Source organism: Amblyomma maculatum, chromosome 9, assembly GCF_055883805.1.
Source record: "Amblyomma maculatum isolate TAMU_Amacu chromosome 9, ASM5588380v1, whole genome shotgun sequence".
Lineage (NCBI taxonomy): Eukaryota > Metazoa > Arthropoda > Arachnida > Ixodida > Ixodidae > Amblyomma > Amblyomma maculatum.
Window position 1 is genome coordinate 26,136,377 of NC_139352.1, and position 63,794 is coordinate 26,200,170.

Consider the following 63,794-nt stretch of genomic DNA (forward strand, 5'->3'; position numbering starts at 1 on the left):
TAAATGACAATCCCAGCGTAGCATGAAGTGTAGCATCTCCAGTGTAGAGATGACCTTGATGCCATAATCGAGGGCTGAATTACAAAATATTGTTTTAAGAAGGCTCCGGCCGTGATTCATAGGGCATAGGAGAGTGGTGCCAAAACTGTACTTCACTAATTTTCCAGTCTGATCAGCTGACTTTCAGCCTACAGCCTCTCCAAGCGTTGCACGGTTTTTTACCAAGACAGGATATGAGGCGTAGACACACCGATAGGAGCTGCGATGCCATTTGGCATTCGGAACGCGAATGCGGCCTTCTTTTGTTTCCTACTTCGCCCTTCTGTCTATCTCTCTGTGTTTTTCCATCTGTTTGTCTTCGTATTCTTGCATCGTCTTTCCTCGTCATACGTGACTGGGATGCCAACAGTGTTGGCTGCCCTCCCCCCACTCGCTTTCTGGCAGAGCTATGCACTTTCTGAGGAGAGAGGAGGTGGCGTTCCCTCTGCCGCGACTTGGGCGCGTCTGGCGGAAGACGAGCGCCAACCACGTGATATGGAAAGGATACTTGCACTCGGGAGAAAAGAAGCGTGGCTGTTACGACGGCGATGTAGCAAAATACGTTGCTCTCATCATTTAAATGCACGCGCTGAAGAGAAACAATAACTACCCTAACCACTTTAACTAGCCATTGGAGCTGCTTATATCGCAACCGGACATGGCTGAAGCCCAATAACTGGGATCTTTTTATTCAGGGGAGCACTGGTCAACGTTCTTAGCAGGGCTGGTGAAAGTACGCGCACGTAGGCACAACGCTCAGTTGGTGTCCTTGGCGTGGACTGTCGTGGATCTCAGCCCAAGGACTTATTGGTATCAATCTGATCGCAGGGACGCGCCTACAAAGGAAAGCTAGATACTTAGTGACTGGCTACAAGAAGACTGTCCAGGCATCATATGTTAGTGGCTGTCTGGAAAATACTCTAAAAAAAAAATAAAATAAATACAATAAGTGGGTATTATGATATTGTCCCCCCATTTTTTATTTATTTTTATTTTGCGGACTTGATTTCATGACTACATACGCATATAGCATCTCTACACTCGTAACTGTACATATGCGGACATAAGTAAACGGAGCACGCTTTTCCGTTCAAATTAAAATCACGCCTTCAGTATTGGAGATAAGAAAACATTATTTGTCCAAGTGAAAGCGCACTGGTGTCTACTACCGGTTTGCACATACCATATCTGCCAGTTTCAATTGTAGAACGTGTGAAAACTTTTAGAAGGTAATAGCGTGCTCCGTTTACTTTTTCCGCATAAGGTATACATACCTACCTACCTGGCTCTCTAAAATTGTTTGCCTCAATATGCCTCAAAACTAAAACACGCAACGAGCTACGCTCAAATTTCACATTGTGGAGTACCGTAATCGACGGCGCATCTTTGTCATGCTCGTCATCGCGACATGCGCAGTAGCATTTTACCAGTGGCCCATGCCGACCGACTTGGTAAAGGCTTATGAGGCGGGCATAACAGGAGCTCCGAGTGCTTACCTCCTTCGCATAATATTCTAATAATATTCTAATTCGGCCGGTGTGAACGACACTTCATGCTCGACGCGTTTAGGCACCTGCAGAGGCGTTGGTGCGCAAGCGCGTCTTCTTTCTTTTTTCTTTTTTTTTTAATGCCATCTCTTTTCGCTATTGCAGCCATTTGCAATGCTTCGTCGCATCTACTTCCTTACGCCGTGTCGCTGTGAACTGAAGATAGGCAAAGTAAAAATATAGAAAAAAAAACAACAACAAAGAAGTGAAGAAAAACGGTAGCTTGTCCGGAAGTGCCGAGCGGAGAACGTCATGTTTGCTTCTCAATGTGCATACGCAGTTGCTCGTGCATTATCATGGGCTGAGTGGTTAGGAAACCTGAAAAAGACCAGTGGTACTGATATAACGCGAGTTCGGTCGACATTCCGTCAACTAGCGGTGAACCACTGAAATAAAACGTCTCCGAAATAAAAGGAGGTTCTTAATTCATTTGTATGGTACCCGAGCAATGGACTGCCTTGCATATAGAATGAGTGCAATGTGTTGGTGTCATAGAGCTCCCCATCAGATTTAAGTAGTCGCAGGGGTCTGCTTGTGTTGGTTAGAAAGCCGGTTTTCGACACTATGCGGTTAATCCGATTAAGATGTTGTGGACCCCCTTTCATTTGGCACACCCTCCGTTGACACGCTGCATCCTTGTAGGTGGTTATCCACTACGTCATGAGAACTCGTCGACGCCATTGGCTGCAAGGTGATTCCTTTAAGCTTCCTTAAGTTTACACCTTCTTAAGCTTCTTTTGTTGCTGGAAGGCTGGCTTCCATCTATCCAAAGCTCAGAATCACTTCTGTTGTGCTGTAGGGTTTTAGGCTTCATGGAGGCGTTCAGGGTGTACACCTTCAGACAAACGCGCTGGAAGTTACAACTTATTTTGAAGTAGTACCAGAAGGGAAATTAGCTCCAAGCTAATCTTAATTCAATGAAAAAGCATATGTAATCTGTTCTTGTGAGAGAAAACTGGCTAAATGCTGAACTTCGGCGAGCGTGTAACTGTAATGTCATATCGTGAAATTACGGTCTCCGATTGGTTCTCTCAAGACGACATTACCACACTTATTTAACCACAAACTTTACAAAGTGTCATCGCTGCAGCACCACCTCATTTCTGATGAGACCGCAGCTTCGTCGTCTTCATTTTAACTTCAATTTCTTAACGTTCGCTGCTAAACCAAAGGGAGTCCGACTACTGTTATAGCGGCAACTATATTGTATCTGCGAAGAAAAGAAGATAATGGCTGCAGTAACGAAAGAGTGCATACTATGAGCATAGCCTAATGACACTGCAGAACAATACATGATTGAACTTAACTAAAATAAATTACGGAAGTTGTCAACCGCGATAAGTGGCTTAATTACACTGCTATGTGTAAAATACATTTCAAAGTGATGTCATTCTACACTGCGATACTACCCGCTAGAATCACCATGTCATCATTAACATAATCAGCCGGAGTATACCCCCTGCAGGACGAAAGCCTCTCCACTATTCCTCCGATTAACCTGGCCCCGTATCAGGTGCATCTATACTTGACCCCTGCTAACCTGATCCGTCCACCTAACTTTCTGCCGCCCCCTGCTCCACTTTCCATGCTATGGAATTCATTTTGTTGCCCTTAGCGACCATCGGTGGTCCCCACTTCAGATTACATGTCCTGCCCATGCCCATTTCTTCTTGGTTGGTTTGCACTAGAATGTCATTAAGTCGAATTATTTATCTGACCCACTCTGTACGCTTCCTATTTCTTAACGCTACACCTACGCTTTTCCGTTCCATAGCCCTCTGTGTTGTCCTCAACTTAAGTATAACGCTTATCGTTTGCCTCCACATTTCAGCCCTATAGCACGCAGTTGTATATAACTATTCAGCCGATATTACCTTATAGACAGAACACCAGAACGGAAAAGGCAGAACAAGACTCCCAGTAGTTTCTTCCCCTCCGTGGTTAAAAAGTGACGGCTGTGACACCTCTATTCCAGTGAGCGTATCGAGTTCAGGGTCCAGCTGATGTGCGGGGTGACAAGGTTCCGTGTCGAACCCTCGTTTGCCCGCCGTCCACATATCCGTTAAGATCACGCAAAGCGACATTCGCTTCGGGTTGGAAATTAGCACTGAATATTTCGGCTGATAAGTTGTTTATTTCAGCTGGGGAAATTACCCTCTCAAACCAAATCTTATAAAACACCTGTAGAACATTGCCGCTTGGTTTGTCAACAATATACACATCGTCGCTTTGGCACAAATACTCAGGGACTTTGTTCTGGCTTTGTTGTACAGGAAGAAAAATTCCCCAGAAAAGATACATTTCTATCGTATTCCGGACTACAACAGTAGCACGATACTATACACCTGCCACTCGCGAAGTAACACCACCATATAACAGCTCCGTTTTTGCAAGCACGATGTCCCTGTAGAAAATAAACCTTTCTTCTGTCCAGCTAATCTTCTCTGGAGGGAGGCATGCCGCTCGCCTTGTCGTCATTTCACTCGCGTTGTACACCTCGTCACGCATGTGGGTCGGCGTGAAAGTAAGACGAGGCGCACATGCACATGGGTGGGCTCATCCGTAGGTGATGGGCCTTCGTCCTAATGGACTGCGCCCGACCTTTCATGAGTCTCGCGTCGAGAGGGCGCGTCTGCTGCATTCCGCGCTCCACGCATTCTTTGTGTTTCCGGGCGACAAAAATTTACCTCTGGTGGTTTCTGCCGACACATTTCTCTCATGTTACCTCAGTTTATGTAGTTGTATAAAACGCGTACATGTCATATTTATTTCCCCACAACGTCCTTTTCTTTCGGTTATACCTTTTCCACGCAAGCTCGGTTTTGTAGGGTGTGAGGAAGGAGTTGAAGGCTGAGGTTCAGTTCGTGTGGCGATAAGAAACGAAGGATATAAAATAATGACTTAATCTAGGCAAATGCTTAGCAAAAACATTCGCTGAGAGCTGTCATGTTTTTACAAAGCCGTAGCAATTTTCTCTTCCTCATATTCCTTTCTCTTCCATGGCGTCTCTCCATTCCCCCCCCTCTTTCTTGCCACCCTTTTTTCTTCTCCTCCCTCTCATGGCTTGGCTTGCATGGCTTGGCGCCCGTAAAGAAATAAAATAAAATAAAATAAAAATGCTAGGAGGATTTGCATCTGGGAAGTTAGTGACACGCTGTAAATAGAAAATAGGAGGCGATTCTTTCCTGCGCATTCAGCACGTAAAATTGTGCAGTTTGGTCTAGCACTGTTTAGAGAAGAACGAAAACATTCAGGCTACATTGCTTCGACTCTTCAGTTCGAAGCCTATTGAAGAGGTGAAATGATCGAGCACTTGTAGGATGTCTAAAGAGGTGCGGCGCTAACAGTCATTCGAGCATTTATACAGACTTCCTGTTGCCAGTATATCACGGTCTAGTCAAATATGTTTATTTACCTCTTAAGGCCCGTCACAGACCGCTGGACTAGAATACTCTGTTCTAGATTAAGGATCAGTAATTAGCGCAATATTTATATCATTTTAGTCAAATATGGCAAAGCAAACTATTATGAGAATGCCCTGAATGCATATAAAATAGTTCTCACATTGTAGAGTACCTGATGGCATTGTTCTGTAATCGAAAGCGCACAACTGTTTCCCACGACGTCTCATACAGCGGGTAAAACCTTTCCACTCATGTCATCATCATCATCATCATCATCATCATCATCATCATCATCAGTGGCTTATTAAACCGACTTCAGCACAAGAAACTCTCCCGTATCTCTTCCATGGTAACCAGGTCCTGTGCCAGCCGCAGTTACGATATCCACTCACGCTTTCTATAGTCTCAGCCGCTCATCCGACTTTCTACGGCCTGCTGCTACTCTCTCTCTCTCTCTGAATCTAATCCGTTACCTCAAAAGATAATCAGTTTTCTTGCCTTCGCATTGCACTCTCTGCCAAGCCATTTTTTGTTTTGATAAAATTAACTAGCGTTGATTCTCTGGCCCACGCTGCTCATCCCTTGTCTCTGAGCTCTACACCTGTAATTTTTAACGTGATAGAGTGGAAGAGGAGCCGTTCTACAAAAATCACGAGTGGGCGTCGGCACTCTGAGTGAAGAGTCACGAACATGCATCTGGCAGGCCAATTAAGCCACGGAACTGATTGGCCGGTGAGGTATACAGCGTCCCGAAACCCCACAACATGAGTTTGCAGAAGCCGGCAGCACAAGTAGTTTCCGAGGTCGAAATCCAAACCGGAACCCTTCCTAGGCAGCACGGATGATGCGCCCAATATTGGTACTACGTTGGCGATGTCTGATTCTAAATAGGGCCATTGGATTTTCAACACACTTCCAATATTGGGGCTAACGGTCTGGGCTGCCTGTGTTGTATCCCGAATCGGACACTCACCTCTATGTCACACGTGGACGTCCGCGCGGCGCTTGGCTAAAGCAGGGCTTTATGCCTCTGTCGAGTGGTCTGTCACACGTACATCTCGTAAATTTACACATATATTTACTCATTTACACGTTTACATTTGCACATTTCCACGTTTATACTTACATGTTTACATTTACACATTTGCACGTACACGTACAAACCGCTGGGGTGGCGCAGTGGTTACGGCGCTTGACTACTGCTCCCAAGGGTGCGGGATCGAATCTCGGCGCCTGTGTACTGTGCGATGTCAGTTCACGTTAAAAAACCCCAGGTGGTCGAAATTTCCGGAGTACTCAACTGCGGCGTCTCTCATAGCCTGAGCCGTTTTGGGACGTTAAACCCAACAAACCAAACCAACCAGCCAAACCATTTACACGTACACGTACATTTACACGTACATCTCGTGAATGGAACCACTTTCCTGCTGAAATCATATTTATTAATGATAACGTACCTTTTATAAACTGCTTAGCTAACATTGTATGATTAGGTGGTACTAGTTTTGCTTTATACTTATAACTGCATTTCTTGTCAATTATTACACAAATTCTACCACTCCCCTCTGTAATGCCTCTGCCCTGAGGGCAAATAAATAAATAAATAAATAAATAAATAAATAAATAAATAAATAAATAAATAAATAAATAAATAAATAAATAAATAAATAAATAAATAAATAATGTGCTAGCTTAGGACTGCGTGATTTTGTGCATGAGTGAGATATTAGAGGCACGAACCAAGGAATTTGTGATTAACCGAGTAGCAGACTCCATGTAGGGGAGCCAGGCTGCGCAAAGGGAGCTGCAGGATGGAAGCAGTGACGTTGTTGCGTCATACCCGTGAAGGCGGAGGTTAAGGGTCCTGGATTTTTTTTTTTTTTCCTTCCATATGTCATTACGCTTACCTCGATTTAAGCTGGATTTGTCTCGCTAGCCTCCAAGGTTTTGTCCAACAGGTGAGCATTGGTTGGTATATGCTTTCCTCTTGGGGGATACTGGTTGGCGAACATTCATGGTCTGAGAGTACCTGCCAAATTCACCCTGCCCCATTATTATCTCCTGGCTATTCCACTCGTCATCTGCATCTGCGGTCACTACTTCCACATGTTGAAGCACACCCCTTCCACATAAAACACTATTCGCTGCTCATCGCAAACTGCTGCTCTCTAACAAAACTGTCCAACTTAAGTTTTCTGCACATATATTGAGCACTGCACAAAGGCGTCTACTCCTCAAAAGTCTATTTTATTTGCAATCCCTGGCTGCTACTACATGGAAGTTGGCAGGCCGTTAAAACCTGCATTCGCTGATTTCTGCGATGTGTTTCTGGTAATTCGCAGGCAAATGTTTTTTGCTTCCAGCGTTACCATGTTATACTCTTTTCTTCAGCCATGGTGTGCGAGTAGCACTGATTTATTTTCCGTTTTTGTATGCGCAACCTGTCTTAGAATGTCGTTATTATGCATCTGTGCTCTGAGTATTTTCGTATTCCCCACTCCTGCCCAAGGCCTTAAAATAAGACTGGCAGTAGCTTGAAAAAAAAAAAAATGAAATAAAAACATGGCCGTGCACTGATCGGCCGTATGTCATGGCCGATTTGGCAGAAGCTGCCAACATGGGCAGCTCCCTTTTGAGAAAGGCATTGAACTCCTCTGAGGTCTTCGGACCATCCAGTCAGACATACTCCTCTAGGCATGCAGACACGATCGTGCAGCATGGTTAAAGTGAGGCTTTTGTTTTTTATTCTATGTCCCTCCTGCCAATTCGGGCAGCTTTTTTGAGATGGGAGTAGAGCTCATCGCGACTTTTGGAACCCAGAGTCACACGGAGTCATACACGCTCATGTGTAGGTCATGCAGGCACGTTACTAAGCTTGATTAAAGCGGGATATTCTAGCAATATATGCAAGGCAGTCTTTCGCATAGTGTGGTCGTCTTCATCACTTCCATTCGTTCGCTATATCTCTAGAAAACAACGTTATCGCAATGCCCTCTTGAGGTGCGTTTCAGTTCAGTTCAGTTCAGTTCAGTCGTTCAGTCGTGTCCGACTCTTCGTAACCCCATGGACCATGTCACGCCACGCTTTCCGGTCTCTCACTATCTTCCTAACATCACATAACATCATCTGCAGTGCCTCGAGGATGCCATCTAAACATCGCGTTCGCTGCCTACCCCTTCTCCGGCGACCCTCAACCTTTCCCAACATCAAATCTTTCTCCAGCGACTCCTCCCTTCTCATCAGATGACCAAACTAGCTGAGCTTTAACTTTAGAATTTGACCCTCCAATGAGCAGTCAGGATTTATGGTCGACAATATCTACTGATTGGATCTTCTGGCAGTCCAAGGAACTCTCAAGAGTCTCCGCCAGCACCACAATTCAAACGCGTCAATTCTTCGGCGGTCACTTCTTCACAGTTCAATTCTCGCATCCATACATGACAATTGGAAAGACCATAGCACGAGTTATACGGATCTTGTTTGGCAGGGTAATGTCTCTGCTCTTTACTAGGCGGTCAAGGCTAGCCATGGCTCTCTTTCCCAGAAGCAGGCGTCTCCTAATTTCATGGCTGCATGAGGTGCGTGTATCGGGATCAAAATGTTATGGTGCGATAAAGGCTCCTGACCACGATAATTCGTTATCAGCCCCAAGTTAAACCACTGTGAATTTTTGGACCATTTTGCTGATTTTTTATCAACTTTTATTCCCATCTTTTCCTAATTCAAATCTCTGAATAACTCTTGTAAATGCGCGTTGAATAGTACTTTGAGATTTTGTCACTCTGCCTGTCACCTTTTTTGACTGGGATTTTAATGCTTCTTCTACGGAGAACTTTATGGTGGCTATGTAGCCGCTATATTATCCGGTAGTCTTAATATCCAATTTCTACGTGGTTTCCGTAATGAGTGCATAGTTGCTGAGGTTTCGGCTGAGTCAAGTGCCTCCTTGCAACTTATGGAGGTCATACATAGGTGTTGGTCACATACCATACATTTCTTTGCGACGGGATTGATGGCGACTCTCCTTGTAGAGTAACCTTCATAAAAGCCAGCCTGACTCTTGATCAGTTGGCTCTTTTGACGAGAACGCGCCGCGATAGCTCAGTCGTTAGGTTGCTCGGCTACTAAACCAAAGGATACGGGATCGAATCCCGGCCGCTTTTGGATGGAGGCGAAAAGAAAGGCGCCTGTATGCTGTGCGATGCCAGTGCACTTTAAAACAACTCCAGGTAGTCTACATTTCCGAAGTCCTCCACTACGGTGTCGCTCGTAGGCCGAGTCGGTTAGAGACGTTCAACTCTACAAATCAACCAATCTCTTGGACAGATATCTTGCCACACACCTTGTAGGCAATAGACAGTACGCTGATCGATATGTAATTCCTCAAGTCTGAGATGTGCCCTTTCTTATGCAGTAACACAATATTGATGAAGCAGTCGTCAATATTCGTTTCCCAATATTGCTGGTTGGTTGGTTGGTTTGTGTGGTTTAACGTCCCAAAGCGACTCAGGCTATGAGACGCCGTAGTGGAGGACTCCGGAAATTTCGACCACCTGGGGTTCTTTAACGTGCACTGACGGTGCATGTTGACAGTACTGTCGGAAACTCACACATTGCTGCACGTTACGGCAGGCAATGCTTAAGGTAAATGCTTGCCCCTGGGCGAAGATCGAGACATCGAAAAGTGGCTGCTATTTTCTCCATGGCCAAATTTGAAGCTGATCAGCCCTCCGTTACGGTTCAGAAGGACACAACGATTGCTTTGTTTCTAATCTCCCATATAAAGCTCATATTTTGTTCGAGCCAAATGACGTTGACTACTGATGTTGACTCCACGCCAAGAATATCATCTCCTTTTTAAATATGCAGCTGTATCCAGCCGTGGATATGCAAAAACAAACCGAGGGCAGAGTTTGAAGGAGGCACGGGTGGTGTGTCACGGGAGAAAAAGGACGCGATTCGAAGAATTGTGTGTACGCGGAAGAGTGGCAGATGGAAGTACGGTAACAGCGTGTCATATTTCACAAGGAGCTCGTTACGTATTTCCTCCCTTGTGCCCATCGCGCATCTGCCCTCGTGTTCCACCTGCACCCAGCTACTCCAGACGGACGGCCGAGCTGCTTACGTGAGGTCATTGACCTCTTCAGGCGTCTCGTGAAAAGATGGCGCTTTGCCTACACTCCTGGCCTGCAGGTGAGCTTATACAGGTCTGCAGAATTCTAAGCGAAGTTCGTCAAAGTTGTTGTAGATATATATTTAAGGGTAAAATCTCCGCTTTTGTGTTGTCTTTGTTTCATTTCTGCACTCCGTGCACGTGATTTGAGTGTGGGTTTATACATAAACTCAAAGCAAGCAAGATTTTTGTCGCAGTTCCTGACACGTTTCTCGGGTCTTGTTCTAGGCTCGTCAGCCAATGGTGACCGAGCGCTTGGCTTCAAAAGCTGGAGACACGATTGATCTCGCAAGTACCAAACCCGCAAAAGCTTTTGCATGCATGAATACACCAGTGATGATCCTCGAGCCGTCGCCTTTCCTTTTTGATCCGAGAGCTAAAGTCTTAGGAGCACCGCTTCCAAAGACGGTGATCGGCTTTTTTTCGCACGGGCATCAAGACTTGTTACGCTTGCGTCGCGCTGAGCGCGGGCGACCGTGGCAACCGCTCGAAATATAGGACACGTTAGTCACGTCTTTGCAGCCGCGTGCGTGTGTGTCTACGCGTCGGTTTCGCCTCGAAGACTGTATCAGCGGCCCCGTGGGCGGAGCTCGTCACAACGCAAATCCGCTTACAAATCGTTCTCTGTGGAGGCGAGGGGGCGAATTATGTGCCCGGGAAAGCCACGAACACATGCGCTCGCTCGCACAAAAACGAAGAAGCCGTTCTCGAAGAGGGGCTGTTTTATGCGAGAACGTGTATACACCTTCAGTACCGCGCACTTCCCACTGTCGGTCGCTGTTTCCTCATGGTAGAGACAACTCTATGGTAGAGACGTATGGCGGTACTCTTTCCTGTCCTCTGGGAGCCGCTCGGGTCGTCAGCGTCTCGTGTGCCCGGCTCCACTCTGTAGCCGCTCCGCTTTGCGCAGCCTGCCGCGTATGTTGACCCATTGTCGCTAAGGGAATCGGACTGAAGAGAGGAGACAGTGGGTGTTCTTCCGTGAATGCTGCAGTCACGGTCTACAAGACCTGTGTGCGCTCTGTATAGCGTGCACCCTTTCCCGAACCGCGAGCTGCCGGTCTGCGGCGGGCAGAGCCATAAAGAAGCGCTTTGAATGCATCTGAGAAGCAATGTAAAAGTTTGTCCAAAGAGACCGCGCATAGCGGACTTCCTTAATGGTCCACTCGGTATATCTCGTTCTCGAACGGCGCGGGCGAGGAAAACACAGCGCACTTGTCACAGTGTATAGGATAAGCATCACGGCTGTAAAACGAGGGATATTTTTTTCCCCCGTGTCGGCTTTTCCACGCGGCAGCTGACTAAAAGGGTGAGATTGTCGGTTCTCCGTTTGACTTTCTTTTAGCGATATGGTCCTCCATAACGCATTTGAAATGTGCACGGAAAAAAAATTTTTGCCCGTACTTGCCGCATAGCGCGGGTATCTCTGAGAGTTATTTTAGCCCTTCTTATTAGCATATCGATTAATCATTTTTATTGATTGAAACATACAAAAAAATAAAAAAAAGCTTACATCAGATATCTACGCATTTGAAGAGGGAGGATCTAAGACAGTCAAGAGAAGACAAGGAAATAAATACGGCCGCATTTTTCAAGCCGTGACGCGCCTGCTAAATCATTACTCAGACAGGTTTGCGCAGTCTAAATAGGCATAGGAACGAAATTCATTTCACGAAAAGCGTGGCGAATTTTACGACGAATCTCGTCCTAACGTTCGCTTCCAGAATGTTACGTGCTTCTCCGCTGGTTTCACCCGCACCGAATGCCCCTCCAAAACGGCCTGATAATTATTGATTAAAACTATGCATGTCATACATAGAGAACGTATGCGTCGAAAAAATACGCGTGGAAAATATGCTGAAGCGTCGGATTAAGAGCGTAATTATTCGTTAGCATCCTCACAAAGACAACCACACGGTTTCAAGAGAAAGCTATTCAGCTTTCACAGAAACTTAGCGATTGAAAAAAAAAAAAAAAAAAAAAAAAGACTCGTCCTTTTTCGGGAATAGAATTTCGGACCACCGCCAATCCGGGGCCGTGGGCCTACACACTAACCCAGCCTGGTCGAAAAGCAATGAGCCGGAGCCAAAATTATCAGCAACTCGAAGGGGGACGACATTAGCCCAATGTATATAGAGGCATCTTCCGATAGATTTCGAACCTGCTAGGAGGTTGATCCTTTCTTCCGTCCAATCTATAGAGGAATCATCCTAAGTGGAGTAGACTTCAAGTATATACTATGTTATGACGGCTTAAATTATATATTGGACTAATATTCGTGCTATGATCACAATACTCCTGTTTTCTTATTGGTCCTATAGCTAGATGTGTGTAACAAAGTGAACGGGAACTTCAAGCAAACCTTTGTTTGCATTACCACGTCCACGTCTGTGAATACTTTAGCTGTCGCTCTTTTAGACTAGTAGTAACGCCAGTACAGTCGATGGCGAACGCAGTTGGAGAAGATACCCTCTCGTGATTTTAGTTCTGGGTTTGCCCCGCTATTTATTAGTCCTTCTTTTTTGCGCTGCTCTAAAATATTTTGCATGTAAAATGAAAAGTCGCTGGGGTCAGCAGAGAACCTTACTTTCTCCAGATCTTATCAAGCGATCTTCCGGTGTGAACTCGAAGTCGAAGCAATTTAAGTAATTCTAGCTTATTTAACCTACTAAGATCCCAGTGCTAGGTTTTTACGTTTTTGCGTTTCGCATCCACCAAAAGATGGCCGACATCGAACCTAAGAACACGGGCTGAGCAGCCGAAGTAGGCTTATCTACTATGTATTATGAAATAAATTAGTCTACAAAAATAAATTGTCTGCGGCTTTACCGATATTTAGAGCAGCCAATCAGATCAGTTTGCTGCTACGAAACGGCTTAAAAAAATCTGTCTTTTGGGACCTCTTCGTATTAGAAGCACGCTATAATGATTTCCTTTGTTTCCCACCGCATCGCGTTACGCAAAGCGTGGAAGATGAGATTTCGCTAGACACAGAAGACGCGTGCACGGTGTTCCCTTGTCTGTGCACGGATGCGTGATAGGGTACGTTGTGACGCCGTGATCCCTGTCCATTACGACGCTATACACAACCCTCTCACTCCTCTTCGCGGTGGCTCATATCCTACCACACAAGGCTCGCCTTCCCCTAATGGACCAGTCTCACGCGTGAGTCCTCGCGAACCCGTTTGCGCTGTACCACTAAAACCATGCATTGCTGCTAGTGCTGAAGTTTCCGTCCGCTAAGTCGAGATATCTAACTCGTAAGTAGAACCATTCTTATTGGCCGCAGCTCGAGCACGCCTTATGGAGACGACCAATAACCCGCTACAGGCAAAAGCAGTACCTATCCGTGATTGGTCGGCGCTCGTGTGTTGGTCAAGTAAAGGAGCACGTGGTGGAAGCAGCAATCGCGGTACATGACAATTAGTTATCCAGGCTTCTTGCAAGCGAGAAGTGGTTTTGACTTGCTTTGCACTGCTTGCTACACGCTTGTCGCGAAATATATTCGTCAGAAGACGGTAAGCACTAATTACTTAACGAACAAGAAAGGCATCATAAATGCGTCAATGTGTCAATTAGACCACGCAAGCTATGACAAAATGCAGAAACATGATGTTCGTGAAATTTGCCTCTTATTAGCCGATACCATCGGTTCAGTTTCCACCACACTGCACGCATTTCGCGAGCCGTTCTTTCGGCTGCTATAGTAGCCAGAGCGAAAGTTCGCCATACTCTGATGAGGCCTACGCTGTTCGTAGTCACTGGAACTAACTGCTAACACACGCGCCAAAAGGCGTACTCTTCGAATACGCTTTGTTCGCGCTTGGATGTGAGTATAGCGCCGCCTCGCACGTGACTCACTGAATGGACAGGGGAGTGGCCAAGCACGGGGAGGTATCGCCCCGGTGCACCGGAACCGGAAGCGTGGAGCCGGAAGTTCCATAAGGCGGGTGCGCCGGATGTTGTAGTTTGCTGCGGAAGCCGTAAAGACACGTGTGCACGCTTCTTAGCGTCCCGCGAATTCGTGTGTATATACGAGCTGCAGACTGGAGCCGTGTCTTGCGTGGAACTAATCTCTCTGGCCCACATACATGCTATATAGGTTAGGAAGGAAAGCGCCGTAAAATCGGCCAAGAACAAACGGTTGGTGAACGCAGAAAACATTGTTTCTTTGTTGTTGTTTACATCGAATTTTGGTTTTATTATGTGTCCCACATAGACTAGGAAGCTATATGCTTAGTCAGAGCAGAAGTTGCAGAAAGTTAATTGCTGTGTTGTCCTCATATATTTTCGTAGGGAGTAAATAGCGAGGCCGCCGAAAACACATTTTCAAAGCGAAGATTTATTATATTACCTGGTCCTTTAGCCATGCAAGTAAATTTCTATATGCTGCTAGCATGTTAAAGTTGTGCCGCGGATATGCGTGCACCTAAGAAATTCGGGACTCCTATTTGTGCGTGGGAAATTCTCAGGTGCTTTAAAATGAAGAAATAAGTAAAATTTAGGGTGAAGTTGTCGTTATCACTGGAAAAACAAGAAGCAAAAAATGTAAGAAAAATGTTGTGACAGCTGTAGCCTGTGTACTGCTTCACATTTGGAGCTTTGTATTCTAGAAGGCCAAAGTTGTACCGACACATAGGGATAAAAATCTGCTGCAGGCCTCTTTTCACGTTTGTTAACAGACCTAGGGTAAAATTACACACTCAAAACGTATTTCTTGCCACTGAGTGCAGAATACCACAAAGACCAGTTCTCGTTGGAACAAGGCGGCTCTTCTTGCGTTTGCACACTGAAATGCACTGTCTTCATTGAAAATGTGGGAAGCACTGTGGCCGCTAATTCAGTTCAGTTTGGAGTCCCCTCCCTCCTTTCTCCCCAAAACTGTGCGTCCCAGTACAAGACTGGCAAGGTTCTGATCAAGCATTTAACCACGCTTGATAGTCCTGTCGCGAGGTGATTTTTTTACCCATCAGTGCCGCTCAAACCCTTGGCCCTTCGGCTCCATTTGTTGAGTCCTAAACGGGACACAGTGGACGATGAGCTCGAGCACCTGCTCTCAGTCGGCCAGCAAGTGAGTCAGAAAAGAAAGGGGGTGCAGGCAAAGGAAAAGGCGGCGCATGCGGCAACCCCTGTTCGCCCTCTTATCCCTGACCATGGACAAAAAATACACCATTAAGAGTGCTTTCCGTCTTTATAACTCACCCTCTTGCACCCTCCGAAATGGTGCAATAAGGTATGGCCCCTTGGCGATTGCGGTGTGACAGGTACAGTTACACCATTTCCCACATGCTTCGCATCTTTAGGTAGTAACATGCCTTACAGGCACCGACCGTTTAAAGGCACTGGTCGTGGTCTTTTTTCTTTTTTGCATATGCGATCTGAACACGATCTGAACGAAGAGCTGATGACCATTAGCTTAAATATGTATATGAACATGCAACGAAATTACAGCGTTAACTATAATTAGGTTTGTAAAAAGGGTGCCGTGGTTAGCGTTACACCCCTAATAGTGCAATTTGTTTTACACATTACAGCGGCACTATCCGAATGGCGTCGGTCAAACCACTTTCTTGCCTTCCTTCAAATTCTGCACCGCATTGAATACTATACTAACCACTACTAAGTTGTAAAAATAAAGAGCATTCTTAAAAGCCAGTACAAAGCTTACGTAGAAATAAATAAGACTCGACTATAAGGACTTCATTCTAAACAATGTAAATTTGGGCAGCTTGTGGCGAGATCGTGGTCGTTAAGCAGACAGGGCGAGAAAACCTGAAGGCGAGACTAAGCTTTCTACTCCTATGTCAGGCGTCTGTATATTTCATCCCTTTCAAACAAAACAATGTTCCGAAAGTCTTTAAATTATATATATATGTCGTCACTGCACGACAGCAATGAGGACGCGAAAAGGAGGAGGGCACAAGTAAAGGAATGAAGAAGCACACGAGCGCTAACTTACAGTCTTTGTGCGTTTCGTCGTTCCTTTCCTTGTGTCATCATACACTGCACGCTGTTCATTCCTGTCATGCTATGCCAATATTCCAAAACTGCCGAACATCAATACACATTGAGTGCCATAAATTGCGCTGCGGTTAACGAGAGTGAGGCGAAAGTGACAATGGTGGAGAAAAAAATAACTTTGACAGAAAGGAGCTCTCTCCATATTTTTTCTTTTTTTTTTTTTGTTTCTTTATTCAGAGACGACCCCGCAGCGCTTAAAGGCGTTACAGCAGGGGAGTTATACAGCACAGAAAAAAATACATCTTCATTTACACAGCACACTTGCATTTTAGTTAACCGATTCCACTCTATATAACAAAAAAGAATTTGCGTAAGTACCAGTGCGGGCATGAAATTCTCGAATTTTAAAAGTGCGGTCTATGCGTCCAGAGGCATAGTGTGGCGCTTTAAAATAGGCGTCTTTGTTAATACCGGTTTTATTATGGTAAATCATAAACAACAGTTTAAGCCTTAATTTTCTTCGGCGGGAGGCAAGCAGCTCCCAGTTGAGTTCATCCTTCATGGCACTTATGTTGTCCTTTCTTCCGAATCGTCCCTAAAAGAATCTTACGTTGCCTCTTCGTTTCTCTGCGCGCTGGTACGTCCCGCATTTCCCGCTAGCCCGAACCTTCCCCCTTCTAAATTTTTCGCTAAACGAGGATCATTAAACAAATGAAGGAGGCTGACTAAAAATAACCGAACTATATACAAAAAGAGAGAGAAAAAACAAACAAACTGTTATCTTGTCTACTTTAGCTCTTAGAAGCCCTACAACGCACTATCACTATTAAAAAAATGAGAAGGGTTCAACGCTGCTGCACCAAATGTGGAGCGAAAGCATTAGCTGCGGGTGACTGAAAATTCTTCTTGCTCTTCGTCTTCTTCGTCTTGTTCTTCGTCTTGTTCTTCGTCTTGTTCTTTGTCTTCTTCTTCGGCTTCTTGTTCTTGTTCACCTTCTTGTTCTTCTTCGCCTTATTGTTCTTATTCGCCTTCTTGTTCTTCTTCGACTTCTTGTTCTTAGTCTTCTTGTCTATTTCGTCTTCTTGTTCACTGTTTTCTTCTTCTTCTCGTAGTTACGCCTCTTCACGACGTAGCTGCGGCCACCTGAAGTCTCGGTCTGGCTGTCGTAGTGTTGATTTCGTTACAAAGGGAACAAGAAATATTAGAACTATTTGCTTTAAACAGCGTTGAATTACAGCCAGCGAAATATAATCTGGTACTTCTTTTGAAAACAGAACAGCTACTTGCTAGAAGACAGTTGCAAGCACATAGCAGCCATTTCTCACCTGTTTCTGCTGCAACTTTATACACCGTTGTATGGAGTGCACACAGCGTGGCTTGCCTTTGGCTTGCTTCACGTACACAGTTCCAGGACTCCAGCGCTCGTTTGAAATCACCTCTTGTTGATCGCGCAGTAAGCGACTTGCAGCGTACGGCTGAACACGCGATGTGGAAGCTGCGCAGAGCCTTCATAAAAATGGTTACTGCCAGGATTCAAACAATTTGCAAGTGCACGAATGTTCGCACACTGGAATGGAATGCGAGGAAGTGTAATAACATTGATGTAAAATCTCCGCTGCCTCTTCCCTGCCTGCGCTCCCACCCCTCTTCAGGGCCCTCGCCATTGGCGCTAAGACGCTAATTCCAGCTTATAGCTGCCGTGGCTCGGCGTAAGACGCCCCTCGAACGGTCGGAGAGGTCAACGACAGGTTTGCTCATTTGTTTGCAATCGCAAGCAGCCAGAGCCACTTTCTCTTCACGCTCCCTAAGATAATAGAGAGGTTAGAGTGAGAGCGGGCTGGCTTTCTCTCTTTTATGAAAACAATATAGAAAGGAGGAGAATAAAAGATAGCTTCTGAAAGGAAGCCACAATGAATTGAAGACGAGAGCTCTCTGTCGCGTGCATATTACGCTAATGCATTGCGTGCAGCGTCCAGGGAGACATAATAGCATCGCATGAAGAAAAAACACCGGCTGGGGGAGAGTGATGGAGAAGTCGTTAAGGGAGAGCAGAGGTAAACAGAGGGAGTGCCGGGCTGCCTTTTTCGGGCTGGCGTTGGTGTGTGGGTCAGTCGAGGTTGGCTGTGGAGAGAAGGGGTCCAGAAAAGCTTCTCCTCCGTTCGGCCAAACCGTGGGAAAAAAAGAGACGGGCCTAGCAGCGACTATTTCATTGTGAGCCACGACAGGTGGGCATGCGGGCACGGCGGACACCCTGCCCCTCCCGCCTCAACCTTCTAAACTCAGTCCTCTTCGCCCCCACTCCGCCCGCAGTCTTGAAATACAGGAGTATACCCTTCGCCTCAAACATCCTCCCCCGTCCCCCTTGGCGAGAGGGTGAGCCGACTCGAATCGTTCCGCAACCATGGTTCCGCCGGCGAAGAACTGTGTTTTGCGCCATAGCCCGTCCCCATGTGCGTTAAAAGAAAGTGCGAGCGATACGATAAAACGGGAAAGTCAGAAGAAAAAAAAAGTGAAATGTTAAGGGCGTCTCCTCGAAAGCCAACGATGATTAGGCGGTCACGAAAACGCTCCTACTGTAAGGTTTATTTCGAAATGTTTCGCGGCCTTTCTCGGCAGCTTCGAAGGTGACTTTTGTGTGTGTGTTTTTCATGCCGTCCGTAGGACATCTTTGCATTGTCGCTACTGTATTCGCTTGTAAGATCCTTAGGCAGGGGACCTTTAATGCCCGGCACTTTCTTTGACGTGAAGCTTGGCGTGAAACACTAGAGGGGGACATTGATGAAATTGTATTTCGAAAGCACGAACGATCAAACATACCAAATAGTATTTTTTTCTAATGAGCTGACTTTAAGGCTATATATCCTGAGGTATGATAAAAGCATTAATTCTGGTAATGCATCGCTTGTCTCAGGGACACGGTACAGCGCCAAACTACACTGCAATGCAGACTTGCAGGAAGCGACATCTCCCGCCAATTTCGATGATAATTAGCCACAAGAATCTTTCTGGCCCGTTATTATTTTGCCAAGCTTTCACTGGACTAGCTTGATGCTCTCATAACGAAGTTGGACGAAGCGACTGGCTGCAGGTTCTTCGCTCAAACCGCGCAAGGAAAATAAACTTTATTCGCGAAAGCCGGAGCAGATATAACGTATTCATTTCTGCCCGCTAATATTTATATAACATTGAATAATTGCTTCCCAAATGTTTTTAGAAACTGTGATAAGGCCGCTGATGTACCATTGCCAAAGTGGGGAGCTTGAGGCCTTGTCAAGCTGCCGTAAGGCAGCTTTTACTCCAGGCTCCCGCCATCATGTAAACGTTGATGGTAAATAAAGTTATTATTATTATTATTATTATTATTATTATTATTATTATTATTATTATTATTATTATTATTATTATTATTATTATTATTATTATTATTATTATTATTATTATTATTATCCGCAAATGGAAAGCCTTCTGCGATTGGAAGTCTCGCGAGTGGATTCCGGGCGATTAGCGAGATTTTTTTGCAAACCCATAACCTGAGCGACGCGATGAGCGGCAGTGCATTTTCACCGCATGCGGTTAGCACTTGAAATTTTGCCGTTTTGAAGTTCGGATGATCCTTCTCACGCAAGAGCATTGAGGAGATGTTTGTACCTCTTGTTTCTTCATGATCTGAAAGTTATTGCGTGCGTTTTCACAGATAGTACAGCATAGTAGAAAGGGTTATGTAGGTGTTAATCCACGTGTAAAAATGAACAGCTGCAATTTCGCACAACTCGCTACGATATACACATATATTACAAAAGTCGTGTGCTCGTATTGCAGCATCGCGATTGCCAGAAATTAAAAGCAGGTTGCAGCGTTTTTTTAACAATATGTGTGCTTTTTGTGGGGATACCACAATAGAATACGCGAAACCGTACACTACATGGGTTGTCGAAAGAAGATCAAGGAAGTACATGCTTCTTAAATACATTCTTTTTTAAGCACATCATATAAACCAGTCTATTCTATACAAAAAAAAAAAGGAGGATTACCTGCTCGGTCTATGTGAAGGTAAGTTCAAGATAATTCAAAATATGAGCTCTTTTTAAATGCGGTAACACAAACGGAAACTTACTCAAGAAAACTGGCAGTTTTGATGAGAAGACGAATATCGCAATGGTCAGCTCTTAACTAATCATTGTAATGAAGTCTGTCACAACAGCTTCAGGGAGTGAGCACCGCAGCTTGAAACACATAACGCGAGCGAGTTGTCCTATCCTAAACTTCAGAATTACTCTGTAATGAGCCTTTCAAATTTCAATTTTAAATTACCTCGATGAGCAAAAAGCCGAAACTTAAGTGTGAGTGTTATGGCTGAGGTATTGCACCTGGATGCAAAAATGACGTCACGTGAAGTTCAGTTCAGCAGACGCAGCGCGGAGCCAAAACTTTTGCCTTGCTTATTGCGTAATCCGCTGAGATCAGATATTGTGCAATACGTGAACTCCGCTTCTCTCAACGCCCTTCGCGCTCCTTTCTTTTTCTCGTTCAGCTGTACCACCGGGCCCACCGCCCCCCGTCGATACGGAGCTTCGGAGTCACCGCTGCGGGCAGCCCATGGTTACGTCACCGGGGAAGCCAATGAATGACGTCACAGGCCCGTCTGGGGCTCCGTCTGATTAGGTTCCCACACACCTGCCCCTCCACCCCTCTTACCTAGAGAGTACGCGACGGTGGCCAGGTGGCGCGACACGCTCGGCTGACCTCACCGTCCGACGGCCCCCACATTAAGAACAGCGTCGTGCAAGCCCCCATGTTTTTTTTTTTTTTTTTTTTTTTTTTTTTTTTTTTCCATCGTCGCGTTTAAAGGGCAGCCGTGTGAGAGTTGTTTTCTTCGAATCCGCTTCTGTTCTTGCTTGCACCTTTGGGGAGCTGGCGGTCACAGGCGAGACAGCGGTCCCTGGTGAATCTTCCCAAGGGACCATATGCACGGCCGGCGCTTGATATTATGCATGTACATGCTAATGGTGATATATTATTTGGAAAATAAGTGCAGTGATTGATGCAGCTAATAAATGTGAATAAATGCCTTTTGCAAGGTATTCCACTGCGCTCTCCACCAACTCACGCTATATAACGCCATCCGCGACCTTAAAAACGTTGTTTTGTGGTTATTAAAGCATTCTTAAAATACAAAAAAAAAGGGGGGGGGGGGGGGGGGGGGAGGGTGGTACTGAAGCGCCGCTTTTAGGCGAAGTGACAGCATTAATGACTCCTGTTTGAGGCTCCCTTCGTGGATCCTGTAGTCTATGTTTTTTATTTATTCAATTATTTATTTCTTTATTTCAACATCTAACAGAGTTATTACAGGAGTGGACATTAAATTGGATTGTGTACACATGGAAAAAAATGCTCAGAACATTAGACGCAGACATTCTCAGAAATGAGAAAAACGAAGGACTGCCTTTTCGGTAAGTCCAACAAAATTGTCAAGGCGATGAAGGAACAGCGCAAGGAACGGAGACACAGTGACACGAGGAAGCTTTCTCGTGTCACTGTGTCCCGTCCCTTGCGCTGTTCCTTCACTATGCAAAACCAACTATCCCGCCAACTCGCTCTTATAAAATTGTCAGACGATGACTGCAGTGCTAGATTGATGCAGTTCATTACACTCTCATACTGACTGAGGAAAGTAGGAATAAAAGAATGATCTATTATTACAGGGAAATTCTACTCTATTCGGCTGAATCTGTCGAGTCTAGTTGTGGAGGGTATGCTGCCGGGCTAGTTGGTTATCCATGAAGTCAAGAATTTAGCGCAAAAATAAAGAACGCTGGACGGAGAAGGACACATAAGACTATCGAATAGCGCGAGTATATTTAAGTTTGATAAAATATGAGTAATTTAGGAAGAAAGAAGCCAATAGTCGGCGAGGCCAAGGAAAGAATTGGGGATTATGGTTTATGTCTTTTTTTTTTTTTTTTAAATTCGGTTCTGGCAGTCTTGAAGCCATAGGTATCGTAAGAGGGTTCTAGCACAGCTTTCGCCCTCGCTCTTGATCACGTTCTACGTGACGCTGGCGGTAACACAGGACGTTCCACGTCCGCCGCTGTGGTTGAGGGTGGCGCTGGTGAACACTCTCAAGGTTCGTATACAGACAACATTAATACCCGAGAAAGTAGCAGGGGGGGACAGCGGCCGATGTAGCCCAGTTGGAAGAGCACCGGACGCGATATTCGGAGGTCGTGGGTTCGGTCCCCACCATCGGCACGTTGTTTTTTCTTCTACTTTGTGTTTAATTATCTTTCCCCTAAGCAGATTACATTACTCATTTCTGTGATTATCCAAGTAAAAATTAAAAAAAAAAAAAGACATAAAACATAATCCCCAATGCTTTCCTTGGCCTCGCCGACTGTTGGCTTCTTTCCTTCATGTATTATAACGAGTACCCTCATTTCCCCTTCATTTATCTTCATGAGTAATTTAGGGTATACATGGGTTACGGAGTAGTTGAAACAGGAACTTGAAACGCTGCAGTTCCGCTCGACTACCCTTTGCTACTCTCCTAATCACTAATATTTTAATCTGTGCCTCTTTTATTCCACACATACTCTTTACCATACATTCGTAAGCTACCACATTATATGGAAGACCACCCGGAATTCAAGGGTGCTGTGCTGGATCTCAGTGACAACTGGACGCCATTTTGTCCCAATGAGAATTTCCGCATATGCAAACAGCTGCTAAGGTGGAACTTGGGTGTTTTGTCTCAACCCGCATGTACTTCTTGTTTGCATTAAATCTGCAGCGTTAAATAATCACATGGTGATATTACATCTGATTACAGGTTAACCGGAGAGGAAGTCCCGTAATCATGTTTGCTTGAATGACAGATAAAACTGCCACATGACTAGGATTAGTTGCATACCAGGCAGCGTAACGGTACCTCAGCTGCACGAGCGCAATGGACCAGAGTCGCACTGGACTACAAGACGTTCGGGACCATGTCATTCATGAAGGGATTCGTAAGACATTGGCTGACACTCACTCACTAACTCACTCACTAAATCGATTGGTCGATCAGTCGATCAAACAATGAGTGAAGGGGGGGGGGGGGGGGCAAGTTGGTGAATCGCTAGACACGTATGGAGTGCAGTGGAATAAACTTTATTAAGATGCCTTCGGCATTTCGTTAGCATTTACCTCATTACACAGGTTCACCAATTATGCGCACGAGCGATCTGCTTCCTGCGGTGACCTGGGTTAGTATTATGCAACCATCTCCTTTGTTATAATTTAATTGTCATCATGTCGCCCATCGTGCAGCCTAGGAAGTTCTGGTGCACACTTGAGCACACCAAAAGACCAAATAAAGAACACTAACATGTACCAGGATTCCACAACGGTTGTCAACGAGAGGCGCGCGACGTCTAAAATACGTGCCTCTGGTACCAATGCCGGAGAATGACCTTGAATCGGAGGTATTCTAGTGCACTGTATTGGAGGGGTGTATGGATGGTGACGGTCGCAGCGGTCGCTGCTATGCGTCCGTCAATGCCGCCTTTCAACTAGGAAGCTTGTGTTGCTACGCGAATCTCGCGTTCCTTCAAGCAAAAACAAAGGGCCGACTTCTCGGCTTTCTTTAACCACGTCATGCTGACAAAGACGGGCAAAGGGAACTGTTTCATTTGAACGGCCTTGGTTGGACGATACGGCCGGACCGCCGCAGCAACCGCGGCGCCAGTCTCACCGAACTCGATATATTCTGGCGCCGAAACCGATCATGCCCAGACCGTGTCTCCTCTCTTTCTCGTCTGAGCGGCGGCTGTTCAAGGCAATGTCCGAAGCGCGTGCTTCGACGGCTTGAGTTTCAACGATTCGCTTCTTCCCTACGCCTGTTGTTGACTGAATGGCGAAAAGAAAATGCACGGCCAACACGTGCCTGCCAACAGGCTTTGGCTTAGCCGCCACCGCTGCCTCGTGCGGACAGAGGACAGAGAGAGACCTCGGTCTGCCACCGGAGCTTGCGACCATGGGATGTACAACAGATAGCCCTAGTGGCGAGACTACCCCCCCCCCCCCCCCCTTCTGTCTGCTGTTAGCTTCCTAGCCCCAGAGGGACAGGAGCATGACATCACACTCTCATATCGTTCGCTGCCCCGTCTCTCCCATGTCCGCATGCGTCGCATATGGCATGACGCGAGACCCACGCGCTTCGAGGCGTCTGGAACTGTCTAAAAATAAGTACAGACGCATTGCGAACGGTGGTCATACGAGGCCCGTGGACCTTGAACGGCGAAGAGCGTCTTGCAGAGCACAGCCGGGCGGCGAAACCGAATCGCCCATGTCTGCAATGCATCTGCGTCCTAAACGCGCGATTGGTTTTGCTGAGGTGAGGGCCGAACACGTGCTTATGCTGGAAGCACTGCCAACACAAATCTCCTTTCATCGTGGCGTAGTCTTTTTGTTTTCTCCTATGTACGCGATTTATCACTAACTTGTCTTGATTCTTTTTTCCTACGTCCATCGCATCGAAGAGCCAACCTTGTGCAATACGCGCTTTTAACTGTATGGTCGTCACTATAATTTTATAGTGATGGAGACAGCTGCACTTTTGGTCATGCAGTTGGCGTCACGTGCAAATAAAGCTGGCAACCCCACGCTGATAATAATGACCTCTCGAAATATCAGAGGGAGAAGGAGAAGGAAAGGAGGATATTAGCCGGATCAGATGGGTGTCACTGTTGACCAACCTGTACCGCCCTCGTGAGGAACCCAAGCAGACTGTCCACAAGCATGGTGCCCTAATATAAAGGAGTGTTTTACAGACATTTATTACTGTCCTTTGTAGTTGGGCATTGCCCCGTCCAGAGCAACGCAATGCATGCATATATATATATATATATATATATATGGTGGATTATTTGGTTCGATGCGCAGGATCTTAGCAATGTGTTACCATTTTTCGTAAACTCACTTGTGTAGTTTAATTTTGATTCCATTGCAACCGTCATCGTATTTTTGGTCACATTTCTGTTTATAAAATCTGGACGCCACCGACGCCTGTGAGTTTCGCCTTCATGACACTCCGAATATTATCGCATTAAAACACGGTCTTCATATAGCATATGTTCAGTTATCAAGAAGTGATGTTGACTATGACGATGCAGAACAACACGAGTGCTGATTTGTAAAAGCAACACCGGTGGATAGATAGCACAGGAAAGTTGCTTCGCGCCGAAGTAAGTTAGGAGGAAGACGAAGGCATAGAGTTCAATACGCATAGAGATGACGGTTAAAGAACTCACCTGTGTTCCATAAAGGCGCACTTGAGATTGATACAGATTCCTATAAGCGCGAAGACGACATGGAGGCTCTGGATAAAATTAGGGGGACGCTAAGACACGATAACACCTTTAATGTCGCTTTTGAATTCCGCAATTGTTTATATATTTTTTACTTCGTTTTGGGGGAAATTAATGCGGAGTATCTATCTCACTACCCGATGGACCGCTACACATACAATTAACATAAATCATTGGTGCGGGTACCTATCACAACTAGATTTCAACCTGACTAGCAGGTGGATGCTAAATGAGAAGCGAAATGGTATGACGTCATCCTGAACGCTGCGCAAAGTACGGTTGGGGAACAAATTTTATTATACGTAATCATATGCGTGCAACAGAGTTCGATTCCGTTCGTCTCAAATACTTCTTTCAATTCTTTGCATCCTGCTGATTTCCGCGTTACAACCACAACGCCGACGCCGGCTTTTCCGAGGCAAGGGACCCTTACGGTGTTGCGACAAAGCCAGCTTCAGTGTATCAAGTCCGCTCCCAAGCCACCACAAGAAGGGACAGGGAAGCTTCATCGGCAACACCTTCGCGAGACGCGTAAATGGAGTTACATGGACTATGCGCCCCAGTTTAGCTACAGTCCCGTTACATGAATCGCGTGTATAGACCTCGTTGTTGACCCTTTCAAAGCGTTGTGTACCTTCCGAAACCGGTGATCCTGCATGCTCATGCGGGAGTACTATGATATTGTAACATGAAGAAAGAAACGATTGGCCTGAATTTTTCGCCAGGCCCCGCATTCTGAGGGTATTAGGGACCTATCTGGTGGTGGATAGATCCTTCTGTTTAGCCTGGGAGTCTCAGAGAGCTCCTTGTAGGTGACGAGGGAATCTTTGTCTCCGGGTAGCGGAGACAAAGCGTGCGTGCGTGCTGTTAAGTGCGGACGGCTAGATGCTCTCCCTTCACCAGCTCGAAGACTCGCTCCGACAACTACTTCTAACACGTGGCTCCGACGGCCAAGCGCTTTTCCTCACTGCCCAGTAGAATAAAAATAATAATAAAAGAAAACGTCGACAGGACACGCAGAAGTGACGTAGTAGCACGTGATTGCGCGTTCACGGGTATGCAAAAGTGGGAGGGTATTTTTGCACACCGTGAACGCGCAATCAAGTATTTGTTGCTAACTTGGCCGGTCTGGTTATGTATTTCGATTGGTGTCTCTGAAGAAGTCACGGAAGAAGGTGGCAAGTAGATCTAAAGAAAAGAACCTCACAGTGGCCGCAAAAAACCTTAGATGAACTCGCCATTTTCACGAGGAATGACACCGGATCTTTCGACGACGGGGAAAAAAAAAAAAATGTCTCAAAGTGGACCATGGGATCTTCACAACCATCTCATAGTGATCGGCAGCGCGCGTCGTCTACTGGCGCCGTCAACACGTGCACCACTTTTCTGCACCTTCTCCTCGGAGGGTCGGGTTAATTTCTTTTTATGACATTACCCATCACTTCAGGCTGGAAAGGCGCACATATCCCCCCTCCCCCCCTTCAAATCTTTAACAAATGCGCAGGAAGTTGCCTGGCGCCGACTACAAAAAACACGCTCCCTCCTAAATCCGGCGGTGCTTGCCCTAATGTACTAAAGCCAGTACAACCAAAGCTGCAGTAAATGCGGCGAAAGAGCGATACAGTATACGATCACATTCTCTGTAACTGCGCAAATAATCCACCTACGGTGGAATTAATACAGCTCCCTTCTCCCGAGCAGTGGAAAGCCGTGCTGGTCAGCTCGGACCCGAATGATTCAACTACGGGCCGTCGAGCGGGCCATTGAGGTCGCCGCCAGCCATGGATAACGGCCATCTATTACGTCCCTCCTTAGGCCTGCTTGAGCGACGAAATAAATTTTTTGCAATCCAATGCACCAGAGCGGCACCACGACCGCACAAAAATCAATCGCGGACGGTAGCGCAGGGAACGCTGTGAACCGAGCGCTTTGGTGCAGTGCACCGCGAACCGGTTCCGGCGGTGCTGAAAACCACGGCTGAATCGAACGCAGCTTATAGTAAATTCTAGATTATAGGAAAGAAGGGCATTGCATTTGCAGTTTTCTTCATGGACACCTGAGGCGCATATCCCCCACCGCGCTCATCTACTTGAAGGTCAAATGCCGATGACCTTGGCTCCTGGTCTCGCTCGGCGCTTGTCTTGCGTCGACGAAACTGTCGCACCTCTGCGACTCGCCCGGGTTAACCAACACCCCCTAGACTAGTCAGGTGTTAGGCGAAAACGCCTTTAGGACAGATAGCTTGCGCTCCAACTTCGGCCTTTCTTCAGTCGCGTCAACCACCCCTCGCTTTTATGGAGATGCATAGGCGCGGTACTCCATAGACCTCGGATTCGAGCCTTTCGTAGCATAATGAAGCAGCTTGTGCTCACCTGAGTGCAGTTTCCTGCTCTAAGAAAGTAAAAATGCATAGTAAACTATAGACCTGTTCATCGGGGGAGGGAGATGTCGAGCCTCTTCTCTGGACTGCAGACAAATCGGTTCCGCTGCGGCTTCCACCGTGCTAGCAATAAGCGCAAAATGCAATCCAGCGAGCATTATGGCGGCGCCAAGTGACCACTTATTGAAAAGATGTATAGGAGGAATAAGCAATGCTGACGAACCTACTTCGCATGTGATTGACTATGCAAATCGGCTGTAATTTTTTAGTGCCAAGCACTCATGCGATCGTCAGAGCCGAGCAACGATCTTGCATGTGCCCGATTCCGCATTGGCCCACCAGGTTATGACGTCACAGTCCACGTGTGCTGACGCGAGTAATGGCCAAAAAGGCACACTAGATCACATTATTTAGGAATGCGTTGACTCCCCAGGCTCCGGCATGAACATTAATAGTAGAGAAGCCTGGGAGATTTGGCTGCGGAGCGGAGACCCCGCCGTTCAGCAGCAGGCCACCCGCCTGGCGGATGAGGCCGTGAAGAACTCATGTATCTTCACTAGTCCTTAGTCTGCGGGGCTCCCCCCCCCCCCCCCCCCCCCTCTCCCTCTGGCCGGCGTGCCGGGGGAGGCAAACGGAGAGCCCGTTTCTGGTGGAATAAAAGTTTGCCTACATTCATTCAACGGCGCTTTTAACATGGTAGCATTGCCTAGCAAAATCGCCTAATAAATGGATGGTCCACCCCTTGTAAAAAAAAAAAAAAGAAAAAATGCCGCCGCAGCATGTTCAAACCCTGGAATTCCTCGTGGCAAGAGTATGACGTCATAGCTATCGCCGCAACTGTCATGCGCACTGCTTGTCGTCGTATTCATCAAGGTAAAACCGTGGGCAAAAGCTTTTGCACGTCCTATTAGGTCTAAGTGTGCCATTATCTATTTTTTACTCAAATTTACAATTCTAGAACCACCAAAACGTCAGTTCAAATAAGCTGGAGGCTATGTGCACAAAGAGAAAATGTGCAAAAGGTGCTGCTTTTCGATTTTTTTTTTTTTTTTTTACACACACCTGACAGCATGCTTGCATTTCAGTTTTACTAAGGGCTATGTTTAAGAAGCCTGTCTCCACTCCCCTGTTTCGCAATAAACTTGCCTATTGGCTCTCGCTTGACTTTTAGTGTGTCTCTTCATGACCTCAGTTATGGCCAGAGCAAGAGCAGTAAGCTTATTAAACTAGGCTGGATGGTAGTAGCTTCACTGAAAACTTCAAAATGTGCCACTTCAAAAATTTTGCATGTTGCGCGAACAGTTTTAGAGAGGTCATTAGATGTGCTCCCAAATTTCTGTTACTTGAAAAAAAAAAAAACCTAAACAAAAACAGATAGTATGCGTATCCCGAAACAACTTTTATTCTTTTTTTTGCTGAACAGGTTAAAAGAAACACTAGTATACCACCAGCTGTGCATTTCTTTTATAATACACTTCAGGTAACGTCTATTAAGGTCTGTACAGCAGGTCTTGAAATATACATGCCCAGTCTGTGACATCAAGAAAACTGTCAGAACAGCCATCGAAGAACACAAGGGCCTATATTTACAAACGCTGGATTAGACCAAACACTTCACAAAGCAATGAATCATTTCAATATTTCAAACACTTTGCACTGCACTAGGCACATAGCTTATAAAACATTAACCAAGTTCACAGATGTGCGCTGCAAACTTGCACGGACACCAACCATAACCAGGCATTTAAAAGAGCGCTTCACAACAAGCGGACCACCACTCATACCTGCAACTTGCAACTACAGGGCTGCTGGCGTGAACACACTGGAAATACATAATGGTTAAGCAATCCCTGCACACAAACCTCCCACTGGGTCATATGTCAACAGTAGTGGCTGTACTACCACCATCTGGTGCCACAGGTCCATCCACTCTACTCCGCAAGTGCATCCGCGGTAATGATGCTCACCTCCGACAGAGTTCTTCACACAAGTGTCAGTGTTAAAACCACTGCACCTTGCACATCACATAGCCACACACCACACATTGAAAATGAGACCCCACCAGTCTAGTATAACATAATAAAACTATGCTAATTAAGATGCGCAGCCAATAACGAGCTGCAGGTTTTCAATAAATGCGCACACTATTGTGCACTAGTGTCTCATGAGAAACTGAGAGCAGTTCAGTTTTCTCCAAGGCACTGCAAACGACAATGGCAAGACATGACAATACATATTCAGCATTTAATTTGCATGCTGCACTGAAAAACATGTTTGAGACTTTAAATATCTATGGAGATTGCTCATCTTCAAGCAGACTGCTTTTACCAGAGAACAAACCATAAAAGAGCTTCCCTGGCTATGCCTCCTCATGACTGGCTCAGATGTAAAGAACGAAACAGTGCAGTAGCTGCGTGCATTAGGCACTGCGAGTGACAATACCGAGGTTGAACTATGGACAAGGGTATGAGAAAACGACAACTTCAATGCCACAAAAGAACCCCATGAAACCTGATCAAACTAAAATTTCATGAAAAACAACTAATTTAATGAGCCAGCTGCCTGTGGTTTATCGTATAAAATTCTTCTCGTCTCCTTTTACCACACCTTTGTCTTTATAACGACAGAGTAAAGAAGAAAGGAACATGATTTCAGCAGCACAGAAAAACACTGAAATCTAGCAGCAAGGTTCTTGGAAATATTATAGAGTCCTGACATCACTATCCACTTTTTCAATACTTTAATTAACTCAGGCTTAAAAACAATAGTATGCAAACAAGTCTTCTGAAAATCTACCTTGTAAAAGGCCACGTCTGTGACACCGAACAGAATTTGTGAAAATTGATGTCTGTAGTTGTTACTTGTAGAACAAATTTTTTAACTGCTGATAAATGATAAGAACTGTTGACAACAATCAAATCATAGCTTTCAGTCAGAAATTACAACTGAAAATTTTGTACTTCGACTTTGACAAAAACCCAACCGTTCAGTCTTGTCGTTAGTAGGCTAAAATCACTGAAAATCAGTCACAAAAGCAGCATGCTCAGGCTTTCAACTATGCATGAACCTTATTAAAGAGAAGCTGCAAAATTTATCTTGAGTTAAGAACAAGCCCTTCCCATATATCTTGGGTGCAGTCGAATTAAGCAACTGTGTAACAATTTCGCCCCTTGTGAAGTGAACAAAACTCAAACCTGCTTCAAACGATGATCCGAAAACACGCTACAACAGTGTGGACTCCTTGTGGAGCTTTGTCACGGTGCCTTACCATTCGTGCTTAATAGGAACTCTGCTATGATATCAAGCTCTCACAGTGGCAGTACACAAAGAAATACAATTGCAAAAATAAAAGTAATAAAAAAGTAATAAAGCAACTAAAACACGTGCACCGGATGCAATAGTGCCACAAAGTGCACGCTGCCAATAAAACCAAGTCCATGTTAATGGCTGTCAGCACACATGATATGCCTTTCCTCAAAGTGACCTATGGCACTCGAGACTACATCAAAGGCAACTTCTCCAAACAAACAGGCTTCCGCAGCAGGTAAGGAAATGAGACACGAGAGCAGCCAACAGATGATGCTGCAGCTCTGGTGGGCAGAAGACTTCTTGTTCTGCGAACACGAGCAGAGTGGCGGCACAAGTCTTGGCAAAGCACATCACCGGTAAACTGAGACTTGTTCTTGATCAATCAAAATCTAAAACCAACAAAAAGCAAACATACAGGTAAGAAAGAAACGAGGCCACCCAGCTGCAACTGCACTTGATGCTTTCCTGGGTAGCAAGCTCGTGTTGCCGCTCAACGAACCATTACCACCGGACCCGCGCAGATTGTGGTAGCTGCGATGACTAGCGGGACATCTTCTTATGGCTTCCCTCATACGCCAGCCGTGACTGGTGAGCTGGAAAGGCAGGGGAAAGTATGCAAAAGCTCCTTATTTACACATACTAAGCAAGGCAACACCAGTTTACAATAAGTAGTGAAGCACTGGAGGTGGTAGGTGAATATGTCTACTTAGGACGAGTACTAACCGCAGATCCGGACCATGAAGGGGAAATAACTACAAGAATAAGATTGCGATGGAGCTCAATTTGCAACTGCCCACAGATTATGACTAGCATCTTACCGGTATCGCTCAAGACGAAAGTATATAACAGTTGCATCATGCTGATACTCACCTATGGGCTGAAACTAAAAATAGTAGGTGTAACTTTAAGACACAGGAAGCATACAGAGTGGGTCAGAAAAAAAAATGAGTTAGTGACATTCTAGCGGAAATCGAGGAGAAGAAATGGGCAAGTTAACGACATTCTAACGGAAATCAAGGAGAAGAAATGGGCATGAGCAGGGCCTGTAATGCAGAGAGAGGATAATAGATGGTCGAGAAGGGTAACAATTTGGATTCCAAGGGAAGGGATGCATTGCAGTGGGTGGCAGAAAGTTAGGTGAGTGGATGAGGTTAAGATGTTCTCACGGGTCAAGTACATGCAGCTAGCACAGGACAGGTTAACTGGAGGAATATGGGAGAGGCGTTAGTCTTGCAGTAAGTATAGTAACACTGATCACTAAGCAAGCAAGAATTCCCAATTTAAAGTGTGGAAGCTTTGATCACACATGGCAACAATGTCAAGTGTGGAAGATGATACCACAATCTTCAAACTAGATATGACCTTCATAATAAGAGAGTAATTAATCATTAGCATTCAGCCATGCAGAGCTATGGAGCTACAAAGGAAAGCTTCTTTTCAGAAACAGCACAGGTAGATAAAAATTTTCCTGGTATGGTGTTCGAACCTGGGACCATCACCTGCTCGGGGATGTTGCTCTTCCAACACTGGCTCTACATGGCCAGCAAATAAGTTAGAGGATGAAAGCTAACTAATCAATAACTTCAAGTGGGAACAATGTTGGTCCAATGTTACTTTAGGAGAACCCCCCGGGTGAAGAATTCGTAATAAGAGAGAAATTACTCATTAGAATGTGCCCAAGCGCACCATCTCGCTCCAATATCATGTCTGCCCATTGTTTTGTCTAGGGCAACGAGCTTGCAGACAGGTAGCCTCTCTGGCTTCAACGCGAGGCTTCCTGTGGCCATTGTGGCTATCACCCTCATCTGTGCGCACCACAATGCGCATCATTGTCCTCAGGCTTTGGTCATCCAACTGGACCGTGGATATAACTCTGACACCCACCCTTTTGTCGGTTTTTGTCCCCTCCACTCTCCAGCTCCCACTGAGGAGGATTTCACTAAAGAAATGTTGAACCAGATAAGACCTTCATGGCAGAACATGCCTAACCAATAGGCACCCGGGTCCAAATGTTTATATTTAAGTTAATTAACTGCCATGGCACGATTAGACAACTGCCTTGTTGATGTCATGACTGCCTCCATAGGTGCATGATATATTTAGGTTCTGGTTATGTAACAAAAACGGGTGTAAGTTTAAAGATAGGTTTTTGATTTCAATAATACATACAATCCATTACATCACTCTGTACAACCACTAGTTTATTATTTACTATGGAGACAATGCCACTCTAGTGCTTTGTTAAAGAACATTCACATTTATTTTCATTTTAAGTCTGAAAAGTTCACAGTGCCAGATCGAATGGGTGTTGAAGCTGTTTGCAGACTTAATTGTGCTGAAGATGTGAGTGTAAGCTGCAAGTTTGGGCAAAATATGCAAAGATGAACAGGACTGATGTTGATGCTCAGGATCTGGGACATGATGGCAATATGTGCTGAGCTGCATCGCATAGTTGGTAGCATCGAGGCTTAAAGACGAGACACTGGAGCCAAAAAAGTGACCAAGTAGTTGAAGGCACGTTCTGCTGAATCGAAGATCTTATTTTAATGCTGCGTGGAGGCTGAGAAGAACAAGTGGTAGAGATGCAGTCCTGTGGGTGGTATGTAGTTGTGCCTTGAGGAATGTCTTGAGCAAATGCTAAACAGTTCAATCATGCCAGTGGCAATGCGATAATGAGCGGCAGTTAGAACTTGAAGAGTTTCAAGCAGAGGCACAATAGTCTTAAAAAGAGAAGATTTAAAATGTGTGCCACAGCCGCCAGTGACAATCGAAGGATCCCCACACTGGGGACACACAGTCAGTGACAATAAACATTTTGGAAAGTGTCACTGATGGTGTCGGACAGAGGGAACGCTTCGGCTCGGAAAGAAAAACAGTTGGCATAAGTAAGCAGATAGAAATATACAGCAGAAGGATAGCCAACACAAAAGATATCCATGAGGATGCTGTTGAAACAAGCTGATAGCAGAGGGAACAAGCCAAAAGAAGGTGTTGTGCATTGCTGGGTTAGATGATTGACAAGGCAGACAAGCCTGGGCCCATGCTCACACAGATGCAACGCTGTGTGAGGAGATGCTGCATAGTGGGAATTCCGGGATGGGACAGACGACGGACGACGTAAAAGATTAAGCGACAAAATGTAAAGGGGACTAAGGACACGGGGTGTCTGCCAAAGTGTTGCAAATGATGGGGATGAGTCACGAAGGGAGGGGAACATCACAGAGAACCAATGAACCCCAACTGTTAAGAAGGCTCATGATTACCGATCCCTTGCATTTCTTTTCATATATGATTATGTACTGTACATATTTTCAACACTAAAGGTGGAGATTACTGCACTGCACTTAAGAATATAAGTGGAACCTGTCACTATGATTTAAAAAGCTCTTCCAAGAACTCAGAAAACATAAGGAGGCCTAATGTGATGATTTGGCAAAATGGCATGCTGGTTTGGTTTGGAATGATGGCCTGTGGGGCGAGTTGGTTCATGACTTGAAAACCACTGTGGTGCAAAGACGACAAAACAAGAAAGAACACAACACCACACGCGTACGTGGTGTAGCATGTGGTGTTGTATTCTTCGTTATGTTGTCGTCTTGACGTCATAATGGTTTTCAAGTCATGGTTTGGTTTGGTTTATGGGGCTTAACGTCCCAAAGTGACTCAGGCTTTGAGAGATGACGCAGTAGAGGGCTCGAGGAATTTCGACCACCTGGGGTTCTTTAATGTGCACTGACATCGCACAGCACAATAGCACCTGGCTTTTCGCCTCTATCACAAAGTGGCCACAGTGACCATAATTTGGTCCCGCATCCTTGGGCACAAGATAGTCTGAGTGCCCTAACCACTGCACCACTGAGGCGGGGCAAAGCAGGCATGCTGTAGAGCCCGAAAATTTTGACCTAAAGTATTAAAGGAACTCTAAAGGGTATTAAAATAGCCACACACTGAATGGCTAATAAAAATAGAACAAAACAGAAGCCCGAGCATACTGGTTTGGGTGTATGTGAAACTGGAACTACAGTACGGAGGGAGGTGACCTATACAGCACATGCAGCAGAAGCTATTCACTGAAAGCTTTATTAATTACGGAAGAGGTGTACTTATACTCTCACCGAAACTGATACCTCTTGATTGCAGTCACGCCTAATAATGCATGCTGCTATCTCGTTACAAGGGGTCAGTTTTCTTTATTAGCCAGAAACAAAACCTCCCATCCCGAAGTCCAACAACGCAATACCTTATCTACAAAACAACACTGCTGGATGCAAGGTCCACTCAAAAAGACTAGTTGGGGAAGAACACAGCATGCAGGAGCTCTTTATCAATTGTTCTCAGCCTTCTCACTAAAAAGTTGTTCACAACATTATTGCACCTAGAGCAAGCAACTGAGCAATAAAAACTGCCATACAATGCTGGTGTCAAAACAAACATGAAGCCCATGCCGAGCAACCGTGCTGCTGCTTCATGGAGGTGAATTAATTAACGCTAATGAACCGCAGAAAAATGTGAAGTCTGATTTTTTAAATTAACCTAATGGCACACAGACAAGCATATTGTGAAAGCACCAATAATATATTTACGTTAAAACGCATTCCTTTCAGATGCCATTATTCATCATTACAATTGGAAAGAAATATTTTCCAGCCAAAATAACATATCCAGACTTCAAGGAAGTCAACTCGTTTATTTATATTTTGAACATGCGCATCAAAAATTCCCTGGAAACTGTCAGGATGGTTGTAAACAAACAAAACACAAGGATTCATGAAATGCCATAGGGATCATGGAATCACTGTGTTGAAGGTGATCATTTGCATACAGATGCACCCTATAAGGATTCCAATTTTTTCTGAAACAGAAATTAGAGCACTGTACGGTACTAAAAAGTAGCAGATTCCAACTTGCTACCCGAAATACTACCTGAAGATAATAAAAGAGAACCCGTATCAATATCTCAACTTGAAACAAGAACCGAAACTAGTAATACTTCTAGCGCCATCTATTTCCAGATGTTTTCTTTTCGGAGGAACCGGAAACTGCTTGCTTCATTAACGCTTCTCTGGCTTCTCGTCAGCGTCAACTCGTCGGTGCATCTGAAATTCCGTGTTCATACTTTCTTTGGTACTCGGAAACTTTTTCCGAGACACCATGGGCGACGCAGAGAGCGGCGAGCTCGGTGTGCCGGCACCACAGAAGCCGTCGTCAAAGAAACCCCGCCCGACTGCACCTGTTGTGGTGCCCAAGAACGCGTACGATGTTCAGCGCCTCAAGCTCGAGAAACTCATGGAGCACCCCGAGCGCCCCGTGCTGATACCAGAGCCCGCCAAGCCACGGGCGCCACACGAGGCACCCGAGTTCGTGCGCAACGTGATGGGGTCTAGCGCGGGCGCCGGCTCGGGCGAGTTTCACGTGTATCGCCACTTGCGACGCAAGGAGTACGCGCGCCAGAAATACATCGACCAGAGTGCCCGCGAGGACCAGCTGGACGCCGAGTTCCGCGAACGCGTAGAGCGCAACCGTCGCGAGGCCGAGGAACGTACGGCGAAGAAGCGAGCTAAGCGGCTGCGCAGAAAGGAGAGGCTCAAGGAGCGCAAAACTGCGGGCAAGGCCACCGCATCGTCGCACTCCGAGCGAGACGACGAAACTTCATCCGAAGAAGACGAGGACGACCGAGGGGCTCAGGGCACGTCGGCCGGCACCGAGGAGGCTACGGCGTCGACGGACGCCGCGTTGACGACAGCGTACGCCGAGGAAAAGGCATCGGGAGAAGACAGTACCGAGCCCGACGGCCCAAAACCCGACAGCGATAAATGCGAGCGCGTATTAACGGATCCCGCCGAGGTCGCGGACTCGATAACGGACCAAACAGTGGAGGAAAGCACACAGGATTAGCGTCGCTGGAAAGGGGTTTGCGCGGCGCTGTACTTCGAGAGAAAAGCACCGACGACCAAGTGGCGGCAGTACGCACGATTTGAAAGCGTTAACTTTCCGCGAAACTCGGGGCGTTCACACTGCTCAGCGATTTTGGCCATGTCTTGATTGTCCGAGACGATCGGGTGTCGCTCGCAGCGTGTTCGCGGCGTGTGAGAAAGTGCGCGTCACGAGCCAACTTTTTTGCAGTGCTGTGCCGCGTTTCTGATGACTTGGTTGCCTGGGACGCAGACTGTTATTGCGTCCAAAGGAATGTGGCGAGGAATTCGTACTTTGACTTCTGGCGCGTCAGTGATGCGCGTTTTTGATTGTTTCGCGTGTGCGAGATATGCGCACAGGCAAAACTTATGTTATAAAGCGGCAGTGGTCTGCTTTACTGATACTATGAAACAATGCGCCTCATGGTTCAGCTGTTCAAAATTGCACCTGTAGGGACCTTGGACAAAGATTGGCAACACAAAAACTATTTGCAGAGGGCTGTATGCATGTCGGCAAAGAGTAAATGGCACCATCATCATTAATCTTAACATATTACAATGATATATATTATTGCTCTAACATGTTAATAGTGCTAACAGAGTGACTGCTCGAAGTTTCCATGGATGTCTAGAAATCAATGAGACTTCCAGACTAAGCATTGGTCGCAACAGCCAGGTTCCAAAAGTGTACTGCCAAATGTCAAATATGCAAGCAGCTGCTATGGTCACAATGTCTCCACAAGTTGCTCGTGCTTTACTACTGCTAACATAATCCATGTGCTATGAATACGGGCCACTGCGAATCATCTATGCTTTATAAGCAGTGCCGTGGGTGAGGCAGGCAGTTTGTGATCTACACAATGCAAAGTGCCTCTCAACAGCTTGACTAGTGAAAGCCCAGTGTAAGCTTTGCTCGAAGCGTCAGCTATTGCAGGGGCTGAAAAAAAAAAGGCTAACGAAGCTCTTGGAACATAAATTCCACAGTGGTACAAAGCAGTGCCGACACTCTTCTTGCACGTTACAAGTATCTGGATTTACTGAGCACAGCTGTTGAATGTGGAATGACTGCTCAATGCAGAGATATTACTGCATGTGTCTACTTCAAGTATGCCACAATGCTTGAGCTATTCAACTGAGCACCAGTCTTTCACGGAGTATCGTAAAGGAGTAGGAAAGCGTAATTTCAATTCCGCCTGGAAATGCAAGTATTACTTCCACCTTATGTCATTTGATTGAGCTGTAAAGTGGTAGCCATATGGTGTGACATTTCCTGAGATGAGACATACAGTGGCCACGGCCACTCAGTAGTACAATCTCATTACAAGAGACACTCTGTTATAAGAGACACATGAAAATGGTTCGGTTGGTTTTCCTATGTTTGCCATGTTTACAACACTGCATGCAAAAGACATGGTTACAAGAGACACTCTGTTACTAAGGGCAACTTTTGAATGTCCCTAAAGTAACTTCTTCACTATTTAGAAGAGACAATTAACCTAGGTGGGCTCATGCAACGCAGCTGACTCGTGCGAACTCATATGTGTGGCAGTTTAGATTTTGTTATCTAAATTCTGTTCCATATCAGTGTCCTGTTTTGTTGCAATATGTCTGGAACCAAGAAGGAGTGCCTCCTCGTGACTTGGGAATCAAAATGCCCCCCTGTTGTTTCACTCACAGAGGAATGTAATGACAGTGGCTGAAACATTGGGGACATTCTGACTTTCCAGTCAAGAGGAGGCACTCCTTGGTTCCAGATATATTGCAACAAAACAGGACATTGATATGATATGGAACAGAATTTATATAAGGAAATCTAAACTTGAATTGGTGAAAAAAAAACGGCACTGAACGAAACACACCACAAGAAAGACGAGACACAGGCGCCTGTGTCTCGTCTTCTTTCTTGTGGTGTGTTTCATTCGGCACCATTTTTTCACCAATTCAAGTATGCACCAACTAGCCCAAGAAGTGGTGGTAATGTGAAATCTAAACTGCCACATATATGAGTTGGTAAGAATTTTGGCTACAAGAAACCAACTTTTTTGAGTCCCTTAAGTGTCTCTTGTCATCATAATCATCATTAGCCTGACTATACCCACTGCAGGGCGAAGGCCTCTCCCATATTTCTCCACTTAACCCGGTTCTGTGCTAGCTGCATCCACTTGACCCCTGCAAACTTCTTAACCTCATCCGCCCGCCTAACTTTCTGCCGCCCCCTGCTACGCTTTCCTTCCCTTGGAATCCAGTTTGTTACCCTAAGCGACCATCGGTTATCTTCTCTTCGCACTACATATCCTGCACATGCCCATTTCTTCTTAATTTCCACTAGAATGTCAGTAACTTGAGTTATTTCTCTGACTCACTCTGCACGCTTCCTATCTCTTAATGTTACCTCTACCATGTTTCTTTCCATGACCCTCTGCATTTTCCTCATCTTAAGTAGAACTCTCTTGGTTAGCCTCCACGTTTCAGCCCCATAGGTGAGTACAGGTAAGATGCAACTGTTGTATACTTTCCTCTTGAGCGATACCGGTAAGCTGCTAGTCATAATCTGCGAGTGTTTGCCAAATGCGCTCCATCCCAATCTTATTCTTCTTGTTATTTCCTTTTCATGGTCCGGATCTGCGGTTACTACCTGTCCTAAGTAGACATATTCGCCTACTACTTCCAGTACTTCGCTACCTAATGTAAACTGCTGTTCCTTCCCGAGGCTGTTGAACATTACCTTAGTCTTCTGCATATTGATTTTCAAGCCTACCTTTCTACTTTTCCTGTCTAGGTCATCAATCATTATTTGCAGTTCATCCCCTGAGTTGATTAGCAAGGCATTGTCATCAGCAAATAGCAGATTACTGAAGTATTCTCCATCTACCCTTATCCCTAACTGCTCCCATTCCAAGTCTCTGAATACTTCTTCTAAGCAAGCCGTGAATAGTACTGGGGAGATCGTGTCTCCTTGCCTAACACTTTTCTTTATGGGAATTTTGTTACTTTCTTTATGCAGAACTAAGATTGCTGTGCAGCCACTATATATATCTTCCAGCACTTTCACGTACGGCTCGTCTACCCCCTGATTTCGCAATGCCTGCATCACCACCGAGGTTTCAACTGCGTCAAATGCTTTTTTGTAATCAATGAATGCTATGTGTAAGGGCTGGTTATATTCCAAGCATTTTTCTATCACCTGATTGATGGTATGGATATGATCGATAGTAGAGTACCGTTTCCGAAACCTGCTTGATCCTTTGCTTGATAGTAGTCTAAGGTTGTCCTGATTCTATCAGCAATTACCTTAGTAAATAAATGCCTTATACGTAACAGACAGTAAGCCGATTGATCTGTAATTTTTAAGGTCCTTAGAGTCGCCTTTCTTATGAATGAGGATAATGTTTGCATTCTTCCATGGTTCGGTACCGTCGATGACACCAGGCACTGCATATACAGGGTGGCCAGTTTTAATAGCACGATATCCCCCACCGTCCTTCAGCAAATCTGTAGTTATCAGATCTTCTCCAGCTGATTTCCCCCTTTTCATAGTTTCTAATGCTTTCTTAACCTCGTCCTTCGTCACTGGTGGAACGTCCGACTGTTTTTCCCTCCCGCCAATCTCGTTACGGTCCCGACTACTTTGGCTATTGTAGAGATCTGTATAGAACTCCTCGGCTACTTTGACTATCTTGTCCATATTCGTGATAAAGTTGCCCGCCTTGTCTCTTATCGCATACACCTCTTGTAACAAGTGTCTCTTGTAACAAGGTTTTACTGTCACTGGCATACCTGCACGAAGTGACTGGACTGGTCAGCAGAGCGGTGCATTTTAGCAGTATTGCTGGTTCAGTTGCCTTGTATTATCGGACAAGCGGGCTCTCGCTACAATGAAGGGGAACCAATCCTACAATGCCCTCTTCTGTTCCAACACTCCTACCAGGCTTTCACTAAACTGTTTAGGTGCATGGGTACTGATGAATCAGCAACTTCTTCAACAGCACTAGAATAACAAAGTTACAAACCTAATCTGAATTCACATGTGCCCATAATGGCTACTGCTGCTGGCTAGTCTCACGAGCAACTTTTTGGCAATGGGAAAAATTTTCGGGAAACCCAGAACCTGAGCAATGCAGTTGGCAACAGTGGTTTGGCGACACTGGACCAACTGCGTGGAACTGTCACAAGTGGCTAGCACTCGGAAGATACAGCGATGTCATCCTTAGTCGAGCTTAGAAGTTTGACAGCTAAGGTACTGACATTATGCGACACTGACAGCTACGTGATGTAGATTTAGAGACTCAAATGTAATTTGCACAGCTTCCTGAAGGCGAGGAAGTATGACATCATCAAGCAAGCTGTGCAGATGTTTCTCTTTATGCTAGCAATTACCAAACTCCAAGGTTGAGATCCGGACAGAGCTGGGGCCAATCTTTGGATATTTGCAGATGGCAGCATCACCCGCGAGCACATCAGTAAGCTGTTCGCAACTCCACAACAACACAACAGTCTAGCTACCACCAAGTTCCAACAACTGCTTTGGCTGTAAAAAAAAACAACAAAACAAGTGTGGCCACATTTAAAAATCTGAGATAGGCGCATCACTGATGGTTTTCCTTAATTCGGTGCTCTACATGGCCTCACTTGGCTCTCGCGCTGCACGCAGCTTTGGCCGAGCGCAGATGCTGGAATCGTTAAGACATGATGCTGTGAAAGGGCTGCAAAACCGTGTTCTATGTAAGGATCAGCGATTAGAGTAGAAATTCCAGTTCCGCTTCGCTGCATTGGAACCGAGCAGGCGAGGATCACAATGCTGAAGTCGTGTCCGCGCTGTTCTGCAGCAGACGACGGAGATGGCTTGCGAAACCAAAACCCAAGCTGAAGGTGGGAAAAGATCATTGCTTACGCTGTCAACTTGTCTTTTTGTTTTGTGGTATTCTAACACACACATATGGACCTTCTCTCCTTGCTACAAGTGCAAACACTTCCACATGAAAGTAGAAATTGACTGACATGTTTCGAGAACTGGATTCTTGATTCGTGGTTGTCTTGTTTTGCTGGTAACAGTGTGCAGTAAAAAAAAAAGTGATCTGCGTAAAAAAAAAGGTGAGTTTTAATTGAGATTTGCACCAAAGGTTTGTTTTAATGCGATAACAACTTGTAATCGACAAATCGTGGGCGTTCCACGGAAAAACGGCCAAAGCCGGGCGGGCTGGTAATGTTTGATACAAATGGAACAGCTACAAATCCAATCCAATCCAAAACGACCACACGCGAACAGTCACATGAGCTGAGAAGCATTTTCGCGTGTTGTGCAACGCTGTGTGCATTTCGCCATTTCTTCTCGTTGCACCGTCTGAACTCTAGCTGACGTGACAGCTAACAGTGGTTTATGTGGTTTGTGTAACTCGACGGACGTCTTGCAAGATGCCGCCGCAACCTTGGCAACAGTACAGCGCTGCTTTCAAGCGGCAAGTCATCCTCAATGCCGAGTTGGAAAACAACGTCAAAGCAGGGCGGAAGTTCGACGTCTCAGAAAAGTGTGTGAGAGGCTGGAGAAAACAAAGAAGTAAGCTTTTGCGTGTGCTGCTACACACAATACCCTGCCATTGAGGAGGCGGTTCGAGATTGGGTTCACGACCAGAGAAGCAAGAGCCTGAGTGTTTGCTACAATGACACTGAAACAAAGGCACGCGCTGTCGCGGAGATGTGCATCCCGCGTACCGAGTTTAAAGTGTCTAAGAAATGGGTGACGAATTTCATGAAGAGGAACGGCCTAAGGCGACGAACTACCGTATGCTAACGGTTGCCCGAAGCCTACGAAGAAAAACGGAGCGCCTTTCTGCGCTACGTGAGTGACCTGCGGGCAACACATTCATTCTTGCTTGGTCAAATAGGCAACGATGACTAGACTCTAGTCTGGTTTGATATGCCTAGCAATAGGACCGTGTCCGCAAAAGGTCCACCTGCTGACAACGGACAACACGCACAACCGTTTCACGGTCATGTAATGTGTACGGCAGATGGGCGCAACGAGTGGCTCCAGCAAGAAAACCCAAAAACACCGACAGGGCAGCTGAAACGAGCTTCTTTGGGTGAAGTGGCTCAATGGGTGAACGATGCCTGGTATGGACAATCAACACACATGGTCTCTGCGGCGTTCTCCACGTGCGGCATCTCGGCACCACTTCCGACGACCAGCGGCAGCAGTGGCTCATAAGATTATGGTCGCGACTCTGTTCTCACAAGCGACGACAGATGTCTCGTGAATGAATACATGTTTCTCTATGACTCGGCCTTCTGAAATACTTTTTGGGCGAGCTAGAACCGCAGGGTGCGGCAGCGTCGACTTAAATTTGGAGTATAACTTTTTTTTGCCCAAGGGGGGTCGCGAGTTGGGGGGTCGACTTATAATCGGCAATATACGGTAGTTTCGCTGTCAGTGCTAAAGTCTGAAGAGATGAATTCATCTTCTGAGTCATCACTGCTGCTCGCATCCAAAAACGAGCTTTCCGATGCGTCAACTTCCGCAAATGCTCGTTTCCGCACAGCAGGAGTACGCAACGTCGACGCCATGATGTAAACAAAGAGCGTCGATCACTTGACTCCGAAAACTATCTGGATGGGCGCGCGGCATGGCGGAAAAATTAAATGAAAAGCAATACTGAAGGAAAGGTTCCTCTATTTCCCATTGGACAATGCCACTTGTCAAGGAGCGCTTTGAAAGCGCGAAAATTCTAATCGTGAAACCATCCATAGCGGGCTATCGATGGGAATAGGCACGGACAGGAAAGTGTTAAGGGATTAGTAATTAAACGAGCAGCAATATGCATATATGCATGAGGGTCCACAAGAGGAGCCGCTGGAGGTAGCTGTTAATGCTGTCATGCCATAAAAGCAGCGTTTTCTAGTACTATGTCAAGAGCGAGTGCTAAAAGCGAAATACAGCATTCTAAACTGAACCAAGTGTTCCAGTAATGACTTACAAAAGCTGTTGTTTCTCGAAATGAAACTGGAAAAAGGGCAGCCATTACTAAGAGCCGGAAATGAATTAGAAATGAGCGAAATTGGGCGTTCGGCTACTATAGTTGTAGTATACTGGCAGATTGTTGCTTCTTGCAGAACTCAGCAAGTGGGTAAGGGTTTTATTTGGGTGCTATGAGAGATGTGAGCGTCGATCGCATCGCTTTACAGCACCATGAAAGAAGGCCAACTACAACATGCACCCCAGATTACTTTGACTCATGTTCTCCGTACTTCTGAATCGCACGAACTCGTGCTCCTGATGGCTGCGCACTGTTTCTGCATGGCAATCGCAGCAGAAATGAAAACTTTCACAAACAAAACCAGTACCATCAAGCCACGCTTCAGCCTCAAGCTCTAGACTGCATGCCGTCTGCATACTGTTCACGTACAATGGGCCTAGGGATGTTTCTCGAGCAGCCATTTCTATGACATATCTCGTAAACTGCCAAATTCCAAGACACGCCACCAGGTGCATGAGTCGTTTGCTACACAGCTTTGAAATGCTTGTAACTACAGAAACAGTTCCCCACAGAGTATGAAACTTCGTCCGGATTAGTTTTAGGACTCACCGATCACATAGCAGCCAAAATAAAATTTCGTTTTAGTTGGTCTTTTAAGAGGCCTCCCACCATCCCCATTTTTTTTTATGCATAAGTTTGGCTGACTTTATATTTTTGCAGTCTTTGCTCATCTCTACTGCACAGTTACCACTGGTGCCTTCCAGGAATGGTGTGCTAAGTGCAGTTACTTCAAATCAGACACTTCCTATTTGCACCATCACAGCTCTTTTAATTTTAACTCTTTCGCTGTCCGGTACATTTTTGCGCTCCGTCCCCCCCCCACACGTGTCATTGACGTACTGGTACGTTCCCTATCATGAGTTCAAACTTTGCGCCTGAGTGCAAAGCTGGCGCGCTTGGACTGGCCGCGTCATTCGTTAAATCTTTGTACAAGTTAGTATTTTTGCCTCGTGCTGTGTTGACATGTATATTGAAGGGCGTGGTTGCTCTGAGCGCGCTACTCTCACGCGCTGTGCGATCGTGTGGCGCGTGTGCATGCGGTTGCGGTTTAAGTGTTTTTCTGCCATCTGCCACACGTTTGCAGGTTTTTATTTTTATTCCGTTGGTGTGTCTGCTACGGCATGTCAAGTTCAGGGGCGCATGCAGTTGCCTCTTTAATAGACAGATACATGTCTCGATCGCTGCTTTCGCTCTCTCGCTATGCCCTCATTTGCGGCTAGCAGCAGCAAACGAGGTTGTTTTAGCCTCTCTCCATCTCTCTCTGTCATCTTGATTTTACGACGAGCCATTTCTCTCTATTGTGCGTGCCACTGAAAGTGCGCCCGCCATGTGCGTGGTTACTTTTGGATGGCTGACCACGCAAGATCTTCAACTGCGGACTGGAGTGATGGCTCTTCTGATTTTGAATACGCGCTGAGCTCGGGTTCGGACTCCCAAGAAATATTGAGCACTCCTTTTTTTTTTTTCATGCAATCCTCATTTATTGTCAGGCCGATGACGATGATGATGTTTATTAACAACCTGCAAAACACTGAAATGTGCACATGCCATTGACAATGTTATTTGTATAGCAATCATAATAACAAGTAAATCGCTAAGCTCATTCCCTGAAACCAAGCCAACACTGGGGGTACGTCACGGCCACAAACACCCGACAGCAAAAGGGTTAAAGCTATCCCATCAACAATATTTTGTTAGGCTAGCTGGTAATCCATTTAGACAGGTACAGTAGCAGAAACAGACACAGTCATAAGAAAGGAAGAACAGCCCGCGCCTGCTGCGCTACTACACCTGCCTACCAATGAGCTGACCACACCGCTCCACTAGTGGTAGCACAGAGAATGCCTCCTCTACACTTACAAAGCCAGTCATGTGACTCGCTTTCGAATCTAATTATGTATTGTAAATGTCTCCACTTAGGCTAAGCTCCACGTATGCAAATACTCTTGCGAAGGCCCGGACAATGATGGCAAGTAACGAATGGGTCCCCACATTAAATTTTTGCCTGCACCGATCGCCTCATCGCTCAGTTCTGCATCCACGAAAAACCTTGCTCACTGCCCTAAGTCCCTCGAATTATATAGTCAATGAGAACAACGTTTGCTGCATCTGGTTTTCCATGTAGCTTCTCTCTGCCAAGATCCAACAAATGCATTGGCTCAGTGATCCCTGTTGCCATAATGAAAACATTTCTTTGTGCTTAGGTGTGTGGCAAAGCCACAACATTTAAACAAAGAGAAAAATCTGCTTGCTGAGGATGGAGGACTAATGAAATGTGGAGAGGGTTACGAGCAGCCGCACTCTAAGGAGGGATGCACGTCTAGGTGGGCATGGGCACCCAATCCACAGTGCCACTGCGCTCTGTAGGACCGGAATCATGTGCGGCACACATACTTCCACAGTTTGCTCACTTAAAAACGGGATGCTTATGAAAGTGGTTAAGGAAGACATTGATTGGCAGCACACTGCCCCCCGTGAATCCATGATTTGTCTTTGTCTCCGCTAGCATTCTGGTTTGCTCTACTTCTCATGGGCGCGGAGGACACTACTTATTTATTAATTTATTTGTTCAAATAACTCACAGGCTCCTTTGATATAGGAGTATTTATCCTACACATCTCAATGCGGGGCCACTTGTGAGGACACTTATTTAAATACACACCCCATTTCACATTGTAGTCACTAGTTACAAAACTGCTGGCTCTCCTGCTGCACGTGAAGAGCACACAAATATGCTGGCTAACAAAAGACAGTCAGAAAGGGTGACAGAAGGGCACTTAATTTGTGGGATTTAACTAGTACTACGCCTGTGTGGCATTTAAACGGAAGGGACGCAAACAAACATGGGGGACTGCTGTACCCATGCGGGTGGCAGATGCAAAGGCGACTGTACTCACGTTTGTAGAACTCCGCGATGGGAGTGACTCCCTGAGGCAGGAGGGAGTGAACACGTGACAGCACCGTTGCACCTTCGCTGAGGCGTGCGTCTGCATTCCACAGCTGCACTATGTCATCCTTCTCCCGTACACACACCGACACTCCGCATATGTCGTCTCCTGCAAAATGCACGTGAGAAGTCTCCGAGACGTTTCCTCTTGTCAACAGGCACAGCACAGCAGTCAACACCACATATAACAACACTGGCACTAGCACCTTTAGCTCAGTAACACATATATTACTATAGTAAGAAAGAGGTTTGGTTGGTTGGTTTGATTTATGGGGTTTAACGTCCCAAATGACTCGGGCTATGAGAGATACCATAGTGGAGGGCTCCGAAAATTTTGACCACATGGGATTCTTTAGTGTTCACTGACATTGCACAGCACACAGGTGCCTTTCTTTTCGCCTCCATCGAAAAGCGGCCACTGGTGCCGGGATCCGATCCCGCATCCTTGGGCACAGCAGTTCAGCGCCCTAACCAGTGCGCCACCGCAGCGGAGCCTGCACTAAAAATGATGCCACTACAATGACATTCACGACATCTCAGATTGATGGGCTAGCTTTTTTTGCAGTGGCTTCATTGTAATGATATGAATGCCTCTATGCATTTTGCTAGTTGTATCAACCCAAACAGGGTGTACTAGACTTGTCCACAAAGCAGTGAGCTCAACCATGAAAAATGTGAAAATGTGCTTCAGCTGTGAGGTTGAACTGACAGCGAATGGGGCCAGTGTGCCCACACGGCTCCTGCTAGCAATGCCATTAAAGAATAGAGTTGACTGATCACAGTAAACATAGTTATGAAAAAAAAAAAAAGAAGAATATGCTGCACCACGGTGTACACACGTAACTGAGAACTGTGAGCTGTACTGCAATACTTGCCAACGTGGCCATTAACTGCTGCTGAGAACAAAAGTCCCTGCAATGTCAGCGCTGACCGAACTTCACTGCAGCATCGCCTCATAGCCTGTGACTTGGCACTGAAGACTAGTAACAGTTCACTTGGCCAAACGTGCCTGGGCCATTACTTCCTGTTCTCTCTGCTTCATACAAAATGCAATGCTTTTGTTATGTGGCATCTACTCATGAAAGTCATGTAATTCATGCCGTCTGCTGCTTTTCTACTAACAATGTTTACTTATCTTCGCATTTAGCTGAAAAGTTGCCATGCTCTAATTCATCAGCAGCACATCGCAGTGCACCGAAATTTTAATGTCTGCAGAGTATAAGCACCACTGAAGACAGCATGATCAGAAAAAGTTCGCTATTGATTGCCATGGTAACTATGCAACTCCATCACCATTGGAGCACAAATATCAAGGCACACATTGAAAGTCTGGTGAAATTTAGTGAATCCTGCTGCAGCCCACAGGTTTCTCTCTCAAACAGTGTCTATAAATCAAGGCTGCCCGCTCATACAATGGAGAACCTTGGCACTATCAAGGTCTCTTGGTCCACAATTTATGTCCTTTTCTGCATGCTGCAACTTCACTGGTCAGCTTTCTAACCAAAGATGGCTCATTAATTCACGGTTCAGGCGCATAACTTCAATAATCTATTTTGAACTGCCTTTCAGGTAATCACACTGGAGGGCATGAAGCCTTGTATAGACAACTTCAAATAATTTAAACTCAGAGAACTACATCAGTTTTGAATTACCCAGCAATCCAAATTAGGCAAATTTCAATTAGTGGGACTTTACTGAAACTCTTGCGCACAGATAAAGGCAGCAGCCAGAGATTCGCTCCTCTGAGGATAGCCTAGCATTTGCAAAACACCTCGAATACAGCCACTTTCTTCAACTCGAGGAAGACAAAGAAGAAAATGAGCGAGTCTGACCTGGCCGCACATCTTCAGAGAATTGCTCTCCAATGGCGGCCAGTAGAAGCTCCCTCCAGATCACAGGCTGCGAAGAGGAGCAACAATAGATAGCTCACAATATCATCCATTTGCTCGCGTGTAAACTCAGAAACAGCGCAACCATGCTAAAGAATTACAACAGACAGGCATGAGCACCTACATGTATAAACAAGATTTCCATTAGTGTGTTACGCTTCCATGCATATTAGAGCACATATAAGAAGGAAGCCATGATTTACAGAAATACTGTTCCATTCATGTGTTACGCTTCCATGCATATTTACAGAAATATGTAGGGGTGGTATGTATGGAAAGCACTGGAAAGAAAACTCTTGCCACAAATGAAGCTTTTATAGCATTAAAGACTCCAGTCTATGGCTTCACTTGAGGACTGTAGTTAGCATATCTGCACTCTGTGACTTGTTTGTTTTCACTATTTGTGCATGTCCTTATTTTTTCTTCGTGTCTTGTGTTCCTCCATCCCCGTATAGCCTCTTCAACTGTGCCTCCATTATCTCACGCATATTTATTAGCTTACCGTTGTAATCTACCACATTATGCAGGGCCATTAAGGACCCCCATCCATTCCGCCTCGATCACCTCTTCCCAGATCTAATAAATGTTTAGCCTTCCTTCCGCATTACATGGAAGACCACCCAGTGCAAACAGCCCACTTTAATCAAGCCATATAAATGTGCATGCATGGATCCAAGCACCCCAGAGAGTTTGATTCCTATCTCAGCCACAGTAAAGAACTCCTGCCAACTCGACCATGTCACGTGGCCATGACCACTGCACAACCCGCCAACAACCTGTTACAGGCATGCTTATGATTTTTCGCTCACAACGCTGTTGCACTAATAAAATACCGGTCTTACTACCAGTAGCTGACTTTGCAAGTAAAATGCATTGCGTCAACACAGATTTCCAAGAGCAGATGCCAAACGCTACACTAAACCATCACCCACTGCTACAAGGTGGCATTCTACCCTTCTCAAAAGAATATCAAGTTTTATATCACGTAGTGGAAAGTTCTTCTAATGCGAAAGCTTTAAGGCGTCTATTTAGAAGAATCCCGGCATCAGCATTGTGAGTGAGAAATCACGAGCTTGTCTCTGGAAGGTGGTAGTTGGTAGGTGATATGGCTGGTCACTGGTTGGTAGGTGGGTTGTGCGACGTCACGAGACCCGATGACACGGCATAGATCTCGATTCAGACACATAGCAGCTACTTTTAGGCAATGCAGGCATGTTAGCATGGCTTGGTTAAAGCGATGCTTTACATCTGTCTCGGGTGGCCTTTCTGATAATGTGGGAGTTTACGACCGTGCGCTAAAAAGTACGAGCGAATGACATTGATGGGAGTGATGCAGATGGCTGTGCCTCATGCAAGTGAAAGCCCTCACCGTGTGCTTCTTGTGGCAGCGTATGCGCCAGGTGCCTCCCCGCTGGTTCTCTGGGTCCTCCCATAGGGGCCGCCTGAGGCCCCGCATCAGGTGGTACGTGTGCCGCAGGCCCAGCTCACACACGTCCGGAATGTGGTGCAGCACCGCCCAGAAGCTCTGTCACATAGGAAGTCGCCAGGCAATCCGATAGAGATTCAATTCTAACGGCACAAAGGCAGTATGGTCAGAAACCTATTTTCCACAAATATTTCAGAGGGCACTTAGTGTTACAGGTTAGGTTTGGTTTTATGAGGTTTAACATCCCAAAAATACTCGAGATATGAGGAGCACTGTAATGGAGTGAAGAGCTCTGAACAATTTCGACTATCTGGGGCTCTTCACAGTGCACCGACATCACACAGTACATGGGCGCATTGCGCATTACCTCCAACGAAATGCGACTGAAGCTGGGTCCCTTGTCTTAGTAGTCATGCGCCCTAACCACCGAGTCATCCGAGCGGGAAATTTAGTATTGTGTGCACTGGTGACTGAACCCCCGTGCTTTCTATAAGAGGCAGTAAGTGCAGTAAATCTTTGTCTACGTTTTCATACAAATGCAAGGAAAAGTGCAAAAAACAACTTCCAGCCCCTTTAATACAGAACGGAGTAGCTTTGGGCAATTCGCTAGCAAGAAACGAGGCACCATTCATTGGTTTTAGATAGTTCAGGCAGCTCTTTTTTAGAACCAAGAACATGAACTCTCATTTGCGCACCTTGACTGCCTGTGCCATCCATGCACTCTACCAAGTATGATCTGATTAAGCGTGACCTCTTCCCTTATTATGTAGAAAGGCAGATAAGCTACCACTTCAGCATCATCATCATATATCATCACTGTGATGATATCTAGCCAGGAAAGACGATCTGACCAGCCAGTGTAAAGCAGCTAGACAATGCAAGTACAAACCTTAGAACACTTCTATTATGTGATAATGCTGGAATGCCCTGAAGAAGAAAACTGGTGCTGGTGACGTCTCTCAGGGTGGCAATGGAATCCCAGCCACAGCAACTTGGCAATAACAGTTTAAAGCAAGGTGATAGTGACTGGCTTATAGTGATGATTGCGGCTTGGTGATGTTAAATGCAGAATTAATGATTGTTGTGGTATAGCATCAGACCAATTGATATGCACCTCAAATTTTAAACATCTAACTTATGCACATAGTACAGAGAGGGAGATGGGACTGCTATAGAACACAAAGCAAATTGGACAAGGGTTGAGGGGAAGCCTCGGTGCACTAGCAAAAGGCTTGCTCCAGCACTTGTTCATTTTTCTTTGTGTCCAATTACGCACAGATACAGTGATAAAAACCATGCCAGTGCTCTCACAGCACGTGCCTCATGTTCAGAAACGTGGAACGTGTGCGCTGAATGTTTTTTAACATGCCATTTGACAGCACACCACTGAGCGGGTGTGCTCTGTCATTTTAGCACGCTCCGAGAATAAAAAAATCAACAATGGCTGCCCATGCAGCAGGCCAGCACACAAAAGGCAACATGTGTGCGTGTTGACCATATGGGAAGTTGAACAGCGCTGGGATGCAGTCTGGCAGCTGCTTACATGATACCTGACACCTGCCCTCAAAGGAAAAAATTGGAAAAACTTTTTCCCTTTCACTTTTTCCTTATCCTGGTACGTATACAGTTATTTGTGGCATGTACACCCAGAGTTAATAATTCGTGGGATGCAATATATTAAAAAAAGGTTTAATTTAAACCACTGTTTACACACAGCTTGGACTAGTTTATGCATGCATGTGCAAGCTACCTCAAGCAATGCATCGTGGATGCACAGAAATTAAATTTATTCAACAAAGCTGCGTTCCATAAACTTATGACAATGAGTGTAGTTCTTGGTTCTTCTCCCCGAGCAAAAATAAGCAACTCCATCTTTGCACATCTAATAAATTAACTAGCACTTCTTCCTGAAAGATCCCAACTTTTACACGCTCCTTGCAGCCAGTTCACACTCACAAAATTAACAGATTATGACCAAGAAAAGTTTAGCATTGAAAATGTACCATGCAGCACTGAGGTGAACATAAGTGAAGAAAAAACAAAGACAAAACTAGTTCGGACCAAAATTTACACGTGTATTACCTGCACAGTGTCCACTGTGTAGATTTTCTTGAGGGTGGCCGCATATTCTGCTGCTGAGATACCTCGGCCTTCTGTCCTAAAAAGACAAACAGCAAGAAGAGTGTGCGCATTAAACTTGCAGCTGTTCCTATCACTCGATATGTTGAAAAAGAAAAAAAAAACAAAAATTAGAGGGTCTCTAGCTGTCTCTTATAAGAACTACAACGAAAGCCTACCCTTCTCTCTCCTATCATTTGCCTCAGTTGTGGTAATTTCAAGTCGTCTGACATATTGGTAGTTTTGTAGTCATTAACAGTCATGCCTAGTCATTGTGGTCATTACCACCATCGCTAAGTATTTTAACTTGTTTCCAACCAGTTGAAGTTATTACAGTTGTAGTTTGACATATTGGTAATTACAAGTCATTTTCAGTCATCATTAATCATCATTACTAGTCATCAGCATTAGTCATTAACTCTATCGATGTCTATAACTTTTATTCATTGCCTATCACTATCAATCACTTTCATTCTTAATCTCCCTCCCCACACGTCCGCTATTTGCGAGTGACACACCAGTGCCCGCAAACAGATTAAAAAGTAACACGTGCCAAATTCACAGATTGGGCTAGGAAGTAAACATCATTAGTCCAGGCTTGGATATTCATCTTTTATTTTTTTCAATGTCAAAAGGTTTAAGGCTGTTTTGTGGAGGTACAAAGGAGCAAGGAATATGAAACCAAACTGAACTTGGAGCCAAATGAAAGTAGACCAAAATAAAAAATAAGGACAACCGAGGAAATGAGCAAACAGCGCTGGCGTTTTCATGGTTATCGTATTTTGCGCTGATTTCTTTCTTAAAATGAGCCCATTCCAACTACCCCAGTTCGCCATGCTTATTGAAAGTAGACCTCAAGTGATGAAATACTTCTGACCCCAAAGCCACCCCGCATTGACCCCCCGGGGGATTACATCAGTGGTTTGTAGCCAATAAATCTATGTAGCTACGTAGAATTAGAGATGGCACTGTGCTCTCAGGAGTACATTACTGATGTCCTAATGTCCTTGCGCACCACTAATACTGAGACACCCAGATGAGATGTAAAAGATGGCATGATGTGGCCCAGTGTACAAGGTAATCTACTTTTATGCAAACACGAGCATTGCCATGCTTGTGTATTCTCCTAGAGAGTGACGGCCGCATATATTGGGCAAAAAGCTAATAAAAAGCAAGTACGCAGTTTAATTTTGTCTGGTAAGATGGGAAATTGTGTGGTACATGGGGTTTAATATAAAGTCCTGAAGCACTACATGGGCTATGAGGTATGCCATATACCACCACAGAGCTTCGAATGAATTATGACCATTTGGGATCCTCCAATGTGCACTCACATATCACATAGCAAGTAGACACTGCTGCCATTTCAGTTTCACCAAAATGTGACCTTGGCAGACAGGGTTTGATACTGCGAACTCAAGCTTAGTAGCTTATTGTCAAAACCACCAAAGTGGGCGTTCTCGTTCTTCGCCAGCATTCTAGCTTTTCATGTCTTTCTCTCCTACTCCACATTTTAAATTATTGGGAGTAAAAAGCCATTCTAGTCCATCTTTCAGAATGGCACACCTTGTACACTCCTTTCACAGAGGAGGCCGTGCACACTGTATGTGCAGAGTTGTTTCATGAATGCTAAGTAAAACAAAGAAGGTGGGATATGCAGGCTGAATCCATTTAACGTTTAGCCAACTAAACACGACAAGTTTGTGTTCCAACCTGCAATTCATACCAAGGAGAATGGACAATGCTTAAATTATGAATGGCTTGGGCATTTCATAACAAGCGTACAGCAATGGCTGGATAGTTATAAAGGTCCCATAGAACCAGAATGACCAGAGTTCAAAATCACAATTCATGCTACGTGGCCTCGATGAACTCCAAATGTGCATCAGGGCATTAACCTAAAGCATGGAACTACAAAACTGTATGTTCAAATTTGACTTTAGTGATTTGATTTAGACTGCTGACACAATACCATATTTAGTATTCTGCATCGGTAAAGTCTAATGAAGGTCACCAATCGGACAATGACAATGTGTGCATGGCGAATTTAGGGTCATGGCCCAAGCACACGCTAGGCAGAATAGAGATGCGGAAAAGTAAGGTGTGCCATCGCTGTTTTCACGAGCAGCGAGACCTAACCAGGGCCTTCCAGGAGTTGATGAAAGCAAGGAAATATTCATATCATTCCCCATCATACTGCACACAGTTCTTCACTTCATTTCACTGCGGTTATAGGGCTAGACAAATGAGCTACGACAATACACTCGGGTACAGCTAACCCACCTGTTTCACACTGTCTGCAGTACAACATGCTACAACTGGTGACATATATGTATACCCACGTCCATTCTGGCCACTGCATAGCAATGTGCTACCACTAAAAATTCGTTTAACCCAGGATGGGGCTTGCATTCCTTGCTGCTCAGTATGGTGTGGAAACAGTCTGTTCAAACGTGCTATTGACACAGAAGCGATAAAACAAACCTGCTCAGAAACAACTGAAAATGTCAGCAGAAAAAATTACCAAAATTGCATACTTTGTAAATATTTATGAGCAAGTAATATTAACAAAACGTAAATATCAGGGAGGCTTTGAACAATAAAAGAACTTCTGCACACCTCAAATTCCCGGTCAGATCGTGTAGATACATGTGATATCATATACAATATAACGGCATATGTCTGACAATGAGTATTCAACTAATTGCTGGTACCCTTTCCCATCAAAGATCACAGGCACTGATGGGCAGTTCAATTTCAATAGTGCCCCGCCTACATTTTTGCGCAGGCATTAGCATGGTGTTCTTATATCAGTTTTTAAATTGATAACACAAAACTGCCCTGACTGGTACAAATAGATCTATCAATATCATTTTATCAACAGAAGGCTAAGCACCGCGGAAATATTAGCAATTATAATTCAGCATGGATAAACATACTTTAAATACCAGCCAAGTCACCGCATCGATATCGGAGCAAGGTCATTAAAGATCCTTCACGGAGGCCCAGCTCGGTAGTACAGAGTAAAAAAATAAAATAATAATAAATAAAAAATAAAAATAAAGGAAGCTTATAGTTCTACGAGCAACATTACTATTTACTGTTCAGGTGCTTGCATAGTAAAATGGTAAAATTAGTAATTGCAAAACCGGAACTACAGAAGCACTTCCAAGGCACACCCAGTTTTCACGCGAGTTCACCTTGAAAAGTGCATTAGAAAAAAAAAAAAAAGCAGTGCAGAGGCACAGACACCACATACAAGATAAGGTATATAGCCGCAGATAGCCTGCATTTCAGAAATTAAAACCGCGATTCGCAGATAAGTTATTCGGTCAAATCGAGGAACTAACGCAGTCATCCATCGCTGCAATTTTGTGGCCAACGCAGGAGGGTAGCTGGGCAGCCTTACAACGCAAGAGCGCGCAATGTTATTCGTATTTTTGCGGCGCGCACAACACCGCTTCCTGTCGCGTCGCGAAAACAACGCGCGCGCGCGCCGGGATGTCAAGGTGACGCCTTCGCTCTCTGCACGAAGACAACAGAGCTACCTGTCACTAGTGGAGGCTCGTGACAACAATTAAGGATTTCGTTCAAATCGGTCAATGCCCTAAACTGTCGGAGCCCCAACTCATCGGTCCGTGTCGCAAACAAAGCACTCTCCCGATCGTAGCTCTCCGCTGCCAACCCCCTTCCTAAACTGCTTGATCACGAGCACCCACTTGGGCACCAGCAGTTTTGGAGGCAGCGAGTACAAGGACTCTCTGGACAAAGCAGCGAAGCGCTCACCTGTCAAGCCAAAAAGTCCACTTGGTATTCAAGGGGACACCTTCGGTGCCATTAGCGTCCGCCACTGCCTGCTCCACATCGCAGTCTTCGTCGGATCGGGGACTCTCAATCTCGGCGTCTGCCATTTTTGCGCAGGGCCGCCAAAGCAAACGCACGTGATGAGAGTTCTCAGTTCCCCTTGCTCTCCTCGAGAAGTCGAAAAGTTTCGGTTTCGTATTTGTATCAAGCTATGCGACGCGGCAAGAACTGCACAAATTGGACAGCTCGCGAGCGGTACCTGGAGTGTGACAAGTTTTATTGTATAACAAAGAATGAAGCAAATGAAAATCCATGACGTAAGTCACAGGACAACGCCTGATGAAACCAACCGGCGTTAGAGACGAAGCGAGTCAGTAAAATGCTTTGTATTCTCAGCATGTTCCAAAGCATCCAAAGTCCGCATGCAGTTCGGGGTCGGTTACAGATCGGTTACAGTGGTCCTCTGAAGTACTTCCGTCATGTGAACTGCTCCATGGGTGAGGGCCGTGGGTGAAAACGGTGAAAACAATGGTGAAAATAACCTTATTGTTGAAAACCCATCGTGGTGAAAACTTTTGGTGATGAAGTCATGAAGTGTAGAGACCGCGCACATGACCGGCCAGCACCAAGCCAAGCACAGACCGCTGTAAAGACTGAAAATCGCAGGCGCTTTTGTTTTTTCGCGGTTCTTTCCTCTCCCAGTGAGGCATAGAGTGAGGTTTGCCGCCGAGTATTCGGCGGCCAGAAAACTGTCTTGATGACAGCTTATGTTGTAGCGTTCCGGCGAGCAGTCATCGTCTCAAGAACTTGCAGCAGGTAGTACGGCTTGCTTTGTTTTTGTTGTTGCTTTGTTCTCTGTGGGATGAGCTGCAGGGCAAACCGGGAACAGAGGCTGCTATGTTTAATATATGCGAAGAATGTTATTAGCAGTTAGGCAAGCAGACTTACAGGCAGTGAACACATATGGAGAATGAGATGCACTAGACTTTACTTTTCTTGCCAATTATAGCAAGGCTTGTTATTTAAGATTCTACTCATCACGTGCAACAAGGACCGGCCACATGGCAGCGTTTCTTCGGCGTCGCGTCAGCGTCCCGTCTGACGCGGCGCCAAAGAAACGCTATCATTTGGTTCGGCCTTTCGAGCAAAATGTCGGAACAGATGCTGCGATGCCTAGAACATTATAGGTGTACAACAGGCGGAAAGTGCTAAGAAGTGCTTGGTAAGAAATAACAGTGTCATAGCTGGTGCCCACGAGAAGACCGCAAATGGTGTGTCCCACTGTGCTTGCTAGTGGTTAGGGCGCTTGAGAGCGGATCCCAAGGATGTAGCTTGGATCTCTGCCGCGTTTTGATGGAGGCGAAAAGCAAGGCGCCCATGTGCTGAGCGATGTCGGAGCACTTTAGGGAACCCCGGGTGTTTCCTCCACTACCGCATCCCTCATAGACCGAGTCAACAGATTTTGGGATGGTAAACCCTATAAACCAAGCTATAAATAAATGAGGAGGGGGGCTCGGGCTAGGCATTGTTCAAAACATGGGAAGCTCGAACTAAAATATGATAGGAAGACCGCTTGAGAAAATTGGATGATATAGGGTATTTATACATTTACAGAAAGTGCATTGATCGCAGTGGCAAAAAAAAAAAAAAAAAAAAAAAAAAAAAAAAAAAAAAAAAAAACGAAAAAACTTGAAAGCTAACCAGTAAGTCCAAGCTACCAGGGTGGAGTAAAGAGCTCTAAATCTCATGGTCGGAAATGCATAAGGCGCTGAATCAAGCGCTGGCTTGATTCAGTGGAGAAAAAGCATACGCTAGACCTGTACCAAAACTGAAAAGTGCATCTCCCATAGCCCGAGTCACTTTGGGATGTTAAGTCCTATAAACCAAACCAGAAAAAGGAAAACTCAAATCAGAAAGGAAGCATTCTTTGGTAGCTGATGAGGCTGCTCCCCACTCTTTAGAAAGAGACCAGAGCATGTGAGAATGTGAAGTTACAAAATGAAATCTGATAAAGGTGAGATGCATTTTGTGGGGTCTCTGTAGAAACAGTGGGATGTGATTTTCTAGAATGCATCAGAATCCATCCTAGTGCTGATGCAGCTATATTTGCTCTTCCTGAGCCCCTAGGGTTTGGAGACAGCAAAGGTAATGTGAATGAATCAGTGGTAGACTTTAGTAAAATGCATTTGAAAGATTGTTGCCTTTGAAACACATAAAATAAGTTAAGAATTTGTAGAATGCAAATCTCTGTAGGATTTATTTGTACAGACAAATGGATAGGTTGAAGAAGCGTAGCTTGTTTGGCCGGTTGGTGCGGGTTAGTGGGAAAAAGAAAAAAACAGCGAAAAGGATGCGTTCACAAGGCGAAGTACTCGGGACGATGCTGGAAGTGGATAGGTAGGTGATATAATACCATTAATGTGACAGATTGATTATAGAAATACAAAGTAAAAAAAGAAAATGCGTGGTAGCATCTTTCGTCACCCCGTTGTCACAAAAGGGATGCTCCTATCTCTCATGCATTCATCCATTCATGAAGAGGCGCAGGAATGCCAGTCTGGTGAATGCCAGGAAATTTAGACTTTTCATTTGGGTTGGGGATTGTTGGGTGTAAAACGTGGATTTAGTGATAACAACAAGGCTCTTCTCGAGGCAAACCGTAAAAAAAATGGGGTTTCTTTATGAACCTAACGCTTGATTTCAATTTATTGAAAAGGTGAAAAAATGCATCATGAAACTAACTTAGCGTGCATACAGAGGGACTAATCACTGTGCAGCTACCGATTCCAAGGCAGAATCCAAAATTGCGACCAACCACTATCCGAACCAAGCACGAAACCTCGTCTTCACAGCATTTTAGCTGTACAGATACCTAGAATATACAGTGTAGCAGACGAAGGTCTTCATGCGTCCCTAAAAATGTCACCCGTTCTGACCCACTCTCAAGGAAGTGTGGCTGCGGCATGCCATCAAACCTAGTAGGTTACCATGGTGTCTAAGTGGTTCCAATTGTTTTTCTCCTAATACACTTCCAAAGTACTAGCTGTGCAAAAAAAAAAAATATATTGCATTGTTTTTCGCACCAGGCATGTGGCTCAATGCTAGTTATCAATTACATTTGGGGACGAACTCAAATGCCATAGCACTGCTGGCACTTTCTTCACAATTTGTGAAGACAAGCACCCCATGAAACATCTTTCTCGGCTGCTGCACTGTGTCTAGGGTACACTGTATTCGCGGTGGATAAAATGCTGTTTAAGAAGCTCGCGTTAACAGTGGCGTCATCTTTCCTTGTTGGCAATATTGAGAAACGGTATGCTCCAAGGCGTCCTCATTGAAGTTCCAGCACGGATTGCCTGACTCCTCTTGCGTAAGGAGCATAAACATGCTGCCACCAATGAGCTGATGGTAAAGCGGCTGTGCAGAGCTATTGTGAAACGCTCATTAGAAAGAAAAAAGAAATACTGTTAAGATATGGAGTGACTGCAACTCAAATGCTCATGCTAACTTATGAACCTAGTTACTACAATTATAAAATTCACACTGTTATTAGGTATCCCACCAATCCTCTCTGCAACGGAAAAATTTCCTTAGCTTCATTAGCACAGAACATATGGGCGATCAAAAGTGATACTCCTCCTTTCTCCCCTCAACTGAAACCATGCCGGTGTGCAAGAAAAAAGAAAAGTCGTGATAGCACCCTGGCACACCCTGTTCCGTTGCGCCTAATTTGGGAGCGTCCAATGAGCTGGCGCGGTCAGCAAGCCCACTGACATCAGTGGGGAGGCGTGCGCGTGGCGATGCGTTGCCCAAATCAGGTGCAAGCGGTCGCCAGAAGCACTTTTTAAAAACTAATTATTTTAAAATTATTGGTTCCGTGTTACAAATATGGCTCAAATACTCACAAAGACCACCTCTATGAATTGCTTGCATTATAATTTTACTCCAAATAGCATTTCAAAGGTCCTTTAAGCAAATATAGCCCTCAAGTCAGACAGTAACAAGTATGTTTAAAGTGTGTTGTTCATATTTTGATGCTGTTCATTTCGGTACATTTGTAGTGAATGGTTGTTGCGAGTTACTTGCATTGTCTGTTGAAGATATAAGCTACAGTTTTGAAGAGGGCTTTATCAATGCCTTGTAATGTTGACAGAATAGTCACAGTCTAAAAGATAAAACTGGATATGGTACTCTACTCTTTAAGTGTGTGTGCACGATCAAGCACTCTGTCTGTGTGGTGTTTTATACCGCTCTCACACTGGCATTTCAAAGGCCCTCGAACCAGCTGCCTTCAAACTGAAGGCCTTCGAAAGCTGCCACACAGGAGTTTTCAATGGCCATTGAGTCGATAGTCTATCGAGTCAACGGAACAGCTCAGAACTCTATCGAGATCTCGAAGGCCTTCGAAACTCGTGCAAGGTTGCTAGTGTTGACACGTGGAGCGTCACACATTTATGGAGCGTCATTATTTATGTACTCTCTACCACTGCAACATGCGTCGTCGAGAAAAGCAAACACAATGAAAAGCACAGCCATATGAACGTCAACGAGTTAAAAAAAAACAAAACAAAGTTGTCATTGAATAACAACTAAGTGCCAATTACTAAAAAGAAGGTAACGGTTATATTTTATTTTGCTTTTATAGCACGATTTTTGTCCTTTAAGCAAAACCGAAAGCAACGATAGCGGCGCTACAAAAGTTAGGCGTCAAACACCAGAACTATTTTAATAGTCTTTGAGTTTTGCCGTGTAATAGCGGCACAACTTCTTCGAGTTCGATCGCAATTTAAAATTTCGAAAACTATAGACTCAGTCGCCTTTGAAAATGACAGTGTGACTGGGGTATTATGCAGTGAGATGGTCTTGTGACAACCTGTTGAAGAAGGCATATATATGAACCTTGATGCTTTTTGAAAGAAGGGTGGTGACTGTAAACACTTTGTCTACCTCCGGCTCAAAGGTCAAGATGTCATGAACGGCAGTATCTGTAAGCCCTTTGTCTACTGTAACCCCACTTCTTATATAGAGCAAATGTAGCCTGAAAATGTGGTGGTAAAAGAGAAATTTAACTTTTTTGCTGTGCTTGTGCGTTAAAAATGTTTGCTTTGTCTTCCGTGGTTGTGAATCTGGTAGTGGCTGTGAAGCAAACTTCACAATAGCATTTGCGTAGAGGGCTGCAAAAGGCCGGCAGTTCACAGTAGCGTAGTGTGCTTCACGCTATTCTAATTAATTGTATGACACAGCTGCTCAGTAACTAAGCATTGAAGAAGCTTCATAGCCGAGCTAATACGTGAAAAATGTGCGAAATTGTCTGTAAAAGCCGGTGCATCGATCACTGTTTAAAACACTGCATGAAAAAGAAAGAAAGAGGAAAGAAGCAAGTTTGAGATATGACACTGATTGACACTACTGTGACCTGCATATTTCTTATGACTTGCAGTCTTGTTAATTGTAATCATCATCATCAGCTGGACAATACCCACTGCAGGGCAAAGGCATCTCCCATATTCCTCCAACTTTATTCTACTTTATCCTAAACACTTCTGCAGAGGTCTTTGGTTGGGAGGGAAACTAAAGATTGGTGACACTCTGACCAGTTTCATGAGGAAAACTAAAGTTTCAGTGCCAGCTTGGCACCTTTTGCAGGGTTGATTGGGTGGGAGCGACGAAAACATGCTTTGTAAGTTCACAGACACTCTTTTAGGAAAGGATGTATCCAGCACATAAGTCGCTCTAGCTGGGGAGTGAGCAGTAAGCTTCAGAGCGGCAGAGGTGGGCTTTGAGGCTTTGCAGGGGTGGAAGTGCTGCTCCACTTACTCCAAAATGCTTTTCCTGCTCCATAATGCTCCAAAGCGTAATATTGCTTCGAAACTGCTCCAGGCTGGCTGGTTCAGAGGCCTGCCATCACATTTAGCAGAGCACAGATTTTCGCTGCACAGTGGGGCATTAGAGATACTGCCTATTTTGCAAAAAATGTGATTTAATGCAATTAAGCACAGCACAGCACAATTAAGCACAGCACAATTAAGCACAATTAAACAATGACAGCAGAATGGTGGCAGTGTTGTGCATATAAGCCTGGGCCTAATATGTATACAAGTTTCATTAAGTAGAAAAGCATGAGCGTAATAAATGCTTGTTCACAGCAAATTTTAAACAAGCCGCAAGCGATTGGAGGAAGTTAGCTGTGAAAAAATTGTGCTTTGATATAGTACCTTCCCCCAACCTTTTGAATTGCCGGTGATGAGAGAAGTAAGAGCAGAGATCTAAGCAGTCAACATGGGCTACATTGGGCTATTAAGAAACTTGTCTGGCAATAAAGAACTGCCCGAGAAGTTCTGTTGGTTATGTTGTGAAAACCAACAGGTACTTCACCTTGAGCCTCTTTTGTTAGTAACATGTGTGAAGCTGGTCTTGGCGAAAAACATTCTTGAAATGTTATGGGGGTGACGCCATGACGGTGCAAATTACAAAAAATGTTCTCAAGAGTACTGGAAAGCGTACCCTGTCGTTAACAGGTTCAAATAAAGGAACCCCCAGCATCAATGAAGCAGTAACATGAGCTACTGGCAGAAGCAGCGAAGGCCGTGTACATCCACTTACTCAAGGGGGTCTGGGGAGTGCAGTGTTTCAAGGTTGCCTGATGATTAGCGCCACATATGCCATGGAAACTGCATGGTGTTCCATCTGGTATCTTGGGCCAGCAGAGCGTCATACTGTAACAAGATTTCTAGCACTCATCGGAACACACAACTAGATTTTGCAAAGAGAATACAATGTCTACTGACCACATGCACAGGCGTCGAACCTCTTGTTTCACTGGCCATACTGCAAGGTTGTAGACTAGTTCTTAATAGTGTTATTGCATTGTTTTACAGAATGCACCTCTGATGAGCTACAACGCCGAGAACTAAGAGCACTGGAATCTGCTGTGTGCTTGTAATGTTGGGTATGCTATCATCTGCCATTCAAGAGGTCAGCTCTTCATTCTGGATACCTCCTTTATCAGCTGTGAAGGGCCCCTGGCACAAGGTGAGTTCGTAGGGTGCCACGTGACTGGTTGTGCCTGCCTGGTTCCCGCCAGGTAAGTGGTGAACATTTCACTTTTTTCATGAGCCATTTTTGTCCTCCTTCAGTTCGAGTTACATGCGAAACATCTGGAGGAAAATGATTACTTTGGAAAATGTTTTGGAGTTGCACATTCCGCTTTCCGCATGTGCTTAGTGGGGTCATTGCAGGCAGGGTAGCAGTGCAAGCTGACACTCTTCGGCGTTTCTTTTCAGCTGTGATGCTTCTTACCATTTTATAAACTTTTGCTTTTTCGGGCAGGTCAGAACATAAAAAGGAACAATAGTCCAGGAAAACTGTGCCTACTTCTACATGAAATTTAAGAAGTTAGGCAATCAGTCTCACAGGTTGAGAGCTGTGCCCCGTTTGGGCACCCCGGGGGAAAACAAGTATACTGATTAATTATCGATTCAGAACAAAAGGAGAAAGAAGTTATGAAGTT

At 45.2% G+C, this 63,794-nt stretch overlaps 2 protein-coding genes across 2 annotated transcripts; one reads left to right on the forward strand and one right to left on the reverse strand.

Annotated features, from left to right (window-relative positions):
* Window positions 1-29,234: 29,234 nt before the first annotated feature.
* On the reverse strand, window positions 29,235-56,456 carry LOC146178614 (eukaryotic translation initiation factor 4E type 3-like). The gene is made up of 6 exons (XM_084578420.1): window positions 56,267-56,456; window positions 52,445-52,520; window positions 50,306-50,461; window positions 48,880-48,946; window positions 46,998-47,156; window positions 29,235-31,750 (listed from the first exon to the last, which is right to left on the reverse strand). The coding sequence occupies exons 1-6, from the start codon at window positions 56,389-56,391 to the stop codon at window positions 31,698-31,700; spliced, it is 636 nt and encodes a 211-aa protein (XP_084434546.1). The 5' UTR covers window positions 56,392-56,456; the 3' UTR covers window positions 29,235-31,697.
* On the forward strand, window positions 36,198-37,633 carry LOC146178615 (uncharacterized). Its single transcript, XM_084578419.1, has one exon. The coding sequence runs from the start codon at window positions 36,309-36,311 to the stop codon at window positions 37,050-37,052; it is 744 nt and encodes a 247-aa protein (XP_084434545.1). The 5' UTR covers window positions 36,198-36,308; the 3' UTR covers window positions 37,053-37,633.
* Window positions 56,457-63,794: the final 7,338 nt, after the last annotated feature.

Bases quoted from the DNA above. Each gene is read 5' to 3' on its own strand.
- LOC146178614 (XM_084578420.1), bottom strand. From the start codon at position 56,391: ATGGCAGACGCCGAGATTGAGAGTCCCCGATCCGACGAAGACTGCGAT. The intron at 52,521-56,266 runs GTGAGCGCTTCG...TTGTCTTTTTAG, and splicing joins TGGACTTTTTGGCTTGACAG to GACAGAAGGCCGAGGTATCT. The intron at 47,157-48,879 runs GTCAGACTCGCT...TGCATTTTGCAG, and splicing joins CTCTGAAGATGTGCGGCCAG to GAGACGACATATGCGGAGTG.
- LOC146178615 (XM_084578419.1), top strand. From the start codon at position 36,309: ATGGGCGACGCAGAGAGCGGCGAGCTCGGTGTGCCGGCACCACAGAAG.